This window comes from Chenopodium album, chromosome 18 (genome assembly GCF_948465745.1).
Source record: "Chenopodium album chromosome 18, dcCheAlbu1.1, whole genome shotgun sequence".
NCBI classification, from domain to species: Eukaryota; Viridiplantae; Streptophyta; class Magnoliopsida; order Caryophyllales; family Amaranthaceae; genus Chenopodium; species Chenopodium album.
The window spans coordinates 37,210,605-37,282,693 of record NC_137851.1 but is presented as its reverse complement, the minus strand read 5'-3'; the positions used below and the strand labels follow the sequence as shown (position 1 = coordinate 37,282,693).

Genomic DNA, 72,089 nt, shown 5'->3' with positions numbered 1-72,089 from the left:
TTAATAAAAGAATTTAACTTCAAGGAATTGTTCAACATTTTATTTAATAACAAATATAATTGTAACACCCTAATAATTTTCTTATAATAATATCTTTCATAAATAAATATTTAAGGAAAACTATTAAAGTGTTATCGCTACCTTAATCACAGCTAAGATTATTATTAAAGAAATTATAGAGGAAGACTAAGGGTTTTTTTTGTGTGTACACACCTGATTATGTCTTCCCAAAAACCAAAGCTAGTGATAAGTACCTTTCACGTCTTTGACTAACGAGTTCGGTAAAGAGTTGAAGAGTCTCATGAATTTTCCTTAAGCCTTGATCATGTTTCTAATCTTTCCTAAAATGTTTTAATCGAAAATCATTCATTTCGTGCCTTTAAACCCAAAATCATAAATTTTGTGTCCTTATAATCATTCATTTCGTGTACAATCATGAAAACGTCCAAACAAGATTATTTTGTTCCATAACCCTGGTCCTTTTATTTTTTAGTTGGATGGGGCTTGAAAAGAGCTTTCCAACGATGTTTTATAAGCCCAAATCCAACTTAAAACGAATGAGTTATGCCAAAATACTAAACCAAGCCCAAACCGAGCCTAGGCCCACCTTACCTACGACCTAATGATTATGTGAGGGTCTAAATACCTTATTCCCAATCCTAAACCAATTAGGATTCAATTAGGAACTCCTTCAATCCTCTAAAAGGCTCTAATGTATCCTTCCCGAAAAGATAAAGGTTAAATAATTTTATATTGAATAAAACTTCTCTTTTTTGGTAATCCTAATCCCGTTCAAAATCAAAGATGTACGGATATTTCATTAACCCAATTCTATTGGAAATTAAACTCCATACGGCTGTTTATCTTTATAAAATCATCGCATGACGATAGTTCCATCGCGCCGCGTTGGACTCTGTTGCGCCGCGATACTCGTATCGCCCTGCTATACGAGCTGTTTTATTCCGATTCGAATTTTGATCTTTTCTGATCGCTTTGACTCTATTTTTTCCGTATAAATAAAGGTCATTTTCCCTTTTTAAAAATCAGCTAGATCCATAAATCATAAGCTATAACCACCTAGCTCCAATCATCATCAATCATCCATGTTCTTAGCCTTAGCCTAAACACATCCTTGAAACACCCCAAATCAAACACAATACATCCTTCGCGAGATTTAAATACTCCAAGCCATACTCGACATTGCCTTCGACCTTGACGTGAAAGGTTGATAATTTTGAGGGTCCAAATATTTATTTCAATTTATATTTGATTTATTTACTTTATTAATTTAAACTTTCTTGAAGTTTACTAATATGTGTATTGTTTTAATAGCAAGAAGGTTGAGGCATTAAATTAAGTGATCTAATTACTTAATTATTCTTTGATTTTGGAGTAGAAAAAAGTGTTTACAATGTTATTTTGATTTCTAGTATCATGATTAGGATGTTGATTTTAATTGCGAGTATCATGTTTAGGATAACGTTTTGATTTTATTATTAATGACATGGTAGGATTTGTTATTAATCCATTTAGTATCATGCCTAGGATCTTACTAACGATGTTTTGATGATATTTTTATGGTGATGATTGTTATATTAATCATGTGTTGCTTGATAATTCATGATTTATTGCTATTGCTTGATCATGCCCCTTTTTGCAAGTTTAAAAGAAATTTGTACTTGAAATCACGCCTAATAAGATAATTAATAATTTTATTTAGGCTAATATGGTTTTAATTTAAGTGATCACCAATAATAGATTTGATTGTACATTAATAATCAACCAACGTTGATTAAGCAGGTTTAATATTAATATGATATATGTATGTTGTTCGAAAAGCGTGCATGAATATCATAAGAATTTAGTAGAGGCCTATTTAGGGGGGGGGGGGGTTCAATCTCTTTATCATCCCCAAACATCCAGTCATGGTTCCGGAGCACTATGGAGTTAGCGATCTTTGTGATCGTGAATGGGGTGTAACCTTCACACCCCTGAACAGTTTACAAGTTCTTGAAACTTGATGACAACTCATTTTCTCTAGCTTCTTTTCCTTGGAACGCCGCCATGTCTAAAAGCATGAACCACAGTAGGGCTCAAAGATGAGTTTGAAAAATTTCCTACATTGTCGCTGTACTTTTTTTTTTTTTTTAAATTTTTTTTTTGGCAATCATGTGATAAATGTCATATAATAAAGCAAAAACCTGTGAAAATTTTTAAATTATAATATTTTTGAAAACTAGTAACTTAAAAATGGAAACTACTTTTTCTAGTTTCCTGTTTTTGGTTTTTGTTTTAAAAGAAAACATAGAACGAACTAAAAACCAAAAATGATTCCAAACAATTCCTTCTTGAAACAACTTAAATATCCAACAATACCTTATTCAAAAACCAGTTCAAGCTGATAATGCACAAATCAACTACTACAACTTGGAACCATCAACGACCCAAAAACTGATAAGGGAATAAACACGTCGTCAATTGTCTATCCTTAGATCAAATACAATTTATAGCACTCAACTAACCTAATACAAGTATATGGCAAGAAGAGGGGTCGAACCATAGGGAGAAGCTAAACACTACGATCACAACCAACAATTAAGCTATCTCGAAAAGGGGGAATGAAGTTGTAGGTCTAAGATATTAAAGCTAAGAGTGAAATGAACTAGAAACAATGCAATGAAAACACTAAGGGGAATAGGTAGATGTAGGCTTCACTTGAACACACATAGACATGGAAACAAATTAATCATGAACTAAACATGCTTGAATATCGAAATAAGGTCCAATCACCCGTCGGGGCCAATTGACTTCTCCTAACATGCCTCTATGTTGTCACATTAGAACCATAAATTGGGAGGTGCAATCAAGTAACAATCGATACAAATGAATCTAGCTAGTTCAACTATCGCATCACCTAGCATAAATTCACCCTCAATCAACTAACAACGTGCACTTTACAAGTAGATTGAAGAGCATCAAGCAAATAAAGGATTTAATCATAATCAAATTGAATTCCAAACCAAAAGCATGAACAAATTCCAACTACATCATTCCCACACCCTTAGCTAAGAAACTACTAACTATCCATATCAATTAACAAGTTAATCATGAAATCAACAAGCAAAGGAATGATTAATGAGTAATCAACAAAACAAAAGCAAACTAAACAAAATCAAATAGCAAGATAAAGAGAAAAGAGTGAGGAAATGCTCATTGATTGGAGTTGAAAGTCTACAATGAGGTTGATTAAGCTTCTTCATCGAAATCCAAGCTCAATAATGGAGAAATCCACACTTTCTCTCTCTAAAAAGCCAAAAGTAAGGGTGTTTCTCTCTTTAGATTAAGCTAATAAAACCAGAAAATTAAGCTAATCTAATCTAGTTACATAAAAAAGGAAAGTAAAAACTATGCATAGGAGTATTGAAAAAGAAGAGATCGAAAGTTGCGCGCCCTTCTCTAGCCTTTGCGCACTTGCAACAAAGCGGAGGAAAAAACTGGAACCCATCAACGCGCGCCCACGCATCACATCTGCGCGCCCCCGCAGAGCACATGCTCGTTCTCTCCCGTACTTGCGCGCCCGCACACTAACCATACGCACCCATGCAGAAAATGTGTGCGCCTTCTCCATGGCCGCGCAACTCCCTACCAGACTTTCTGCCTCATTTTGCTTTCTCTTGATTTCAACTGCGCGAGTTCTCATAGTCACTGAGCCAGGAAGTCACTCGAGCACCTTCATCTACACAAATACTCAAATTTTATCAAATTGTCATTGAAAATCATCATCAAAATCTCAAAATCATCATATTAGATTATCATTAAAATGTCATCAAGCTCAAGAAAATAACAACTAACAACATCACCATAGGCTAAAATCGCAAAAGAACCAACCAAACCATGCACTTTCTACCACCCAAAGTAAAATCCCCCCCACACTAGCATGCCACTATATCATCCCCCATACCACACAAAAACATCCCTTTGCCTCTTACACCCCCCTACACTAAAACAAAGCACCGTCCTTGGTGTGACACAAGAAAGACATGGGAAAGGGGGGACAAGGGGAAATAAAGACATGGGAAAGGGGGAGTTAGTGGCCACTAGGGCCGGATCAATCGCCATTTACATTCGCCCCCGAATCATATGAAAACCCGACCGGAGGGACGCCATGAGGATCCCAACCCTCGGTGTAACCGGGTGGCCAACCATAGTGACCTCGAAAGAGGTCTTGTTGCCATTGAGGCAACAGATCAAAGGGTCGGTGGGGACATCTCAAGAGGGACGAGATGAGAAGGATAAATATAATAAGGGTAGTTGGGGTCACCCCTATAATCACACCCACCCGGGGCACGATAATCGTACCCGGTCTCCGTCGGTTAGTCTACCTAGGGGATTTCAAGGGAAGATGACCCTTGCCAATAGGGCCAAGTAGGTCTTGAACCCCCTCCATCGAGGGATCGGGCCCTGCTGAGGTGGCCAATAAGGGTGGTTGTGTAACACCCCCAAATCTCCCTCTACGAAAATATTAGTATAATACATATAATTATACCGTAGAGATAGACTTAGGCGTATTACCGCCACATGATTACGCAAGGCTACTCAAACTTACTAAATAAAACCAATACTTGCAGCGGAAAACTTCAATACTCTTTTATTAATAAACTATAAATAGTAACCATTGTCATGAGTACTCAAAATAAAGACAAAGACCAATACTCCTAGTCTAGATGAAGACTTTCCCGGGACTCCATATGCTCACATATTGACTTCACTTGAAATTAGTCAACAATGCTTACCATTAAGGTAAACAGGGCGAACTAAAACAAATAGGAAATACAAATAGCAAAATATGCTCAGTATGATAAGTGCAAAGATAATTAAACTCAATTTATTAGCAAACATGCTTTCAAACCAATTTCCAATGATTAACCAATAAATTCCAAAACTCATGATTTAAAACCAATTCTCAATATACTCAAATATAACTTCAATAACTCAATAAGAATGATTATTAAAATAAATTATTTCAAAACTCAATAAAACAATAATAATGATTCATAAAATCAATTAACTCAATCTCCTCTCTAAGTGTGCACACCCCCCAAGTTGTCTCCTACTATTTTAAGGCTATTCTTATAGAAAGACTAGGTCATACAAAGTTCATAGTCTTCAATGAATCCTCATAAGGGATTAATAAAATAATCATGCTTGTAAAGCTTTTTAAATAATCAATAAAACTCTTTAACTCATTAATTCCAATAAATATCTCAAACTCCTTTTTAATTATACTCAACATACTTTTAAAATTAAGTCTTTAGAACATGGTAAGTAATTTAAATCATTCAAAACATGATATAAAAGTCAATACTCCAATTTATTTATTAAAACCAATTAATTTAATATGCTTTATTTCATAAATCATTATTTAAAAAAATTCAATCACTAATCACATAAAACATGTTATTCAAATCAATCACTTTCAAAGGTATCTAGCCACCTAAACGTACCTTGATCCTTGCTAGTAAAACCACAGAAAAAGAACCTCAAGAAACTTAATTGAACACACCCTACAAATAAATATAACCGTAATTAATACAAGGTTAACAAATAATCACAACAATTAAATTAAAACCCCTTAACTATATGTACATGAACCTTTTAAATTATTTTCTTATAAACATCAATAAAAATCCTATTTTTATTTAAACCTAGTCATAATATTTTCTTTATAAATCCCTCATGATGATAATAATAATAATAATTAATTAATTAATTAATTAATTAATTAAGAGAAGAGAAGAAGAAAAGGTAGAAAACCAAAGGAAAAGAGGAGGAGAGGTGGCACAAGGGGCGGCTGCCAGTGGTGGCTGGAGGCGACAGGTGGCGTTGGCGGCGGCAAGTGGCGCCGGAGGTGGTGGTGGTGTACGGTGGAGGTGATGGTGCACAAGGAGGAGAATAGAAAAAGAAAAGAAAATAAGAGAAGAGAATAAGAGAGAATAGGAGAATTTGTGTGAGGTTTAGGTCATGAATTAAAAGGGTATTTATAGGCTAGCATAGGCACGAATTATGGTAGAAAAATGTAGGAAGAATTATGGAAAGAAGAGTTAAGGAATTATTTGGATAAGTGAATAAAGAAATATGGAAAGTTTTGATATTAAGGTGATTGTGCATAATAAAAATATGGAAGGTGTGTTGTCATGAAAAGTAATATGGTAAGGGAGATTACTTGGGGAATAATCAAGGGAAATATAAGGTAGGAAAATAAGATGATAAAATATTTAGGAGATAGAAAAATAGAATTAAGGAAAATAAGCGATTTTAAGGAGATAATTAAAAATACAATTTACCAAAATAATTTCCCCCAAAAATCATACAAGAGGGCCAAAAATATTGAGCTTCCATAGCTCAAATTTTCTGACCTCTCTAGTATAATTTAGGAAGTTGTTTTTCTAGTTTTTTAGGAATTAAAAATAATTGTGTAAATAATATTTATTGTATAAAATAATTAATTAAATAAATACCAATTATTCACCAATAAAATAACTAAGAAAAATCAGATTTCTATACATAGAAAATCAAAAATTGTAGTCATAGTTTGGGAATTTTCGGACCATTTAAATAATTAATAAAATATAGTTTTTAATTTAATTAAAATATTTGAAATATTGAAATAATCCGGTTTTTTAAATAAAATAAATGGATAATATATCTTATCGAAAATCTAAAAAATAATAATTAGGTTTCAAAATATTTTTGGCGCCAAAATTCAAATATCATTTTGGCTCCAATATTCAAATAGTAAGTTAATTAACTAAAATACCATTTTTATGAAATAATAATTAATTAATTAGAAAAAAAGTATGAAAGTACGGGGTATTAAAGGTTGACCATGGTGGTGATCTCACCCCTTTCCACGGCCGCATTGTAAAGGGCTTGAATTTGTAGAAACATACCTCTTTTTTTCTCATATAAGCCTTGCATGCGAAGTTGGACGCTCATCATTTGCTGCTCAAGGCTACTCATGCCTTGATGATGATGATGATGATGTTGTTATTGCTTTTCCTCCTCTTCATCTTCAACTTCCATATTTCCTTGACCACCTCCCATTGCATTGGGCAACAACTCATTATCAGTGGGAACCTTCCACACATTTTTAGCTTGCCGCCTAATGGATGTTCGCTCGGGGCATGGCAAGATGCAATGTCCCTCACGACCAACAAGCCAATCGTGGTAGTTGACATCATCGCCGGTCGGTTGAATAAAACCCAATCTTCTTATTTTGGGTTTTTCTGGACCCTCGAGAGAGTTACGTCACTAAGTCTGGAGTTTTTTGTCTGTACCTGCAATATAACGGAGACTCTAGGTGGTAGGACCTCCGCCTCCGACGATCAAGTTAGAACATGAACAGAGAGAGGTAAAAAGTGCAAAAAGGTAAAAGTGAGATCTTCTCGGATTCCTAGATCAGGTTTTTTCTCTGATGTGAGAGAATGTAGGTATGATGTAATAAATGAACGTGTCCAAGAAATGGGGGAAATCTCCCTATTTATAGGTGTAGACACCTGATTATGTCTCCCCAAAAATCAAACCCAGTGATGAGTACCTTTCACGTCATTGAATATCGAATAAGGTGAAATGTTGAAGAGTCTCATGAATTCTTCTGTTTTTTTTAAATGTTTTAATAAAAATAATTCATTTCTGTTTTCGAAAATCATTTATTTCGTATCCTGTTTATGAGAAACATCCAATCTAGTTTAGTTTGGTCCATGATATGAGTCTAATAATTATGTAGTTGGATAGGGCTTGAAAAGACCTTTCCAACAACATATTATAAGCCCAATTCTGTGTTATAACGAGGAAGTTATGGCCAAAATACTAAACTGGGTCCTAAATGAGTTTTATGGGCGACCCAATGATCATGTGGAGGGTCCATTAATTTTAATTGTATTTCTAAATTTATTAGGATTCTTCTTAGTCTTCTAGAATCTTCTAGAAGGATATTTTAAGTTCTAGTGGGATTTGGATTATTAATTATAATTATATTTGATTTTGAAAAGATAAAAATTTCTAATTGGAATAAAACAACAGTTTCAAAAGATAAAATCCGGTTTAATTAAAGATAAGTACAGACTCCAAGTAACCTAATTTGATTAGGAGAAGGACTCCGTACGGAAATCTTATCATGCAGCAACCATCGCGTTGCGATGGCCTTATTGCCATGCGATGGATTTATCGCGTTGCGATAGCCCTGTCGCGCCGCGATGGAGGCAATTTTACTCTGAATCTGATTCTAACTCTTTTCTATCATTTACGGTCGATTTTTCTCTATAAATAGGGTCGTTTTCCCCCGTTTTCAAATCATCAATAATCATCTATTCTTTTCTCTCTCAAAGCTAGAAGCTTGTTCATTCTCTCTCTTTCTAAGCCTTTCTACACCCTTTTCAAAATACAACATTCCTCATTCACGAGACTTAGATACACCTAGCCAAGCTTGAAGTTGCCTTAGACCTCGACGTGAAAGGTTGATAGTTCTGAGGGTTTGGTCCTAAATATAATTTCAATTATTAATATTGTTATTATTGTTTGATTTAATATTTTTATTGGTTACTAGCGTGTGTATTCTTTTGATAGAAAGAGGTATGAGGCTTCAGAGTGAGTAATTCAAATGCTCTATTTCTATAAAATTCATGCTTAAATTGTTTTATTAGTTCCTAGTATCATGTTAGGATGCCTTTATTTCTTTCTAGTATCATGTTAGAGATAAAGCTTTGATTTTTATTGTTTAGTGATATGCCAAGATTTGTTATTAATCTTGTTAGTATAATGCCTAGGATCTTGCTAATATTATTATACTTTGATGAGATTTAGATTATTTTAATGATGATGATTTGTTGTATCAATGTTATTATGTTTCTTGATATTATTGTTATTGCTTGATCACGCCCTCTCTTGTAGGTTTAAAGGGAATGTGTACATGAAATCACACTTAATAAGATAATTAATAATTTGAATTAGGCTAATATGATTTTAATTCAAGTGATCGCCAATAATAGATTTGGTTGTGTATTAATAATCAACCAACATAGATTAAATAGGTTTAGGATTAATATATTGATTGTATGTTGATCGAAAAGTGCACATGAATATGAGAAGAACAATGTAGAGGCCTATTTAGGGCAGGTTCAATCTCTTTTAGGTTGGATTTGTACCTTCATCCCCGAATATCCAGTCATGGTTTAGGACCACTATGGAGTTAGCGATCTCTGTGATCGTGAATGGTTTACAAGTTCCTAAAACTTGTTGCGACTCGTTTGCTCTATCTTCCTTCCCTTTGGACGCCACCATGCTTAAGTGTATGATCACAGTAGGGCTGAAGTGTGGGATGCTTGAAATATTCCCTACAGTTTTTGGCGACTCCACTGGGGAGGATTTCTATTTTAATTCCTAAAATTTATTTTGGCAATAATTTAGAATGAGTGGATGAGACTTGAAACGTTCTAAATATTCATGTACGTAATTTTGATTGACATAATTGCATAAGAATAAAAAGGTCCGCATTGGAAAGACCATCCGTAATGCGTAAAAAACATAGGATTTTACACGGAGGAAATTTGGGAAATATATTTCACAACTAGAATCGAAAAAAACGCTACAAAAAATCGAAAATCCCGAGAACACAGAAAGCTTCCAAGGCAGGTAGGAACTGTCGCAAGACGACAATATCCATCGCAGTGCGTTGACCTTATCGCGACGCGATACTCTTATCGTGGCGCGATAAGGACATCTCCTCACGATGGATCCTGTTTTCTCGCACCGAGTTCTTCTAATATTGAGCCAGTAATTTGCCTTCTTGTTATGTCGATTCGATTACTGTTTGATCGATTTTACTTCCTGATTGAATCTTTTCCTTCTTTTCTATATGTGTTCTACATGTGGCTATAGCCCTCGGGAATTCACACTCCATCTACCCAATCGAACGCTCTGTGCAACGAAGGGTACATCCGAGTTTGTGAATTCACCAAACCATGGAAACAAGTTTAACTTGTGGGGTCCCATCCATACACACCAACCCTTACAAAGGTAAGGCTTTCGCGCGATGCATCCAGACTCATAACCATGGACCCTGTTTTGACTACCATAATCCTTGAACTTTAGAGAACTAGAGCCATGGTTAGGTTGCAAACTCATTGCATCATATTTTGATTACTTGACTATTTGTGCATTTCTTACTTGTGCATAGCCTACGTGTGATTAAGTTAACCGTTTGTTTGACTTGTGATTAATAATAATAAGTCTAAATAAACTGATTAATGACTAAAAGGACTTTTCTTAATTAATTTGGATTATTAAATTCTAAAATACTTGACTTAGCACGACTTTAGGTTCACACTTTTCGAGCAGAATATTGGAAACAAGTTCAGATTGATTTTTCACTTATGACGCTGAAGTTTGGCTCGTGGTGCGAATCGTCAGGGTTCATTGCGACGCGATAGCAATATCGCACCTCGATGGCCTTGTCGCGACGCGACAGTTCCATAAGTCATGCAATGGTCCAACGTTTTGCTCAGGTCTTCGCGTCAAGTCTAATTGATTAATTAATCACATAATTGAGTCGTAATTTGGTCTTTAATCGAGTCTAAGCACATAGTCCCATGGTCTTACACAAGTGTTAAGAATGTCACTCTCACTCACCAATCAAATAGCACACACTTTGTATATGTGTTCACCATGACCATGTCTAACAGTCTTGTGTGCGCGTTTTCCGTCGTTGTTTTAAACCATAGCTTGATTTGTAACTTGATTCCCAAAATATGAACCCATTTTTTGCTTTTTTGTCTTTTAAACCCATAAAAGTCAAAGTCAATTTAAGTCAATGGTTTAATATTACAGTGCTTGGTCAAGAAGAGAAGGGCGATTAATCAAGGATAACACTTTCGTCCAAGTTTTACTTTTCGATAAACCCATCAGATACAGGAAGAAGTTTGTAATAATGGCTTCCTAACAAGAAGTTGATGAATTGAAGCAAAACATGAATACCTTGACTTAGATGATGAAGACTCTTGCTCTTCAAGTCAATGATCCCGTCAAGCAACAACAACTTGAGCATGGAGGAAAGCATTAGCAAAATTTCCAACGACTGCAAGTTTCAGGAAATTAGCTCATAAGGGGTCTTAGTGGACAAGGAACTTCTTCCACATAAGTTCAATGCCAATGACATCCCTAAGTTTAAACCAACTGATAACCGTTATTTTCATCTAAGAGCTTTCGAGACTATAATGAATATTAAGGTAATCGACAAAAAGGTTTTCCCTTCATTGTTTTCACTCTCTCTTGAAACCATTTGTCAAAAATGGTTTTTCTCTTTAGACAAGTAGAAGGTTTCTTCTTGGGAAACTATCACAAACGCTTTCATTGATAGGTACAAGTTCAACATTTAAGTTGAAACTAACCATAGAGGACTTGAAATGTTGAAACAAAAGGAAAACGAAGGATTCCTTTCTTTCTTCAACAAGTGGAAGGAAACTTCTGCTAAGATGGTAGAGGTTCCTACTGAAAAGGAGTCCGTGAGAATGTTCATCAAGAACCTCCAAGACAAGTATTCAAAGCATTTGAAATACCAAAGCAACTTGAATACTTTCAAGGTTGTCTATGACATAGGTATCGATATCGAGCACGACCTTGCAAAACAAAAGGCTGCTAATAACAACAACAGTGGCTGGAAAGGAAAGATGAATGACAATCCTTCTTCTTTCAAAACCACCCACTCAAACAACGTTAGCACCTTTAACTTGAATGAGGTCTTTGCCATGAACAATATAGGACAAGCCATTTAGGAAAAATTTCACACCTATTAGCATGAGTTATGACACAGCGTTTGATCGCCTTCATGCTAAAGGACTCATAACTCCTATTGGACCATTTGGAGATCTACCAGTCGAAAGGAGGACGGCTAGTTGGAACCCCTATGCGCATTGCAAGTATCACCAAGGCAGGGGCCATCTCACTGAGAATTGCTGGAAGTTAAAAGAAGCTATCCAAGATTTAATTGATAACAATAAACTTCCATTGCCTCCTGCTAGCAAGAAGCCAAGTGTTAATAGTTCTCCACTTTCAGATGCCTTGGCAATTTCTGATGAGGAAGATAACCTTGATCCATCACTCCTCATCAAACCGATCGAAGAAACTCATGCTATTAAAGAAGAGGAGGAAACCTTTTTCGACCCCATGAGTGATTTTCCCCCAACTAAAGAACTTGCCTCTAAGGAAGATGTATGCACTCTCATAAGTACGATGAGGGAGGCAATGAGCCTACTTCGTGATTTCATCAAGCAAGTGTAGTTGGCTGAAAATAAGCGTATTATTGAAGAGATGATGCCCACTAAAACTACTGAAAGGAAGCCATTTTCTTTTAACGTTGTCGAACCACCCAATAGGAATAACAAAGTCTATACACATATTGGGATCTCTTATGCAAACATGTTCAAAATGCTCTTTGAGAATGGAAAGATCAAACCTCTCAAGCTAAGACCATTTGAATCATTAAAAAGGGCGGATAGATTCTATTGTCCATACCATCAATCTGGAGGACATACTATAGAACATTGCTTTAAATTCAAAGATCTCATCCAAGGATTCATTGACAGTGGAAAGCTCGTCCGAACTAACCCAGAGAAGGATGTGAGCATTAATGGAGTTTGGGAAAGCGATGATGAGGATGTACACCTCAAAGATGTGGAAGAAATCCTACTCTCCACAATCTATCCGGTCGATGACATTTGGGATGAAGATGATTCCCCCATAGATGTTCTCACAAGATCAGGAAGAATGCAACCTCATATCATAAACCAACCTATCCCTACCACTTAACAAGTCCCTATACCACTTATAGATGACAAAGATGTTATCAAACAATTGAAAACTACTAAGGTTGAGATGAATCTATGGAAACTACTAGCCGCGTCCCACGAGTATAGGCTTGTAGTAATGGACGCTTTGGCTAAAGTAGGGATAGATTCGAAAACCTTACTTGAAGGTTTAGCTAAATTCCTCACTAGTGATCTTCCTAGTCCCATCAACTTGATCACCTTTTCTGACAAGGACTTACCTCCTGAAGGTGACAAGCATAACAAGGCCTTGAACCTCACGGTCATTTGCAAAAAAATGAACATTCCAATGACTCTTGTAGATAATGGGTCGGCGATTAATGTTTGCCCATTCTGAACTGTGAGAATGTTAGGAATAAAAGATGAGGATTTATCTCCATCAACACAAGGCATAAGAGCTTATGATAATACTCATTGTCAAGCTCTTGGGACTATCACTATGAATGTCACGTCAGGAGTAATTGAAGATGCTACTACTTTTCAAGTGGTAGATATCGAAGCTTCATTCAACTTATTGTTGGGACGCCCTTGGCTTCATGACCTTAAGGCCTTCCCTTCATCCCTCCATTAACAAGTCAAGGCTATAGTTCGAGGAATTCCCGTTACAATCGATGCTTCCCCCATAAGAATCAAAGCAATAGATAAACCGATTATAAATGTGGAGCACGATGAATATGACGAAGACTTATGGGGCTTTAATGCCGAAGAGGTTGCTTTAATCGAAGAAGATGAAAAGACCCCTCTTCGCTACGACCTCCATTCAAATATGACAGTCAATGCTATTCTTAAGAAATAAGGACACTTTCCTGGAATGACTCTAGGGAAGAAGAAAGGAATAGAAAAACAAATAGGACTACCTAGCCTCCCTAAGTTAGACACTTTTGGACTTGGTTTCGAACCAACTCTAGAAGATCTTAAGCGAGCCCAAGAAAAATTCAATGCACGAAGAAACGCTCGTACCTAGAAAAGGGCAATCCCAATGGATCACTACCCTCTCACCCTAAATGGACAATTCATAAAAGAGGGGGAAGATTACCCATGCCATGAATTCCCTGAACCTTTTGTCAAAGATGGGATAAGACAACTAGGGTTCGAAATATTCTTAGATTGAAACTTCTTAGATGAGACCCAAACTCCCATCCACAAGGAGCAAGCACCTCCATGCTTCGACTTCAATGTTATAGGACTCTTCTTTGGATACTAGAAAAATGAGCATAAGCGTGTCGACGACAACTCCACGCTTATCTAAACGGTTTTGTAAAGTGAAAATTTTAATCCTTCAAAGCTCATTAATCTGGCAGAAGGACTAGTTCAAGGATGGCGAATGACCGTGAAAGTGACTACGCCAAGTGGAAGAGGAATCTCCATCACCACATGACAAGGACCAATGTTCGATGAATCTGAGTTGTCTGAGTCTGAATTTGAGTCTTCCGTTATCGAGTCTTCTAAATCTCCCATAGTGTCATCTCCTCCTATCCTTCTAGTTTAGAACCTACTCCTAGAATAGTTAATGGTCAAGTCCCAACGGACGTGTCTCTTTTTGATATAATGATTTCTGAACTCAATAATATGTCTTCTTTCACTTACTCCTCGTGTCATTCTCTTACCCAAGATGACGAGTATTGCTTTGCTAACAACTAAAATGACAATGAAATAATTAAAGTAGTGGAAACACTTGAAAATAAAACATCGATAATTGAGGGTACCGAAACAATTATTATCTCAAAAGATTCAACTGTTAAAAGAGAAGTTTAAATTGGTTTAACTTTTAATAAAGAAGAAAGAACCGATTTAATTAATTTATTAAAAGAATATATCGATGTTTTTGCCTGGTCATATGAAGATATGCCAGGAATAAATAGAGAAATTGCTCAACACACCATACCATTAATTCTAGGAATGAAACTGTAAAACAAAAGTTACGTCGAATGAAACCCGACGTAGCTCTTAAAATAATAGAAGAAGTTCAAAAATAAATTACTGCAGGTTCTATTAAAGTATCCAAGTATCTCGAATGGGTTGCTAACGTGGTACCAGTTCCACAGAAAGATGGTAGGGTAAGAATGTGCGTTGACTACAGAGATCTAAATAAGGCAAGTCCAAAGGACGACTTTCCTTTACCACACATCGATATTCTGGTAGATAATACGGCTAATCACGCGCTTCTCTTATTTATGGATGGGTACGCAGGTTATAACCAGATCTTGATGGCCGAAGAAGACATGGAAAAAACTACCTTAATAACACCTTGGGGCACTTACTGTTACACGGTGATGCCATTCGGGTTGAAAAACGCGGGTTCCACTTATCAAAGAGCAGCGACTGCCTTATTTCATGACATGATGCATGAAGAAGTTGAAGTATATGTAGACGATATGATTGTAAAATCAGAAGAATGTCCAGGACATCAAATAGCCTTGAGAAAGTTCTTCGAAAGATTAAGGAAATACTACATGAGGCTAAACCCAGCCAAGTGTGCTTTCGGAGTTACCTCAGGAAAATTTTTAGGGTATGTCATTAGCTCTTGAGGAATAGAGATAGATCCAACCAAGATCAAGGCAATCATTTCAATGCCACCGCCCAAAATCGAGAAACAGATTCGAGGATTCATTATCCGGTTGCAATACATAAGTAAGTTCATATCCAAACTCACCACGATATATGAACCAATATTCATGAAGCTCAAAAAGAATGTACCAGTAATATGGGATGAAGAATGTCAAAAAACCTTTGATAAGATCAAAGACTACCTCGCTAATCCTCCTGTATTAGCACCTGCACTCCAAGGAATCCCTCTTCGACTATACCTCACGGTTACTAAAGAAACAATGGGAGCTATGCTCGCACAAGAAGTAGAAGGTAAGGAGAACTCCATCTACTACCTAAGTAAGAAGATGCTCGAATATGAAGTACGCTACACACCTCTCGAAAAGTTGTGCCTCGCACTCGTGTGGGCCACAACCAAGCTAAGACACTACATGCTTGTCCATACAGTATATGTAGTATCACGAATGGATCCCCTTAAATACCTTTTTGAGAAATCTACACTCAACGGGCGAATATCTAGATGGATAGTCAACCTAGCCCAATTTGATGTAAGATTCATGCCTCATGACGAGAGGTGGATTCTAGGTCGTTGAAACTAAAGTTCCTCTAATCAAACTAAATTTGTAACCAAACCTACACCTAGTAATAGGGCAAGTTCGGGTCGAACCACTATGAATGGGGGGAAGTTAACAATTGCCAAAGTTAAGCTATTTTGAAGCGTAAAAGGGAATGTAGGTTATTTAAGTTCAACTAAACAAACAAAACAAACACAAAGTAAATCAATATATCAAACACTAGGGATTTAGGATCTACATGCACTTGTAATGAACACACACTAATCGGGTTGGAGATTGATTAATTCGAGTATTGCGAGGGAAGGTAGATAATGCAATCAAAAGAGCTCGACAAGCTATCTCCTAGAGGTCTAACTAGCACCAACTACGAAAGACTATAACTAGGAACGTCATAAACCAAGCTCAATCGATAAATGTGAGCTACAAATCAATGGTCCGTATCATTGTAGTCACACAATGCAATCTAGCATGAAGAACAAGGTTGATCACTCCTTCCAATCCATACACATGCACTAAATCAATCAACCAATTTAATCACAATGCTAAATCAATCAAAAACCCCCCAATTAGCTAATGATCCATCACTAATACATGCTTCACCACATCCCTAGCAAGCAAACTACTCACAATCCATTAAAGAAATCAAGAACAAAGCTATACAATTCATCAAATTCATCAACATCATTCCAATCAAATCAATTCAATCAAACAATCAATAAACTTGAACAATCAACAAAACAATTGAAATCAAAAGCTAAAGATTGAATTAAAGTAAAGAAGATTCTTACAAACTTGAACAAATCAAAGGAAATGTACTTGAAATCAAACCAATTGCAACTATCATCAATCATCAACCATCAATCTTCAAGTTTCTCTATCTACAAAATCTAAAATCTAGAGTTTCTCTCTCTAAGAAAATCAGAACCTAATTCTTCTTCTCAGCTTTCTCTCTCCTTCCCCTTTCTAAAACTGAAGAGAAAATTATATATTAGTAAAACTAATAAAGGAGAAAGTAGTTAGTCGTCCCAAAAGAACCCGTACAGGCGTGGTCTTTACTTTGAAGATGCGCGGTCGCGAGAAAAAGGGTACAAAAAAGGGGAAGCAGTAGGCATGCCCGCGCCTGGGTACCGCGCGCTCGTGCCACTAAGCCGCGCGGCCACGCAATGGTCACACGCGCCCGCGCCTGGGAGTAGGACAACTCTCTTCCCCTTCATCTTGATGCTCCTGTGCGCTCCACTTGGTGTGCTTGATGAACACGGAGCATGGCATATCCTAAAACACCATGATGGTGGGTTCAACACCAGAATTGGTGCCCCCACGGCTTGAATGCACGGCCTAAAGAAGCATGGAAGTCGCACATCTCTAATCTTGGGCTTCAAATGGAACACACTAAGCATCCCAATCAATGCAGAACTCGGGAAGAGACCTCGGGAATGAACTTCTCTTGAAAATAGAAGAAAACTAACAAATAAAGGGAAAAAAGGCGAAATAAACCAAGAAATGCATGAAAATGGAAAATCTACTAAGGAAAATGCAAACTAAAGAAATAAAGAGCAAAATTAAGGAAAAGGGAATAAAAAGGACTACAAAAGAGAATGAAAATCACTCTAAAAGGGATCAAATGAGTGCCATAAATGACACTCATCAAATTCCCCCAAGCTAAACTTTTGCTCGTCCTCGAGCAAATCCAAGCAAGCAAGAATAAGGATGAAAGACTTATTCAAATAAGATAAAGAAAGACAAGAGATGGGAATATACACTAAGACTCACTATCGTAGGAATCACAGTTGTTTTTAGCTACAACAAGCCATTTAAACCCCTAGATCTCTCTAGAGGACGAGTGATGGTCTCGTAAGGGTTTCCTAAGAGGTTTACCCATATCTCTTTGAAGTAAAATGAGGCAAAATCATTAAAAGAAAAGAAGGTAAATCGAAAATTCAAACAAATAGCTCTTGACAAGGACTTTTGCAAATGATCAAATACAAGTGAATAAACACTTTTCTATATGATAGGGGTATGCATGCTCCAAGATATCTAAGGTTGATTGAAGCATAAGACATGCTAAGCGTAGAGAACTAATGAGGCACAATCCACTTTCATTCCAACCAATCTACCGCGTTCTCCCAATGGCTTTAAATCTACCCTTAGTAAGCGTCTCAATGGTTCCTCGAAGGAACCGAAAAAGAATAAAGTTTGAGGTTTCTCGACATTTCGCCTATTACATACCGCTCTATAAGCTTGCCTTACATCTCCCTCCACCGACTAGTGACTCAACCACAAAGGTCAAAAGGTCTTGGAAAGGGGTGTAATGTAAAGGCGAGAAGGGTGAGGGTAGGCTACAATTTGAAATTTGGTGGTATACCTAAATCGTGAAGCAAAGATTGGCTAAATCTCAACACCAAAACCAAGTAATCACCAAAAAAAAACACAACACCCCCAAGCTTATTCAAAGCTAATAATCACAAACATATGTACAAAGAGCGTAAGACGCTTCCCCCAAGCCAAAATAAAGCATTGTCCTCAATGCATAAAATTGGGAGAAAGAAACTTACATCAAAATATATTTTTATTTTTTATTATTTTTTATTTTCAATTTTTTTTTAATTTTGCTAAAGCTTTTGAATGTGCATTGCTTTTTCTCATTTTTTTCATTTTTTCATTTTTATTTTGCACTTTGTTCATTGTCCTCGCCTCTTTTATCTATGGACGGCTTTTTCAACTATTGTATTTTCTTTTTATGCACAAAACATTTACAACACAAACTTGCTTTCATCAAAAGAACCAAATAATCATTCGCATCCACCAAACCTCCAACATAGGAGACCGAATGCTTCACAAAAACCAAAAATGGGAACAAAAATGAAACAAAAAGCTTAACAACTAAAGACGTGGCTTGAAATAAAGGGTAAATGGCTCAAATGGTTGCAAGAAAGCAAATGAAAACCCAAAATAAAGAAGTGAAAACTATCCTAGAAACGTAAAAATAACCACCCCGAGAAGATGCCTTTGTCCTTCCTAAATGGTTCGGTCGCGATCTCGGGAGATGAAAGCAAACTCTAGATAAAGTACATAATAGCCAAGGATCCACCAAAGGAAGCAACTCCGTCTTACCACAAACCAATAGAATCCGGCATCAAGGCCCCAAAAGGTCTAAACCGCTACCTTAGCATACCCTATCCTAGAGTCAACCATGGATCTCAAAGCATGCACACCGATAAGACATAGGAAGGCACATATTCAAATGCAAAATCACGGATGGTAATATGTCCAAATACAAGAGCTAAACAAGTAAAAAGAAAATATAGCCTCAAAATCTTTTTGCGTGTTTTTGTTTCATCAATGTAAGAAAAAGGTAAAAGAAAAGAAAGAAAAAGGAAAGAAAAGAAAGAAAAAAAAGAAAAACACAAGAATGCAAGCAAGACAAGTAAAACCCAATCGTCAAACAAGCGGTCATTCGGCAACATCGCCAATGACCCCAAACATGCTAGGTGTTACTAGACATATATCCTCGAACAATCAAATCTTCCTAAACTAAATCTATTCTAAGCAATCAAGAAAGAAGAAGAAAGATAAGAAATAGAAGGATCGCACCGGGTACTCCAAGCAATGCTAATGAATATAAATGAAGGGAAGCGTAAACCTTCATGATGCTCCAAAAGCAAAAGCAAGGATAACATTCTAAGTGAGAAATAAAAGGCTATATACAAAAAGAATTTGTTAGTAACTTCCAAACAAAAACTCAAGACATCTAAACTGAGACAAAAATGACCATAGAATTAGAGAAAGAGAATCATATAGCAGAGAGAAAACTCATCCATCTAGAAAACAATCAACCAGCATGAAAACAACGATTAAGCAACAGACCAACATCATATCATCAGAAAACAATCACAGCAAACAAAAAACCAACATAAATCATCATTAGAAAGAGACACCAAGTCGAAGACAAAACCATAGTGAACCATATAAGCAAGGGGGAAAACAATGCAGCACATCAAACATAAGAATACTCCCCCAAGCCTAAAATGAGCTACCCCCCAAGCCAAAACCAAGCAACAAGCTGGAAAAATAACGACACAAAAGTAAATGAGCATAAAAGGGAGGGTAGCCAAAATGGCATCACTCGGCACTGTGGTAAGGGGTAAAATGGGTACTCCACTCACCAACCTCAGAAGAAACATGGCTAATGACATCATCCACATCCATAGGACCCTTACCCTTCAACCGACTCTCCCTTATGGCCTTGTCCCTAGCAAAATAGTGGGACCAATCATCTAGAACCGGCTCACCCGAGAGCCCCCACCGGCCAAAAGTCTCAAGATTAGGGAATGGGTTAGGGTTAGCCAGGTCATAAGCAAAGTTTGGGCCTCCTATAGTCGTAAGAGGTCGGAGAGGTCCTTTTAATTGCATGGGGGGGCACATTGGATCCCTCCCAATAGGGATAACACAATCTAGGTCCAAGGGCCGGGTCATACGGGGCCCATTAAAGCATGGGTCCTTGTTGAACCAGAAGGTAAGGGTAGTTAACATAAGGCTCAATCTCCCCCCTCATTACATGCATATCATAAACTTGCCTAGCATGGTAATCATAGCCTAAAACAAAGTCATTCCCTAAAGGTGAACAATTCAAAACATTTGCAATTGGAATCGATCTTTGCATGCAAAATAGACAAGTCACAAGTAGAGAAAGAAGGTGAAGAAGGGGGAATCAAAGATGTGTTGGGGTTTGGTGAGTCCGACTCACCGCGGAAACAAACCCAAAACCAAGATCGCACTCGCAATAAATAAAACCATAAACATAATTAACTTAATGACAAGATTAAGATAATAAATATACCTTTGACGCGTGCTTCGCCGACCACAAGGGGCTCTTACTTCGAAAGCTAGCGTCGAAAATACGACGACCTCCAACGAAAGTCCACGCACGACTCGAACACCGGCAAGGTACAATGCCTTGGAGTTAGCAAGGCCCGACCGAAACCCGAGTAATTGAGTTCAAAGGTTTTCACAATGGTGATGCCTTTTTCAACTTTTGAGTTCAAAGGTTTTCACTACTAGTGATGCCTTTTTCAACTCTTACTCAAGTGCTTTTCCCAATACCCCAAGTTGGGTATTTATGGGAAATGCAAGAGTGTGAAAAGCTCTCCCATCAATATGGGAGAATTTGATTTTCCCATTTTATTTTAAAGTTAAAATAAAATTAATAATCAAACTAGTAATAAATCAACAAGTTGCAAGCTCATAAGGAAGAGTAGGTGAGGATCATTTGGAGGAGGGGGGACCAAACTTGCCCCCCACTCTTACTCCTATAACCGGCCACCTCTATTCCTAGCCCTCCCATTAGCTTCGGCCATGTGGCAGCTCACTTGGGCACCCATGGCACCTTTATGGGCTGCCACGGTGCTGTTGTGATGCTTCGGCCCTGCACACCATGCACCCAAATGTGCGGGCTGTTGGTTGCCACGGCCTAGCATGCCACGCACCAAGTGTGCGGGTTGCTAGCTGCCGTATGCTAGCACAGCCACGCACACTAGTGCGGGCTGCTAGCTGCGGTATACTAGCCTAGCCCCGCACTTGGTGCGGGCTGCTAGCATTTGCCGCACCCCTAGCACTCGGTTTTCCGATGCTAGGGGTATTTTGGTCATTGTTGATTTATTATCATTTTCACGTCTCGTCTTTTACTATTTTCGACTCGACTTCCGACGCTCGGTTTCGACGCTCGAAGCTCGAATTTCTGACGTCTAAATATTAATTACTCGGTCGATTTATTAATTAATTCCTAATTAATTTGTCGCTTCGGCTCGTTAGTTGTTTGGGCGTGACCCGAAGGGTTCAGTCAAGATTAAGCTGTAATATTAATTATGCATTAATATTACTGATCGGAAGCGGCCTCCACCCAGGCATTTCGATCACTTGACCTTACTGAAAAATTAGCTTTCTAATAATTCCGAACCCCCTATCGGAATAATACACTTGTTTGAAGGACACTATTCCTTTCAATTTCCCACTTGTCCGGTGCTTTCAGTGTACAGCCCTTTTCCTATGTCGCTTAATGCTTCTTCATGAACTATAAGGTAAGATTAATTTGTCATCCTTATTACGTTCAGAAGTGTTTCTCGATTCCGAGTCCGACTGTCAATAAACAGATGATTTCTAAAATCCATCCGGGCACGGCCATGCATTTTACAGTCTTGCTCGACGAGAGGCCTTGTAAACAACAAAGACATCTTCCCTACTTTAGTAGGGGGACATTTCCAGTCTTGTAATGTAGCTTCTCTTACTGAGAGGACCTAGCCACCCGAGTGATGCCGTTATAATCCCCCAGATTTTTGACAATCATCAAAGCGGACTAGTACTCAAACAAGAAAGCTCATAGTACTCATGGTCGAGGAAAAAGGTTCCGATAGCAATAAAGAGAAGTATACTTATGACGATTTTTAATCTCTTAAAGTATTCTCATAGGTCGATATAGTATGGTTCTAAACCAATACCTATGTAAATGATTTATGACGATCATGTCCTTGTAGCACAAGAAACGGTGATATAAATCAAACTACACACTAATCTCAAACGGTCATTAATCGTCCATCGTTTAAATGACCTCGATTAGGGATAATTTTCGATTATAATATTCAATGTTCACTTAATAGGTGTTTCCTTACTAAGACTGGTCTTGATACCCTATTTTGAAATTCCAAGAATCGAATGGGCTCATTATTTAATTCTAAACCACAATTAAATAGCCAACGGAGTGATTTAAATCGCATGAAAAATTTAATTACTCCAAAACTGAATGGTTCATCATAATGCTTTACATTAAAATTCTCCAAAATAAATTAAAACACTAAAAATAAGGAAATCAAAGCCAATCTTCGATGTGCCTGATTCCCATTGCCTCAACGTGCTTGTTTGTGCTTCACTTGAGGCAAAGGTTTAGTCAGTGGATCGGCTACATTGTCATCCATTTCAACTTTACAAATTCATATTTCACCTTCCGATTTCCATTCTCGAATCATGTGAAATCGCCGCTTGACATGTTTGACCTTCTGATGTTCTCTTGGCTCCCTGGCTTGAGCAATAGCTCCATTGTTTTCACAATAGAGGTCTATTGGACCCTTGATGGAGGGTACAACACCAAGTTCACCAATGAACTTGCGAATCCAAACTGCCTCCTTAGCTGACTTAGATGCTGCTAAGTATTCAGCTTCAGTTGTAGAATCTGCAGTTGTGCTTTGCTTAACACTCTTCCAACTAAACGCTCCATTGAGATAGAATATGTACCCAAACTGTGAATTGAAGTCGTCTCTGTCTGTCTAGAAGATTGCGTCGGTATAACCCTCAACATCTAATTCATCTCTGCCACCATAGACCAGGAATTTATCCTTGTTCCTTTTTAGGTACTTTATGATATTCTTGGTCGCAGTCCAATGCACCTCTCCTGGGTCTTATTGGTATCGGCTCGTAGTGCTCAAGGCATACGATACATCTGGCCTAGTACATATCATGGCATACAGATCGATCCAATTAGCAAAGCATATGGAATCTGATTCATCCTTTCTCGCTCATCAGGTGTCTTAGGACACTGCTTCTTGCTTAGGGTTATGCCATGAGACATGGGTAGGTGACCTCTCTTGGCCTCTTCCATTTGGAAACGAGCTAGTACCTTATCAATATAAGTACTTTGACTCAATCCTATCATCCTTTTTGATCTATCCCTATAAATCTTGATGCCTAGTATGTATTGAGCCTCTCCCAAGTCTTGCATTGAAAAACATTTTCCGAGCCAAGCCTTTACATACTCTAATAATGGAATGCTGTTTCCAATGAGTAATATGTCATCGACATATAAGACTAGGAAGGCGATGTCACTCATCTGGATTCTTGATAAAACCAAACTTACTGATGGCTTCATCGAATCGTAGATTCCAACTTTTGCTTGCTTGATTTAATCCATAAATTGACTTCTTAAGCTTGCATACCTTTCCAGCGTTGTTTTGGTCGACAAAACCTTTAGGCTATGTCATATACACAGTTTCTTCCAAAATACCATTTAGGAAGGCCGTTTTGACGTCCATCTGCCATATTTCATAATTGTAATATGCAGCAATCGCTAGGAGGATCCGAACGGATTTAAGCATTGCGACTGGAGAAAAGGTTTCATTGTAATCAATACCATGAACTTATTTATAACCATTTGCTACCAATCTAGCTTTGTAAATGAATATATTTCCATCTTTTTCGGTTTTCAACTTGAAAATCCACTTACATCCGATAGGTGTGTAACCTTCGGGTAAGTCAACCAAGTCCTAGACTTGATTTTCAAACATGGAATCCATTTCAGATCTCATGTCCTCTTGCCATTTAGCAGAGTCGGTGCTTGCCATCGCTTGTTTGTAGGTTGCCGGTTCATCTCCATCCATGATCAGGATGTCCTGATTCTCAGTTAATACTAAACCAAGATATCTATCAGGTTGAGATCTCGGCCTTTGAGACCTACGTAGGGTAATGGACTGAGCATTTGCATTGTCGGTTCGACTTTACATATTTTGATCACTTTGACCTTCGTCAACAGACGCTGTTTGAGCACTTTGACTGTCATTCTGCTTTTGTTGCTCATCCTCACGAACTTCGTCGAGTTTGATTTTCCTCCCACTTGTCATTTTGGAAAGGTTCTCCTTCTCCAAAAAGACACCATCGCGAGCAACAAACACTTTGTTCTGCGATTTGTTGTAGAAGTTATACCCTTTGGTTTCTTCTAGGTAGCCCACAAAGTAAACCTTATCAGATTTGGGATGAAGTTTGTCAGAAATCAATTTCTTGACATATGCTTCACATCCCCATATCTTTAGAAAAGACAACCTGGGAGGTTTCTTTGTCCATAGCTCGTATGGAGTCTTTTCTACAGCTTTCGATGGAGCACGGTTCAGTGTTAGTGCCGCAGTTAGAAGTGCGTGTCCCTAGAAAGAGATAGGAAGATCACTAAGACCCATGGTTGACCGTACCATGTCTTACAAGGTTCGATTTCTCCGTTCGGATACTCCATTCCATTGTGGAGTTCCTGGAGGTGTCAGTTCTGAAAGTATGCCACGATCTTTCAGATGGTCATCGAATTCTTGGCTCAAGTATTCACCACCTCGATCCGATCGAAGGGCTTTGATTTTCTTGCCAAGCTGATTTTCCACTTCACTTTGAAATTCTTTGAACTTGTCAAACGATTCAAATTTATGCGACATGAGGTAGACATAGCCATATCTACTATAGTCGTCTATGAAGGTGATGAAATATCGATGTCCATTTCTTGTGGCGGAGCTCATTGGTCCAGCTTAGCCACTCTTTGTTTCCTTGGATCTTGGAATCGACTTATTTTCACAAAATAGGGACAATTTTATGTGTAAATAAGACGTTAAATAAGTTTGAAATATGCATGAATTAAAATTCAATCTTATCATGAATGGTTTTTCATTAAAATTCTTTCAATTGTAGAATCATGTCTTCAAGTAACTCAAATAACAAGTTTTCATTGCGCTCAATTCTCGACAAGGAGAAGTTGAGTGGGCTAAATTTGCTTAATTGGCAAAGAAATTTGCGAATTGTTCTCATGCAAGAGCAAAAGGAATATGTCCTTGATGAAGAAATGCCCGACGCTCCTAATGAGGAGGTGACTCAGGCTGCCCTAAACCGATGGCAAAGTGCCAATCGGGATGTCAAATGCATCATGTTGGCCACAATGTCTCCCGAGCTTCAAAAGACTTTCTTTGAGAAGGAGACGACTTTTGAGATCATTTCTGAGCTGCAGAATATGTTCCAAGAGCAGGCCCAAACTGAGAGGTTTGAAACCCACAAACAAATCCTTGAGAGCAAGCTCAAGAGAGGAGTGTCAATCAACCCACATGTACTCAAGATGATAGGATTATTTGAGAACATGGGAAGGCTTGATGTAGGGTATTCAACCAAGATTGCAATTGACATCATTCTCCACTCGCTGCACAAAGGCTATGATCAGTTCAAGATGAACTATAATATGTACAGCATGGAGAAAACCCTCATTGAGCTTCATGGTATGTTGAAGCAAGCCGAGCAAACGCTCAAGGATGAGGGAAAACATGATATGCTCATGGTAAAAAACGGCAAGCCGTTCAAACGCACGGGCAAAAAGAAGAAAGGCTTTAAGGGGAAAGGTAAGAAGAACTTTCCGCCTAATCCGAAAACTACCAAGGACGACAAGGAAAAGAAGGTAGCATCTTCTAAATCTGATTCCGAATGCTTCTATTGTAAGAAGAAGGGACATTGGAAGAGAGATTGCCTCAAATTCAAGGAAGATAAGAAGAACGAAATCGTTGCTTCTGAATCAGGTATATCCGTTATAGACTTGAACTTCACTAGCTCAACATCATGGGTATTAGATACCGGATGTGGCTCACACCTTTGTTCCAATTCTCAGGGTCTAAGGAACGTTAGGAAGCTAGTGAAGGGAGAGGTTGAACTCCGGGTCGGCAATGGAGCCAGAATTGCAGCCGTATCCGTAGGAACTCTCAGTTTGTCTTTGCCCTCTGGGCTTGTTTTGGAACTTGAAAGTTGTTACTATGTTCCCAACATTACCAAAAACATTATTTCAATTTCGGCGTTAGACGCCAAAGGGTTTGGATTTCGAGTAAAAGACAATGAATGTTCGTTTTATCTCGATAATGTTTTATATGGTATTGCACATTCTGAAAATGGTCTTTATGTGCTTTCTTTAGACAAACAATTTTATAATGTGAATAATGCTACCAAAAGAGCTAGGACCATGAAGTCAAATCAAACTTACTTGTGGCATTGTCGTCTTGGCCACATCAACATCAAACGCATCAAGAAGCTTCTACAAGAAGGCGTTCTTGACTCTTTCGATTTAGAATTTTTTGAATAGGTCGATAAGTGTTATTTTGGAATGGCAATTTTTAACTCAATATTTAGGGACCTAGGGTTTCTATGTTGGTTGTTTTAAGTGAACTATCACAACATTTGAAATCCTAAACATGCATCTAACATATAATTCATATATAAATGATCATAAATATGTAAAGCATAAGCATTTTTATGCATATTTGGCAACTAGCATGACCCCTTGAATTCTTCAAGTCTTCAAAAGGTCTTCTTTTGCAACTTCATGGCTTCGTCTGCCAAAAACCTCCGTCTTCAAGACTTGACCAAAATTATGCAACTACTAGTATCTACGATCAGGACTAATCTAAATATTAAGGTACAAAAATACTCAACGGTACACAGACCATATTTAGATTTACAAAAATACATCACGGATCGCAGTCCGTATTTTCTATCCTAATCGGGCCCCACTAGTTGCCATTTTATAAAACCTGTGAAAGAATATACATTCCATTCATCCATTCACTATTTGTGAATGGCCCATGCATTTTACAACGTTAAAACAAGTAACATAAACACGCGATAACTAGTAACTAATCTAGGTGGTTAATCCAATTAACACGACTAATTAAAACTAGTCAAAGTTCTTTTAACCGATTATGTAAATAAGCGCAATTAATATTTAAAACTCCCACTAAATTCCGCATCCAACTTAATTAATCCGGTAAAACCCAATTATTTGCCAAAATAATTTTTTTTTCAAATGCCGCTCAAAAACCGAGGACTAGCCTCCAAAATTTATTAAAATAATTAAAACCAAATTAAATTAATAAGATAATTAAAACGATTAAACGACAAATCAACTAAAAATTACGTAGCCGAAAATATCCAAGTGCCTAGCACTAAGACTTGGAGTGCTCACAACTCGCACAACTAAATGATGCTCAAGGAACGTGGGAGTGGGACACGATGTCGCTAGGCATTACACCGCCCACATTAGCGAACTTCACACATCAATTCGTGGCCCATTATGGCCATGTTGCACGAGCTCATTGCACCACATTGCTTCGCAAGCAATGTCTACGCATATTACCCTTAATTATGTACCAAGCTCCGCACTAAAAACACGCTCAAAGCAAGCTCAATGCAAGCACAATGCAAGCACCATACACGGCTTACCTATGGCAAGCCACGAGGCCGCACAAACGGTGCGCGCACAACAGCTAGCTGCTGCCGCACCTTGTGGCTGCCTTGGCTGCCATGGTGCGCTAAGATGCCGCACACAGCAGCTCCTCCCCACACACAGTAGCACCAAGTCGAGGCATCCGAGCAGCCTCGGCAGCCCATGGCTGCGCGAGCAGTCCGGCTGGTCGAGAGCTAGCTCGGGGCTTCTTCAGCCTTTATTTTAGTGCTCATGCCTCGGGAAAAATCCCGATTTTGTGTGACACATTTAATCAATTCTAAATTAATTTTAGAATCAATTAATTTTGAGGAAAAATGAAAATATAACAAGTCCAACTTAAATAAATTCATCCAAGTGCACAAAACCAAAAATTATTCCAAGAACCATTCTTTAATAAAATTGGTTTAACTTGGTGCAACAAAATAAGAGGCCAATTTAATCTTGAGATTTTGACAAAATAAAAGGGAGTTGGGAAAATGAACATAAGTTCAATAAAGATTCCAACTTTAATACTTGTGAATCCTTGAAAAATTATATCTTCTAATATGAAGATAAACAATTTTCTATCACAAGTTTCAAACTTTATGATTCCAATCAACTTAGAAATGATTAAATCAACAAATTTCAACAAAAATTCATGGAATTTAGTAACTCAAAGTTTCAATCACTTAACATAATTAAAGATCGAATCTTTAGTACTTAGAAGCCTCAAAGAACAACAATTTCACGCTTAATGCAATTAATTTGCAATTATGTGAAAAATTAAACCAAGCTTTCAAACACAAATTACTACCAAGTAATCATGCCTAAAGAGGTTTAAAATTGCATATAAAATAAGGATTGAACCAATTACATAACCACCATGAATATGCAATTAAGTTTCAAGATTAGAAAGACTTAAATTTTTCGTCAAAACGAAAAATTCCTCGAAAAGTGCATTTATGGTCGTTTTTTGGCTAAAAACCGAGTCCTAAAAGGGTAAAACCATTTCCAGAACACCTTTTCCACCCAAAATTCACTATTTTTGGGTCAAAATCTAGGTTCGAGAGCTAAAGTCAGCTCTAATACGGGATTAAAATTAATAAACCGAGCTACTAATCTAATTAGCAACTTAAAACCAGAAAAATTAAGCCATAAAAACACTTTGAAAAATAATATGATTTTAAAATAAACGAGCGAGGCTCCGATAATGCTGTTGGGGTTTGGTGAATCCGACTCACCGCGGAAACAAACCCAAAACCAAGACCGCACTCGCAATAAATAAAACCATAAACATAATTAACTTAATGACAAGATAAAGATAATAAATATAGCTTTGACGTGTGCTTCGCCCGACCACGAGGGGCTCTTACTTCGAAAGCTAGCCTCGAAAATACGATGACCTCCAACGGAAGTCCAATCACAACTCGAACACCGACTAGGTCCAATGCCTTGGAGTTAGCAAGGCCCGACCGAAACCCGAGTAATTGAGTTCAAAGGTTTTCACAATGGTGATGCCTTTTTCAACTCTTGAGTTCAAAGGTTTTCACTACTAGTGATGCCTTTTTCAACTCTTACTCAAGTGCTTTTCCCAATACCCCAAGTTGGGTATTTATAGGGAAATGCAAGAGTGTGAAAAGCTCTCCCATCAATATGGGAGAATTTGATTTTCCCATTTTATTTTAAAGATAAAATAAAATTAATAATCAAACTAGTAATAAATCAACAAGTGGCAAGCTCATAAGGAAGAGTAGGTGAGGACCATTTGGAGGAGGGGGGGACCAAACTTGCCCCCCACTCTTACTCCCATAATCGGCCACCTCTATTCCTAGCCCTCCCATTAGCTTCGGGCATGTGGCAGCTCACTTGGGCACCCATGGCACCCTTGTGGGCTGCCACGGTGCTGCTGTAATGCTTTGGCCCAACACACCACGCACCCAAATGTGCGGGCTGTTGGCTGCCTCAGCCTAGCAAGCCACGCACCAAGTGTGCGGGCTGCTAGCTGCCGTATGCTAGCACAACCACATACACTAGTGCGGGCTACTAGCTGCAGTATGCTAGCCTAGCCCCGCATTTGGTGCGGGCTGCTAGCATTTTCCGTGCCCCTAGCACTCGGTTTTCCAATGCTAGAGGTATTTTGGTCATTGTTGATTTATTATCATTTTCACGTCTTGTCTTTTACTATTTTCGACTCGACTTCCGACGCTCGGTTTCGACGCTCCAAGCTCGAATTTCCGACGTCTAAATATTAATTACTCGGTCGACTTATTAATTAATTCCGAATTAATTCGTCGCTTCGGCTCGTTAGTTGCTTGGGTGTGACCCGAATGGTTCAGTCAAGATTAAGATGTAATATTAATTATGCATTAATATTATTGATCGGAAGCGGCCTCCAGCCAGGCATTCCGATCACTTGACCTTACTGAAAAATTAGCTTTCTAACAATTCCGAACCTCCTATCGAAATAATACACTTGTTCGAAGGACACTATTCCTTTCAAGATGTACCTTCCCGGGACACCGGGGGCAAAGAGGGAGCAAGAGGGTGAACGGGGGCATACGGATTGTGGCGGAGATTTGGCAAAGGAGCCTTCTTGAGAGATTGGTCGACCGGCCACTTGTCTGGCCTCCAAGGAAAAGCGGTGCCCAAGCATCGAGCGGTAGCCTCCGAACGAGGAATGGGGCACCAATCGATTGTCCTTGAAACTTTTCAAATAAACAAGTCTTCTTGAGAAGTACGCTCCAAAAACCGTTGATTGATCAAGGCATAATACTAAGTAGATGGGATAGAGTTTTCTCTCGTTTAGCACGAATAGGCTCAAGGGTTTCAAGCATCTTCCCATATTTCTTGTTGAGTGAAAGAGCCAAGATAGTGATTATTCCTCCCAATTGAATGCTTCTAGAGAGAAAAATACCATCACGAATATCGATGAAATGATCAAGCAAATGGGACGCAAAATCAAGGACCTCGACCTTATCTTCAAGGGGTTTATCCGCCAACCAAAGCCATCTTAGTTCTTCCCTAGAAATGGCTCCAAGAGACTCTTTAGAGAAAAATGCGTAGGTGAGGAGCCGACTAAAGTATCTCAAAGCCGAGTGGATGACGGAATCCGACTTGGAATATTGAGGACGATAACTAACTTCAACCGATATGTGTCTCCACCAACGACGTTCCTTATAATTATGATCTCGTTGCAAAGCCTCAATAGCCGGGTAAATATAGGGAGTACCCTCTATCGGCGAAGGAAATTTAAAGGCTTCGTTGAAGTAGGAGAGAGGAATTGAGTGGTCATTGTTGAAAACGTGAAAAGTAAGCATTTGAGTAGACACACCATCCAACTTCTCCTCATGCTCTTCCAAAGATGAAAGAAACTCGAAGGTAATGCGGGCATAGGTCGGAGCATTAAGACCAATGAATTCTTCCAACCCCAAATTTCGAGCCAAGAATCTCACATCTTCATCAATTCCTAATGATGTTGTTGCCGATGCATCATAGAATCGAGTTGATAGAAGCTTCCTAGATGAAAGACGAATGAAATTATCCCAATGCTTTTTCTTGATAAATTCAATGCCATAAGTCTCTTTGACATTGGGCAGAGGTGGCACAACCTCCCTAGAATTAGAACCCCGTGCCCTCTTGGCCTGACAAAGAGGTTCCATCTACACACAAGCAAACAAGAACTAGGTTCAAAATCATGAAAGAAATCATGTGAAAAGATGGTGCATATCAAGAGCAAATAAATTCAAGGCATCCATTATCATGGAAATGAGCAAATTATCACACCACAAGTGTAAAAATGCACTTGAACAATAATGCTAGCAAGAATTTATAAACTACAAATGAGCACTAAGAGCAACAACACTCCAAACAATCATCTAGAACCCATCAATATGAACATCATTACTACCAAACATCATAACAACATATCCAACAATGATGGTACCAAAATAATGGTCGGTCAAGCAAAATTAAGCATCACAAGTTCAATTATCCATCAATAATCATCTTCAATACAAGTATTGGAGGTAAGAAATAAGCAATATGAAAGCACCATTTATACAAGTACCAAAAGAAGTCAAATCTCTCATGAAAAACCAAGGTAGAGAATTTATCAAGAAAACCAAAAGAAATGAAGAAATCATACCTTGAACTGGTGAGAAATTCTAATGAAATGGATCAAGTAGCACATCACACACTATCAATCCAAAATTGCAAACTCAAAACCCCAATCAAATAATACCCAAAAATCCCAACTTTTGGAGAGAGAAAATCACAAGGAAAGTGGAAAATTGGAGATTTTAGAGTAATAATCAACTAAATAAAGTGAAAAATGATGATATTATGATGATAAAATGGCAGCAAAGAAGATGATGATGCTAGAACTCAATAAGAGAAATGAAGTAAGAAAATAGAGGAAGAGAGAGAAAAGAAGATGGTGCGTTTAAAAGAAGGGGGCAGCAGGGGGCACGCCAGCGAGGAGGGGCTGCGCGGCCGAGCCACCAGGCCGCGCGGCCGCGCCATGGTCGCGCGTGCCCGCGCCCTCCTGGGTCTTTGGCTTTTCCAAAACCCTTTTGTGCGCACATCGGTGGGTACAAGCTACATGCCCATGATGAACACGAGACTAGGCAGTCTCTAAACGCCTTTACGGTGGGTTCAACACGACAATTTTATGAACCCACCATGTCGAGCCCACCAAGCTTCAATTCTTACTTATGCCTTTAAATACTCAAATTGAACACTTCATCCTCAAATTTGGTACCAAAATTGTTGGAATCCTTACTTCCATCCAATCAAAAACTCCCTAAAACACAATCAAGAAAGAAAAATCAATTAGATCAAAAGCTTAAAAAAGGAAAAATAAAATCAAAGAAAATAGAAAAGAAAGTTAGAAATTCGGGTTGCCTCCTGAGAAGCGCTTGTTTAACGTCATTAACTTGACGTTCCCCACCCTTTAAGGTGGTTCACAGAGGGTCATATTATGAAGGACTCCGACAAAAACTCCATCATAGTAACGCTTGAGTCTATGACCATTAACTTTGAAAGACCTTGAGAAATCCAAAGGAGAGATTTCAACCGCACCATTGGGGAAAACCTCTTGAACCACAAAAAGACCACTTCAACGAGACATCAACTTTTCGGGAAATAATCTCATCCTTGAATTGTAGAGGAGCACCTTATCACCAACATTGAACTCCTTCTTCTCAATAAGCTTATCATGCACCTCTTTGGTACGATTTTTGTACATGCTTGCACAATCATATGCATCCAAACGAAGTTCTTCCAATTCATGGAGATCAAGCCAACGTTGCTCACCCGCACTTGCCAAATCGAAATTGATTTTCTTAATAGCCCAATGAGTACGATGATCAAGTTCAACCAGAAGATGACAAGACTTCCCATAAACCAAGCGGTAAGGAGTGGTGCCAATAGGAGTCTTAAAGGCCGTTCTATATGCCCACAAAGCATCATCAAGCTTGTCCGACCAATCTTTCCTATTTCTTGCAACCGTCTTCTCAAGAATCGATTTGATTTGACGATTAGACACCTCAACTTGTCCATTAGTTTGAGAATGATAGGGGAGTACGAAATGTTGATTAACTCTATGCTTCTTCAACATCTTGCAGAAGGCACTATGCACAAAATGAGATCCATTATCTATTATGACCGCCTTGGGAATGCCAAATCTTGGGAAAATTATCTTCTTGAACATCTTCATTGTTACCTTATGATCGTTTGTTGGTGAAGCAAGGGCTTCAACCCAATTCGACACATAATCAACGACAACAAGAATATATTGATTCCCATATGAAGAAGGGAAAGGACCCATGAAATTAATTCCCTATATATCAAAAACTTCCACCTCAAGGATGGGTTGTTAGGGTATCTCATTTCTCTTTGAAATATTTCCGATTTTTTTGCACCGGTCACAACTCTTGACAAATTCCCAAGTATTCTTGAAGAGATTTGGCCACCACAATCCACATTTAAGAACCTTGAAGCCGTCCTGAAACACCCATGTGACCACCACTAGGATCCGAGTGGCACATCCTCAACACACTAGGTATCTCCTCATTTGGCACACATCGACGCAACAAACCATCAACACCTCTCTTGTACAAGATTGGTTCATCCCACACATAATTCCTAGCCTCCCTCTTAAGCTTCTTTCTTTTGTTCTTGGTAAATGAAGGAGGAAACTCTCCACAAGCAAGATAGTTAACTAAATCGGCAAACCATGGGAGTTCATTCACATGTATAGCATACAAAGAATCTTCAAATATTCTATCTTCAATAGGATACCTATCATCTTGAACTTGAAAGTCCTCAAGTCTAGATAAATGATCGGCAACCACATTTTCTGCTCCTTTCTTATCTCTAATTTCAAGGTCAAAAGTTTGAAGCTCAAGCACCCAACGAATTAGCCTTGGCTTTGATTCCTTCTTGGCAAAGAGATATTTTAGGGCCGCATGATCGGTGAAGACAATTGTCTTAGACCCTAAAAAATAGCAATGAAATTTTTCAAAAGAATGAACAATTGCCAAGAACTCCTTCTCCGCTGTTGTGTAGTTTCTTTGAGCAACATTAAGAGTCTTCGACATGTAATAAATGACATGAAGCTTCTTATCAACTCTTTGACCTAACCCAGCCCCAATGGCCGTATCATAGCATTACACATCAATTCAAAAGGCAAATCCCACCTAGGGGCTTGGACAATGGGAGTAGAGATCAAATCTTTCTTCAATTTGTTGAATGCTTCCAAACATTTGTCATTAAACACAAACTCAACATCCTTTTAGAGAAGATCATTGAGAGGCTTTTTTATGAGAGAAAAGTATTTGATAAACCTTTTATAGAACCCGGCATGTCCCAAGAAAGATCTCACACCTTTCACATTAACCGGAGGTGGCAACTTCTTAATAACCTCAATCTGTGCCTTGTCCACCTCTATGCCTTTGTGAGAAATCTTATGCCTAAGGACTATGCCTTCCTCAACCATAAAGTGACACTTTTCCCAATTTAATACCAAATTCACCTTCTCACAACTAGCCAAAACATTTCTCAAGATTTTCAACGCATGCCTCAAAGGAAACTCCTCCTACGGAGAAGTCATCTATAAACACTTCCATCTCCTCCTCCAACATATGTCCAGAGATACTCATCATACATCATTGAAATGTTGCTGGAGCATTACAAAGTCCAAATAGCATTCTCCTATAAGCAAATGTACCATATGGGCAAGTAAAAGTAGTCTTCTCTTGGTCATCAGGGTGGATAGGGATTTGGAAAAACCCCGAGTAACCATCAAGAAAACAATAACACTTGTGCCTTGTTAGTCTTTCTAGCATTTGATCAATGAAAGGAAGGGGAAAGTGATCTTTCTTGGTGGATGTGTTTAGACATCTATAGTCTATACACATTCGCCAACCCGTGACCGTCCTCGTCGGGATAAGCTCACCTTTTTCATTCTTGACGACGGTCATGCCCCCCTTCTTTGGAACGACATGAACGGGAGAGACCCACCTAGAGCTTGAGATGGGGAATATGATTCCCGCATCTAGAAGCATAGTAATCTCTTTCTTCACTACCTCCCCCATTTGGGGATGTAGTTTCCGTTATCGCTCAATAGAAGGAAGAGCGCCTTCCTCAAGGGTTATGTGGTGTGTAAATAAAGCGGGGCTTATACCCTTGAGGTCATCAATGGTACATCCCAAAGCACCTTGGTGCCTTCTCAAAACATCACATAACTCTTGAGCTTGGCTCTTGCTCAAAGATGCACTAACATTCACGGGATAAGTAGAATTTGGGCCTAAGAACTCATACCTAAGGTGTGATGGTAGAGGTTTCAGCTCTACCGTGGGAATACCCTTACCTTCTTTGGTTGAGGCCGTTTGTAAAGGTTCTTGGCTTGATATCTTTATGCACATTTGATCATCACTTCCTTCCAAGCTTTCATCAATGACTCTCTCAATGAAGGCCATTTCCTTGCCATGCTCACCTACCTTTTATTTGTTCAACAAAACACACTCAAGAGGATCATTAGAGGCGAGCAAGCGCTCATGCATAGAATTCATAATGTCATCTAAAATTTCAATTCTCATACAATTCTCTAGTGAAGAAGAAGGGTATTGCATACTCTCATTCAAATCAAACTCAATCTCTTCTTCCCCCACCTTGAGAGAGATTTTAGCACTCTTGACATCAATCATAGCTCCCGATGTTGCAAGGAAGGGTCTACCAAGAATGATGGGGATATTGGAATCTTCATCCATATCAAGCACAACAAAATCTACTGGGATCACGAACTTCCCTACCCTTAAGGGAACATCCTCTACCATACCTTTTGGGATTTTAATGGACCTATCAGCTAATTATAAGGTAATGTTGGTAGGTGAAAGTTCTCCTAGCTCAAGTTTTTGATAGACCGAGTATGGCATAAGGCTAACACTAGCTCCTAGGTCAGACAAGGCATTATCAATTTGAGTCTTGTTAATAGCACAAGGGATAGAAAAATTTCCGGGATCCTTCAACTTAGGTGGCATCTTGTTCATTATGATGGCACTATAATTTTCGGTCAAACTTACCATTTCTGCCATATCACAAGTTCTCCTCCCACTCAAGATTTCCTTAAGGAATTTCGCATAATTCGGCATTTAGTCAATGACATCGGTGAATGGGAGGGTAAGATGAATTTACCTAAGCATCTCTATGAATTTGCCAAATTGTTCATCTAATTTGTGCCTATTAAACTTCTAGGAGTATGGGAGCTTAGGTTTTATAACTTTTCTCACTTTCACTTTCACTTTTTCAACTTGTTCCTCATCAACTTTCTCAACTAAAGGACTCTAATCTCCCTCATTCTCAATTGGATCCTTGTTAGGACTCTCCTTAGCATCACTCTTCTTAGAAACTCCACTCTCAAGAATCCTACCACTCCTAGTTACAATTGCATTAATAGAATTCTTAGGATCTAAACCTTGTGAAATTGAAGAAGAAAGATTTGCAAAATCTTTCAACATACTGGCCAATTGAGAAATTTGGTTCTCTAACCCCTTACTATAAGTCATCATGTCATTAATCTTCTCATTAATAAGGGTTATATGAGTATTCAACACCTTGGTTTGGTTCTCAATGACATCCTCTAACCAACTCCTAGATGAAGATGATCGATCATAGAAACTATCACTTTGACCTTGTGTCTTTGGAGTAAATCCGAATGGGGCACCTCTTTGTATATTGTTTTGAAAATTCCCCCTACTTTGATTACCCCAATTACCCCTACCTTGATTTTGGCCATGATTTTGATTATGGTTACCATAACCTTGGTTATGTTCTCCATATCTTTGTCCATGACTTTGACCATTATAACCATGGTTGTTATAGTTACCACGAAACCCTTGGGTTCTTTGGTTCCCATAACCACTATTTTGGTTATAATTATCATAGTTCCCTTGGTTGTGATAATTCCTATTCCCAACATTCATTTGAACATCAAATCTAGGTCCAAAATCATTATTAGCAACATAATTCACATGCTCACTCCCATTCCCATCATATTCATCATTTCTGTCACAAGAAACATTAGGGCAAAAAGAAGCATCATGATCATTCATTCCACATAAATCACAAAACCAACATTCACTAATCATATAACAAGAAGAGGGAAAAGTGTTAGGGTAAGGAGGTGTACCTCTCCCTTTAATTTGGGAGGGAAGAATCGGTGCTTGTGAAGTTGCACTCTCGAGCTTAACCTTGATAGATACCACCTCTTTCCCTAAATCCAAAATTTGCGTGGACAAATTGTTGATAGCATTGAGTTGATCGATCGAGCATCCCGTAGTGCTACTCTTATTTGTGGCTTTTTCTCACCCTCTTGGAAATTCATGTAGTGTCTCAATACATCCTTAATAATATCAACAACTTCTTCCTCGGTCTTATTCATTATTGGGCCTCCGGCTCTGGCATCAAGACTTGACCTCCCTTAAGGACTCAAACCACCATAAAAGATTTGAATGATTTGGTAAGTGGGGATTCCATGGTGAGGACACTCTCTTTGATATTCCTTATACCTCTTCCATGCTTCATAGAGGCTTTCACTAGTCCTTTGCTTGAAACCTTGAATCAAAGCTCTAGCCTCCGTCGTTTTCTTTTGAGGGAAGAAACGAGAAAAAAATTCTTTAGTGACTTCATCCCAAGTTCTCAAGGAATTAGGCTTTACTTCCTTGTCTAGCCACTCTTGAGCTCTTCCAATTAGGGAGAAAGGAAATAGATTGAGCCTTATGAATTCTTGTGTGACCCCGCTCACCTTAATCGTGTTGCAATATTTCTCAAACTCTTAAGATGATTGAGGGGACTTTCATTCGTTCCACCACTATATTGTCGCCTTTCAATCAAAGTTATCATTTCCGGCTTGATTTCAAAGTCACTTTCCGGAATTGAAGATGGAGCAATCCCGCTCTCATACTTATATACACCCGGAGTTCCCAACTTCTTCAATGTCATCCTTGGGACTTCTCCCATGTTCTCTTGCATACACAATCTCAAAGGCAAATATTAGTAGCACGGCTACAAATGTAGCCTAAACAGAAAAAATCTTTTTGTATTTTTTTTTAAATAAAATGAAATAGACTCAACAATAATAGCAAACAACTACGCCAGTCCCCGGTAACGGTGCCATTTTTGACGAGAGGTGGATTCTAGGTCTTTGAAACTAAAATTCCTCCAATCAAACTAAATTTGTAACCAAACCTACACCTAGTAATAGGGCAAGTTCGGATCGAACCACTAGGAATGGGGGGAAGTTAGCTATTGCAAAAGTTAAGCTATTTCGAAGCGTTAAAGGGAATGTAGGTTATCTAAGTTCAACTAAAAAAACAAAACAAACACAAAGTAAATCAATATATCAAACATTAGGGATTTAGGATCCACATGCACTTGCAATGAACACACACTAATCGGGTTGGAGATTGATTAATTCGAGTATTGCGAGGGAAGATAGATAATGCAATCAAAAGAGCTCGACAAGCTATCTTTTAGAGGTCTAACTAGCGCCAACTACGAAATACTCTAACTAGGAACGTTACAAACCAAGCTCAATCGATAAATGTGAGCTACAAATCAATGGTCCGTATCATTGTAGTCACACAATGCAATCTAGCATGAAGAACAAGGTTGATCACTCCTTCCAATCCATACACATGCACAAAATCAATCAACCAATTTAATCACAATGCTAAATCAATCAAAAACCCCCCAATTACCTAATGATCCATCACTCACTAGTAGAAAAATTGAAAAAGGCACCCCTAATTGGCCACCGGTTCAACCCAAACCCGTGGCAATATTAATGGGGTTGATGAGGTAAACCGGAATGGCCACCAGTTCATAGCAAACCCGTGGCAAAAATATAAAGGCCACCGGTTTTGAACCGGTGGCAATTTCAAATTTCATTTAAAAAAAAAAAAACGCGCCTCCCTCACTGTTTCTTCTTCGTTCTTCTCTTTCCTCTTTCTTTTTCCTGTTTCATTCACGAAAACGCAATTCACTCTCAATTCACTCTCAATTCACTCAGCCCTCAAGTCACGAAAACCTACCACCACTCACGCCACTACTGACGCCACCGCACCACCCTCCACCACCGCCGCGCACCCCTGGCCTCCACCTCTAAACTCGGCCTCCTTTGCCCTTCATTGTCGGCCTCCTCCTCTAGCACAAGCAGCAAGCAAGCGGCCTCCTCCACCTCCACCACTACGCGCGAGTATAGCCGCCTCCACCACCAGGCACAGCCGCGTCCTCCTCTGCGCCACCTGTGCAGCCGCCCATTGCTCTACCCCTTTCCACTTTTACTTAGGGTTAGTGTCTAATTTTTTAGTCATTTTGAACATTAATTTGAAGTTATACCTATCTTTCAATTTGCAATTTGAATAATTATTGGGCATATTGAGTAAACTAAAATTAGCTAGGGTTTGAATATAATTTAACCCCAATTTTGATTATTGGTAGTTATATTGTGTATTTTATATGTTTGTTTTTGTATATGTTTGTTTTAGTGAATTTTAGGTGATTTTAATGGGAAAATTTTAATATATTGTGGTTGAATTAGTTTGCTAGTTACTTGAGCAATGTACGTAGGAATGAATTAGAGATTAAAAACCTAGTGACTCGAATTTTAGTTATTACAATATACTTTAGCAATGGTTGTAGTTATTAAATAATCACTAACTTTTATGTTGTTGTTTTATTTTTTCTTTATGTAGATGGATATGTAGAGAAGCACAAGTTTGTTAGCTATTAAAGTGGGAAGTTCGAGACATTACATCCATTATAATTGCTATATTGGTATGAACTAGAAACTTTATGAAGCTATATTTCTTTCTATTTATTTATCCATTTGATAAAAGTTTGTTCATGATATTACAAATTGTGTCTATTTTAATTATAAATAATTGCCATAATATGTTGAATGTTTGCATCATCATATGCCTAGATACCCGTTCAAGGCTTTCTCATTAGGAGAAAGTCTTGAATAGTCCCCGGTTGGGACTGTTCTTGAATGTTTACTCTCACTTAGGTGGTGAATGTATGTTTTTTTTTCGATTTTAAGGAACATCTTGGCTTTTCATTTCTTCACCATGTTCTCTTGGTACATATGTGGGTAAGTAATTATCTACATCGTGTACTTGGAGAACTGGGGGGAAGTGCTGCCGGATTTTCCTTAAAATTGGAAAGTTGACATACATTCACTAGTGAGAGTAGACATTCAAGGATGGGTTAGGTTGGTGTGATAAGGACACTTTGGAAACATGCATTTTTTCACTATATGAATGGTTTATTCACGGTGTGTACTTGAAGTTGATTTACGTAAAATATGTAGCAATTGTACATTATTCATAATATGTTGCTATATATGTTTAGAGACACTTTACTAAATGGAGAAGGCTCGTGGTTGGATGTATGGTAGACGTGATACATTGGAATTTTGGAATGGGGTTCAAGAGTTTTGCAGGACGGCTTTATCTTATCAGCGCAAAATGGGTGCGGAATACCTATACTGTCCTTGTGTTGATTGTAAAAATGTGAAGGTGGTCAATAGTGTAGAGATCATTAGAGATCATGTACTTTGTCGTGGGTTTAGACTTAAATACGATGTGTGGATTTGGCATGGTGAAAGTGGAGAGTATAGTGGGGATCTTGATGGGAATGATGTGCATGATAGAAGCAATAATGAGATTCATGTGGGGTTAGAATGTGAGAATGATGAATATGTTTTTGAGGATGGTGAGGATGGAGCTGAGGATGATCCAGTAGATGAGGTCGAGGATGAGGATGTGGATGAGATGTTGCATAATGTCGAAGGTGATGTGTTTGAATTACATGCTTCACCACATCCCTAGCAAGAAAACTACTCACAATCCATTAAAGAAATCAAGAACAAAGCTATACAATTCATCAAATTCATCAACATATTCCAATCAAATCAATTCAATCAAAAAATCAATAAACTTGAACAATCAACAAAACAATTGAAATCAAAAGCTAAAGAGTGAATTAAAGTAAAGAATATTCTTACAAACTTGATCAAATAAATGGAAATGTACTTGAAATCAAACCAATTGCAACTATCATCAATCATCAACCATCAATCTTCAAGTTTCTCTCTCTACAAAATCTAAAATCTAGAGTTTTTCTCTCTAAGAAAATTCAAAACCTAATTCTTCTTCTCAGCTTTCTCTCTCCTTCCCCCTTCTAAAAATGAATAGAAAATTATATATTTGTAAAACTAACAAAGGAGAAAGTAGTTAGTTGTCCTAAAAGAACCCGTAAAGGCGTGACCTTTACTTTAAAGATGCGCGGCCACGAGAAAAAGGGTACGGAACAGGGGAAGCAGTAGGCGCACCCGCGCCTGGGTACCGCGCTCTCGCGCCACTAAGCCGCACCATGGTCGCGTGCGCCCGCACCTGGGAGTAGGACAACTCTCTTCCCCTTCATCTTGATGCTCCTCGTGCGCTCCACTTGGTGTGCTTGATGAACACGGAGCATGGCAGATCCTAAAACACCATGATGGTGGGTTCAACACCAGAATTGGTGCCCCCACGGCTTGAATGCACGGCCTAAAGAAGCATGTAAGTTGCACATCTCCAATCTTGGGCTTCAAGTGGAAGACACTAAGCATCCCAATCAATGCAAAACTCGAGAAGAGACCTCGGGAACGAACTTCTCCTGAAAATAAAAGAAAACAAACAAATAAAGGGGAAAAAGGCGAAATAAACCAAGAAATGCATGAAAATGGAAAATCTACTAAAGAAAATGCAAACTAAAGAAATAAAGAGCAAAATTAAGGAAAAGGGAATAAAAAGGGCTACAAAAGAGAATGAAAATCACTCTAAAAGGGATCAAATGAATGCCATAAATGACACTCATCACCTCAAAAAGTTAATAAAGGATCAGTGGTTTCAGATTTCTTAGCAAACTTCTCGATCGAAGACTCAACGCTAATACATGAAAATGACTTTCCGGATGAAGACTTAATGCTCACAGAAGATGATACTTGGACATTATACTTTGATGGAGCATCAAACCAGTAGGGATGTGGTGTAGAAGTCTTATAGGTATCACCTAAAGAAGAGCATGTCCCAATCTCAATCAAGTTAGATTTCGACGTTACCAAAAATGCTGTAGAATATGAAGCATGTGTGGTAGGCCTCGAAACTGCTTTGGCATTGGGAGTGAAAAAACATCGAATATTTGAAGATCCTCCCCTCATTATTAACCAAATCTCCAAAAGAAGGAATGTAAGAAGTGAAAGTTTGACTCCTTACCAAACATATCTAGGAATGCTTACTGACCAACTCGAGAAAGTAGAGTACACCTACTTACCAAGAGAAGAGAATCAGTTCGCTGATGCCTTGGCAAGACTAGCTTCAATGGTTAGAATTCCTAAGGAAATTGAACAAATACCTTTGACAATAGAAAAAAGGCATAAACCAGCTTATATTCAAGCTATCGAAGATGAGGAAGTAGTCCAAGAAGAGAAAGAGGAAGAATTGTGGTATATCGATATTCTCAACTATGTCACAAAAGGGGAATACCCACCTCATGCCGACAAAAGAGCTAAACGCGCCCTAAGACTTTTGGCTTCCCAATTTGTGCTCATAAATGATGAGTTACACAAATGGGTGCCTAAAGGTAGAGCTAGTTCTCCTATGTGTAGGCAAGAAAGAAGCCCTACGGGCAACGAGGATAATCCACAAACGAGCATGTGGAACCCATATGAATGGAAAAATGCTAGTCTAAAAGATAATGCGATAAGGATATTATTGGATTACCAAAAATAGGGACTGTCATCAATATGTGAAAAGGTGTCCCAAATGCCAAATATAAGCTAACCTACAACATGTTCCACCATCCCTCCTTTACACCTACACATCTCCATGGCCATTCTCAACATGGGGAATAGATATCATTAGAAAAATAACCCCTCCTGGGACAGGATGCCATGAGTACATCCTCGTTGCGATAGACTACTTGACAAAATGGGTCGAAGCAGCCTCGTATGCAAAACTCACTGAAAAACATGTAACACTCTTTATCGTAAGAAACATCATATGTTGATATGGAGTCCCACATGAGATGATAAGGATATGGAGTCCTACATGAAATGATAAGTGACAATGGAACTCACTTTCAAGCAGAATGCGAGGAATTGCTTTAAAACTATGGCATTCAACACCATCATTCTTCCCCATATACACCTCAAACAAATGGTGCAATAGAAGCAGCCAATAAAAACTTAAAAGTTATCATCGAAAAAATGACTAAAAACTTCAAGGATTGGCCTGACAAACTCCACTTTTCTCTTTGGGGTTGTCGCACATCAATCCGAACATCCACAAGAAACACGTCGTTTTCCTTGGTTTATGGAATGGATGTCGTACAACCTGCAGAATTGGAAATACCTTCCTTACGCATCGCGTTGGAAAGTAAACTTGATGAAGTTGAACGGACAAGGGCAAGGTATGAAGAGCTAATTCTACTCGATGAAAAACGACTAGAAGCTCTACATCATACTCAATGCAATCAAACCCACATGGCTAGACACTTTAATGAGAAGGTCAAGACAAGAAACATGCAAATAGGAGATTTGGTGTTAAAAGCTTTAAGGAAAAATGTTCTAGACCCAGGAGGCAAATTTAGACCTAATTGGTCCGGACCACACATTGTCAAAACTATCGTATTAGGAGGTGCTGCAAAACTAACTGATATGGATGGCAATGAATTCTCAAATATGACAAATCTTGACCAAATTAAGAAATTCTATCCATAATTACTTGAGTTATATTCTCAAAAGAGCTACGTTCGGCCTGATTCACTAACAAGGATACGCAGGCAACACTTTACAGGGCGCGACCACTTTAAATTTTATAAATATTGTCTCCCGCATAAACACGCTGAGTCAGCGCCAACATCGCATAAAAAACGAGACCAATGTGCCTCAAAAGTCCTATCACGCCGCGACATGATCAACGCGCCGCGTTAGATTCGAATTTTCAGCGACGAATTACTGCTGTCAATCTATGCAAATTTCGGTCAATTTCGGGATGTTTAGCCTTCCGTACTCGAATCGTCTTTTTGAAATTGTTCAAGTTGTTTTCATTGCTTTAATAAAACAAAAAATTTAAAATAAAGTTGATTTAATTAAAAAGCTTAAAATTGCATTAATAAATAAAAAATTACATTATTGACGAAATTAAATAAAGCTTAAATATAAAACTGTCTAGAAAATTAAAATTGTCTAATAAGTTTAAAGTAATGCAATGCTCTACCTTGCCTTCTCCTTTCTAGCCCTTTTCCAATTCTTCTTTTCTTCTTCCTCATTATCCATCTCTTTCACCAATAAGGTTCCCTTAAATGATCTACAAACAACCTTAGTAGAGATAGTTTCTTCCTTAGCTAACACCCCAACCTTCTTTTCAACCCACACTTTTTTGTTTTTCAAGTCAGTCTTTCTTTTCTCCTTGCCCTTAGTAACACTCTTTTTCATAGGCATAACAAGAGTCTTGAATTCAACTTTTGAACCCAGACGGTCTTTAGCAAGAATTATCTTGTCACCTAGACGATCTTTAATATGTGTCTTCTCTACACTTACACCTTGAGCTTTACCTTTATCCTTCTAACATCTGTTAAGCAACCATTGTTTCACCTCTCTAGACAAAGGAGGAATCACTCGATTGGAGACAACTTCCCATAAGGGACGAGCATACCAATAATCATCAAAGCGCTCAATGTCATGCAACACAGGATGCTTATAGGGTCTACGAAGGTTCCTAGAAGGGATAGTTTGTGTAAGACCATATTGTCTTTTTACCCTTCAGGGAAAATAAAATGTCATCTTTGACAAGCTTGGGATACGGCAGGCAGGTTGAGTATTGGTCCTAACCATCTTCTCAATTTTCCACCAAGGGATGACCCACTTGATAGAAAAGTTGCGAGTTTCAAAGATCTTACTCCACTCTCGACGACCTATATTTAAAGAAAAGTGCTTCTTTCTTCTTACGAGGTAATTAAGAGTGTATTTGTCAATGTTGTCAGGAGGTCTTATTATTGTTGCAGGTGTGGATCCAAGGGTTCTGCTGGCACGAACTGGATCCGGTTGATGACCTGTGCAAGGTAACACACGTGAATTGCCATTGGGGGTGGCTCGAGGAACCTCCCTTTGATATTTAAGTTAGAATGTGTTTAGAGAGAGAAAGTGTACTTAGAGAGATGTAGAGAGTGTAATAACTTATGTGTCTAACCTCTTTTTCGTTGTACTTTATCCCTTATGTATAGGTGCACGATCTCCTTTGTAGAGAGTCTTACTTGGTCAGCCTGCGGGCTGACTCTGTCGGGTTGGTGAGCCCTTCTGATTATTCTTCCAGCGGTAAGTGCACACCCCGTGGGCCAGTCAGGGAGCCTGGTGATAGCTCAGCAGGAGCTATCCTATACAACTAGCCCTTCAAGAGGTGGAATGAGGTCACTCATGCCTGCTCTTGTTTGCGCGGTGTAGCCTTTCTTAATGATTTCAGCTGGAAGAAATAGCTTAGCAGGAGATATCCCCTACAACCAGCCCCTCAAGAGGTGGTATGATGTCACTCATGCCAACTATTCTGAGCCTATAGCCTTTTTGGCGGTTGCTCAACGAGTCGTCTGGCTAAATTACCTCGTGCACCTCTAGCCTCTCAAGTCTCTAGATTGACTACGCGATTCTGAGACTTGAGAGGTCATGCTGTAAGTTGGTGGAAGCGCGTTGTGCTATTGCTTGTTAATAGTGGCTTTCTTCTGTCTGCGACGTGCAGGCCTTTTGTGCATCAAAGAACATTTAATTTGTTCCTACTCATGCTAGAGGAATAATTGATCTTTTGAAAGGGACATTAATTGTTTCGTCTGGGATTTGAGACATGACGAGCCTGCGAGGAGGAATTTCGATTACTCCCGCTGAAGTATGAGAAATAACGAGCTTGTAGGGAGGAATTTCGATTACTCCCATTGAAGTTTGACAAATGACGAGCTCGCAAGAAGGAATTTCAATTATCCACTGAAGTCTGAGAAATGACGAGCTCGTAGGGAGGAATTTCGATTACTCCCGATGAAGTTTATATTTTTATTATATATATATACATATATATATATATACATATATATATATATATACATATATATATTGTTTTTTCTGTTTTTATTTTTTTGGGCGAGAACAGTGTTTTGCATGAGTGGGACACGTTTCAGTCATCTGAGGGTCAGGTTATTCTTACTGAAGTGACATGACGGTTTGGCTTTATTGCTTACTCAACCGCCCATTTATTTCCCCATTTAATTCACTGCCCCTCTTTTTTCTTTTTACCTTCTTCATTTTTTCATCTTCCTCTTTCCTTTTACAAAATTTTCGCCTTTCATCTTCTTCACAGACGCGCGTTGTTCCTCCATTGTTGTTGTAAGTTCTCGTCTTTCTCATTTTCTCTCGTCTTTGTTTCTGTTCCACTTTTTTGTTTTGTTTGTTTATTTTCTCTTACTCTTCATTTTTACTGAGGTTCCTTGCTTTTTTTTTTATTGTAGTTTGAAACCTTGTTCTTCGCTTGGCTTCTTGGTTTTGCCATTACTGTTGTGCTTCGTTGCTTCTGCAACTTTTTATCGTAAAGGTACTTTCTCTGTTCCTTTTCTTGTATGTATGTACCTAATTTCATTTCTTTTTGCGTTTTTTCTTCGCAAGATTGCGTCTTTCTGATCAATTTTGATTATCTTTGTCCAATTCTTCCCTTTCTGTTGTTGTACTTGTACTCGCAATTCCTTTCTCCCAATTCTTGCGTTGCCTTCTCTGCGCTTGTTCTTTTAGGATTTGACTGATCCTTGATTTTTTGGCACCCCATCTTCTTCGTCTTCTTTGGGGGGCTTTTTCGTCTTTGTAGATTTTAAAATGTCCGGCGCTACTGATAGTCAAAATATGAGTGAGTCTTATGTGGCCACTGAGTCAAGCTCTCCTTCTGAGTCATCTCACTCAGGTGAACGCTCTGCACGCACTTCCTTTACTTCTCCTGCTTCTCCCCCCTTCCTTTGCAAATGGTTATTCCTTTCGGTCGCGCTCCTGCTGGGAGCAGGGCGAGTACTGCTGTGACTCCTCCTGTTGCACCTGGATCGGGTAGTAGTCGTCCTGCTGAGGGTAGCGCTTTTCTTCCTTTTCGGTCTAGGCCTCGTCCTGATTTCTTTGACCCTTATTGCGAGCGGTGCTTATTCAGGATGGGATCTCTTTATCCCATCTTACCCGTTTAAGGATGCGCGCGATGCGCCAAAGCTATTAGCTTACCAAGTCAAGGCTAATCCTCCTAATGTTTCTCGTGTTAGCCCCATTCCCCATGTTCAGCCTTTAAACAGTTTTGCTTGGCTTGATGTGAATCGGTTTGACCATTATGTAGTGTAGGGTGGCAACGCTGCAACTTCTTCGCCTTCTCCTTCTCCTGCTGCTGCGAATATGAGTGGGGTGGCTGAATCTCTCGGTGAGCGTACTTTTTACGACTGTCAGCCAATTTACTTGGAGGAGCTTGTTAAAGAGGGTAAATCCGACTTCATTCTTGGTGAAAAGTGTCACGGCCCGAAAAATTGCGTGTTGGATTCCAACTGGCGTAAGGACACAAGGAAATTGGATTTTGCTGCTGTGGGGCAGAAGTTTTATGGGTTTGGTCAGGGCTACAAGCTAGTTTTGCCAGCTAAGGGCTCCAAGCTATCTGCTCCTCCTGCTGGTCATATTGTTGTCTTTGCTTCTCAGCTAGACTTGGCTTGAGATTCCCCCTTGACCCTACTTTGGACAAGGTCTTTCGCGCCTTTAATCTTTGTATTGCTTTGCTACACCCTTCTTCTCTGCATACTTTGATATGTTTACTATGGTTTCTGCGATTTCGGAGGTATCTAGAATTGCTGCATTTATTCAAGTCTCTGATGAGCCTAAAAAGGTCATCTTCTAGTTCTGAGTCTGGGTGGTATTACGTGGCTCCCAAAGAGGGTAGAGTCCTGCCTTACCCTAAGCTTGGTCGCTTTAGGGACTGGACTGGCAAGTTCTTCTCGGTTGCAGTGCCTTCCTCTTTTGCTGTGCCACGCAATTTTCGGGAGATTCGTACTAATATGGCTGGGGTTACTGTTTTTCTCACTGAATATACTCGCGAAACAGATGCTTTTGACATGCTGTAGGGAGCAGGCCTAGGTGATGTAAAGTTTCCTAAGTTCTGGCTTCCCAACTCCTTGTACATTGTGGGCAATGCGCAGCTTTCTGGTATGCGCTTATGTTCTACCTATGAGCTTGGTAAGCCTATTCTTCTTTTTATTTTGTATTTTTTAAGAGTTTTTCTTCCTTTGCTTTTGCCAATGCTACACTCTTATGCCGTTTGATTTTTCTCCTTTGCTGCCTGATTATCAGGTTATGTCAAGCCGGATAGGCGCATTCTTGGCTGAAAGACAACTAGAAGGATCCTCTCACTGCCACTCCTGATAATCCTCCAAACTTTTTGAGACTTTGGAGGTCTACGCTAGCTCTTTGAAGGGTGAGGTTCGCTTGGCTCCAACTGAGCTGAGAGCTGTTTTTGGCACTGTGACCGTTGCTGATCGTGCAGGGTCTAGTCGTGCTGAAGCTGAGCCTTCATCTTCTACTATTGGGGGTCGACGAGAAACTCGCCCTTCGTCTAAGGAAGTTACCTCAGGGTCTGAGGCGTTAGTGGTGCTGGGTGCTTCTCTTGAGAAGCGTCCTACTGCGGCTTTCGGCCAGGTGGCACCTCAGACCAATGTGGAGAATGAACCATTGAATCAAGCTTTTGATGATTCTAAGAATGATAACGTTGATAACTTTGCTAACAGTGTTTTTGAGTTTCCCCCTAAGGAGGCTGAGTTTGACGCTGCGGTGGGTGAAAAACCCATAATTTCTGCTGAGCATGTTCTACTCTATTCTCCCAACATTGGTACTACCGTTCTTGCTAAGGACACTACTAGTCCTTCTACTAAGGCTGTTGCCTTCCAATTACCTGATGAGGCTGTTATGGAGCTTCCCGAAATTCCACCTCGCCCCTATGGGCTGCGAGGCCGTCTGCGAAGTGCTAGCGGGGGAGGGCACTCTCATCCTGGAGGTTCGCACAAACAGGACCATCCAGTTATTAACATGGAGGATGATCACGTGGTCTCTCTATCAGATGACGCTGATCAGCCCGCTGCTAAAAAGGCCTGAACTTTTTCTACTCTTGACCTTTTGCTTCTCACTCTGCCAATACTGGGCTTCTTAGTGAGAATGCTGCTAAGGAGACTGGCACTCAAAACTCTAGTGAGCTTAATCACTGTGTTCACCAGTTCTTGGGTGATGCGTTTTAGAATGCTTTTTCTATTACCTTAATTTCTGCTGGTGGCACTTTCCGTCCTACTGGACCTATAGAGTTTGGGGAAGTACCCATTGACGTTTCTCTTCGCCCTTTGCTATGCCTTGCTGAGGCTGAGAACGCTCCATTCCGCCCACTAATGAATCTTAGGGCTGACGAGTCCTTGTTTTTGGATAACCCGCAGAATGGTGGAACCCTAGGTTATCTCCTTACTCAGGGCATCCGATTTCCTGCTGACTCTACTAGCAGCTCAGTCAGTCTCCTTGCTGCCACTGCGTGTCATGATTTGCAGAAGGTTAGCTTTTATATTTCTAGCTTTCCCTTCTTGCTCTAGCTTCCTCCTTCTGTTTATTTTCCTACTTTTGCCTTAACATGCTTTTATTGCTTTGCTTATTTATCTCAACTTGCTTGCTTTGCTTTTGCCTTAGCTTATTTTTGTCCTTTTGTTTATTTGCATCTTACCAAGTCTGTTGGCGACTTGGCTAATGCGTTGCTTACAGTGAAGAAGGAGTATCAAAGTCAGAACTCAGCCCTTGCTTAGAAGGATAAGGAAGTTCAACAGGCTCGTTTTGAGAGGGATGCGATGGCTGGTGAGGTGGTTCCCTTGAGAGAGAGAGCGGATGCCTTGCAACTTCAGCTAAGAGAATTTCAGCTCATTAAGACCAAACTGGCAGACTGTGAGGGACAATTGGGAACTTCTCAAGCCAGGGTGCAAGCATTGGAAGCAGAGATGGCTGATTTGCGAGCTAAAAGGGAGAATGAGCTTGAAGCTGCTAAGAAAGAGGCACTCAGATCTTCTGTGCTTTCTCCAGCTTTTGCCAAATTGCTGGTTGATCGCCACGATTGAGGCTGGGAGGCCGCAGTTCACTATGTGAGTGCCCTTTATGGTAGGAGTGAGGAGCAGCAGGCTCGTTTCAACGCCTTTTGGGCTAAGGTTGAAGCTGTTTGGGAAGCTAGCTTTTACGATATGCCTGCTGACCATCCTCGTTTTACTAATTGCAAAGTCCCCAACCATGTTGTGTTGAATTTGGAGGTACCTTTATGATCTGATACTGTTGCTGCCATTAGAGTGGAGACTCTGGCCAACGAGCAATAAAGGTTTTTGCGGTTGTCTCCCCCCCTCCTCCAGCAGTTCATCGGAGTTTCCCTCACCTAGGTCTATAGTTTCTAGGTAGCTTTTGTTATTGTCTTTGGGGTGTATAGCTGCCAAAGATTGTATTCTCTGTGTGCTTTCTCATAACACTTTATTTTCCGTCTGCTGGGTTTAGCCAACTCAACTTGAATTCTGTGTTCTTCTAACTATTTTGCTGAATGTTTCCTCATCTTGGTGGATGGGGGTTCATCTTTGTGAATGTTGTAACTTTCTGCTGAATATTTACTCTGTCATTGTGGGCAAAGGTTCAGCTTGTTAGTATATGCGTTTTGATAACTCCTTTGTTATTTCGTTTATTTCTTATCTTGCTGTTAGTACACTTGCTTAAGCTTGCTGCTGATTCATGGTATAGTGGTATCTAAACCTTAACTTAGCAACCCCTTTGCTATGTTGGGTGAAGCTTCTTCAGTTGGGCTTTCCTGTTGCGCTTGTTTTTGCTGCTCTCTAACTTTGCTCCCTTACCTGGCTGTATAGGGCTTCATTATCTCTTTACCCTTTATTGCGCTTGGTGGGAACTTGTCAAATTTTATTTCATTCTTCTTTTTATGATGAAGGCTTGTGCGTTATGTCATCTACTTTGTTTTTGTGGAGACTTATTTGCATGTCATTCAGCTTGTTTGGCTGCGACTTATTCGTAGGTTATTCAGCTTGTTTGGCTGTGACTTATTCGTATGTCATTTAGATTGTTTGGCTGTGACTTATTCGTATGTCATTCAGCTTGTTTGGCTGCGACTTATTCATATGTCGTTCAGCTTGTTTAGCTGCGACTTATTCATATGTTGTTCAGCTTGTTTGGCTGCGACTTATTATTTATGCTCCTTACTTATCTTTTGTATGGGCTTATTACTGATCTATCTCCTGTCTCCCCACAAAAGAGGTGAGCTGGGTGGGAATAAGAGAACCTTGGTGATGCCCGCTCAGCCTTCTACTTTGCCTTTCGTTCACCTTTTCCTGCTCAAGTTGAACGTGCAAGGCTTCCTCCTCAAGCGTCCCCGAGGTGGTGCCCTGTTTTACTTTTGAGCAAGTTAAACCTAGGGAAGTGTGATCTTTAGTTGCATAATGATGTCTTGCTACACCTTATTTTGACGGTTTCTGCTTTAACTTTAATGTTTGTATGGTATTTTTTGCATGTTAATGTGCGATGCTAAAGCATAACTTAACGAATAAACATGTTTAGGCAAGCTCACATAGTATACTCCTCACGTAGAGGTTCGTACTTCATTGAATTCAAATGGCTTAAATTGCCTTAATTAACATAGCATAATTTTAAACAAAGTTCTTGCATAGTTTAAACAAAGTTTTCCAATTTCTACTTAGCCACATGCCTTTTAAATGAAATATTTTTTTAACACATCTGCGTTGAAATTATTCCTTAAGACCTGACCTTCTTGATCTGCGAGGAGGAAAGCACCTGGCCCTACTTGCTCATGGATGATGAAAGGACCTTCCCAATCGGCTGACAGCTTTCCATGCTGATTTTCTCTTCCAACTGCTGCAGTCCTTCTGAGAACCAAGTCTCCAGGTAATATTTCTCGATGCTTGACTCTTTTATTGAAGGCGTTTGAGATTCTGCTTTTTTGGGCTACTAGCTTCAGAGTTGCTTTTAGCCGCATTTCTGGGAGAAAATCCAGCTCTTCCAGCAGACGCTTCTCATTCTCCTGCTGCTCATAGTGCTAGATTCTCAGATTGGGGATTTGGACCTCCACTGGAACTACTGCATTTTCCCCATAAGCTAGGGTGAATGGACTTTTTCCGGTTGACTCCTTCTCTGTTGTCTTGTTCGCCCATAATACCTCTAAGATTAGGTCAGCCCAAAGGCCTTTATGCTCTTCCAACTTTCTTTGTAAAGCTGTTAAGATCAGCTTGTTTGCTGCTTTTGCTTGGCCGTTGCTCTGCGGATTGGGGTCAGAACGTTTGCTGGCTGATTTATAACTACATCGTACTTTTGGCACTTTTCACACTTTTTGACGTATGCTAAAGCATCCTGTGTCAGAGTTGGCCAGTATGCTCCTCTTCTAAGCACTTCAACTCCTAGGGATTTGCTGCCAATATGGTTGGCGTAGATTCCTGCATGTGCTTTTTCCATAATTTTTTCCTGATCCCATTCTAGAATACACCTCAAAAGTGGCTTATAGAAGCCCTTTTTGTTGAGCTCCCCATTGATCACCACGTACCAATTGGCATCCTTCTTGACTTTTTTGGCTTGCACTTCGTCATCAGGCAGCAAACCGTGTACCTTATAGGTCAGTATGTCTTAGAACCATGCTTGCTGCTGCCTAGTGCAATTTATTTGCTTGCTTTCACAATGATGCTTTCTTCCAAGACCTCCACCATAACTGTCCTTATGAGGCTTTGGAGAGTGGAAATGGCTAACTTTGATAATGCGTCAGCTTGGGAATTTTCCGCTCTGGGGACCAAATCTATCTGAAAATGCATTAGCTGGGCCACTAGCTCCTTTACTTTGATTGTGTATTTTAGCATTGTGGGCTTTCTAGCCTCATATTCCCCTTTCAGCTGGCTGGCTACCAGCTGAGAGTCAGTCTGCAAGTGCACTTTTTTGGCTCCTGCTGCAATACTCATCCTTACTCCCGCTAGAGTTACTTCATAATCTGCCTCATTATTCGATGCCTTGAACTTGAACTTAATGGCATACTCGAATACTTTGCCTTCTAGCGATGTTATTATTATTCCCACTTCGCTTCCCATTTGAGCTGAAGATCCATCCACTGCCACGTTCCAAACTCCAACCTCATCTTCCTTCTCCTCGTAGGAGGCCTCCACTACGAAGTCTGCTAAGGCTTAAGCTTTGATGGCTGCCCAAGGCTTAACCTCCAATTTATATTCAGAGAGCTCTATCGCCCACTTCAAGATTCTACTTGAAGCATCCATTTTCTACAGGGCTTTTTCCAGTGGGTGACTTGTAAGGATGTGAATTGTGTGTGCATTTAAATACGGTTTCAGCTTTATTGCTATTATAACCACCGCGAAGGCCAGCTTTTCTACCAGCGGGTATCTCTGCTCAGCCTCTGTCAGCACATGGCTTAGAAAGTACACTGGTTTATGCTGTTTCTGCCTTTCGACTAGGAGAACCGACCCAATTGTCTATATTGAGGCGGAGATGTACAGCTGGAGATTTTAACTCTACTCCGGGCTGATCATGGTTGGGAGCTTGGTCAAATGCTCCTTGATTCCCTCAAAAGCTTCTTTTTCTGCTTCACCCCACTTAAATTTTCCTGTTCCCTTTCAGCAATTGATAAAATGGTAAGGCTTTGTCAGCTGACTTGCTGATGAATCGGGTCAGCGCTGCCATTCTCCCTGTCAACCGCATAATATCTTTAGTGCACTTGGGCCCTAAGAGATTATGAACTTCCTATACTTTTTCTAGGTTGGCATGATTCCCCCCTCACTGACCAGGAAACCTAGGAACTTCCCAGAGCTCACCCTAAAAACGCATTTCTTTGGGTTGAGCTTGATATTATACTTGTTTAGCGTGGAAAATGTCCCATCTAGGTCCATGATATGCCCTACTTCCGTGACGCGCTTAACAATTGAGTCGTCAACGTGTACTTCAACATTTCGTCCCTTCTGGTGCATGAAAACTCTGTCCATTGTCTTCTAAAAGGTAGCCCCTGCGTTCTTCAACCCGAAGGGCATAGCTATGTAATTGTACACTCCCCCTTCAGTGATGAACGCGTTCTTTTGCATGTCTTACTTGTGCAGGTTGATCTGATGATACCCTGAGAAGGCATCCATGAAACTTAGCAGGGCGTGACCGCAGGTTGAGTCTACCAGCTGATCGATCCGTGGCAACGAGTAACAATGTTTTAGACATGCTTAGTTGAGATCCGTGAAAACAACGCACATCCTCTATTGGCCATTTGCTTTCTTCACCATTACCATGTTGGCTAACCACTCTGTGTAATCACAAGGCTCAATGAACCCAACTTCCATTAGCTTCTCTACTTCATCTTGAATTGCATAATTTTTCTCTGTGGAAAAACTTTGTTTCTTCTGCCTGACTAGCCTGATGTCTTCTTTCACATTTAGCTTGTGGACCATAACTGTCGGGTCAATTCCTGGCATCTCGTTTGCTGAAAATGCAAAAATGTCTTTATTTGCTCTTAGCAGCTCTATGAAGTGCACTCCCACTCCAGGGTCAACATCTTCCCCAATTGTTACTGTTCTTGAGTTATCGCCCTCTATGAGCTCGATGGTTATATGCTCCCCGTTGGGCAACAGCCTAGCTACCTTTTCCTTTGTAGGCTCAAAATTTTCCATCGCTAACTTCTATTTATCCTTTTCCTTGTGGTATTCTTCTCGCTTCCTTTTTCTTAACTTCCTTTCAGCGCGCTCATTAGACCTTGGCTGTGAGCCTGGCTGTTGCCTAGTCCTAGCTAGCTGTTTCAAGGCTGTGATATAACATTGATGGGCTGTCTTCTGACTTCCCCTGAGCTTTGTAGATCGGCCATAATTGGCTGTGTATGCCATGGCATGGTGATAGGTGGAGACCACCCTACCTATTTTGTGAATAAGCAGTCTTCCCATGATCATATTGTAGGGTGCTGGAGAATCTATCACTAAGAATTCAGCTGGACATCACGCCGCCTTGACCCATCACCGACACGGACTTATAGCTCGATTATGCCCTCTAGAATTAGTCCAGACCCGTTGAACTCGGTGACTTCATTGCTCACCCTTTTGAAGTCTTTTTTTTATATCCAGTTTTAGCTCTCTAAATGCGCTGATGTATATGATGTTGGTTGAGCTGCCGCCATCAATTAGTACTCTATCCATCTCCTAGTTTACAATTCTCACTGTGACTACTAGAGGGTCATCATGGGAATAGATTATGCCTTTCTGGTCATACTTGTCGAATGTAGCTCGTGGCTGCGGGGGGTAGTGGCGGCGATCTGCGCCTTTCATTGTAACCTATCTAGTGGATCATTGCTCGCAAGTCAGCCCTTGCTCTATTCACGGTTCCAGCATGTACTGGTCCACCATTGATTACGTACACCATGCCTTTTGGCTTTCTATCCCGATCTCTGCCCTCAATTGGGCCCCTATGACCTCCTCTGTGGTCATGACCAGATCTGTCCTCTTCCCCTCTCCCGGAGGAGTCAGAATGTTGCTTAAACTAGTTCAAGTATCCTCTCCGGACTAAGTCCTCTATATTGTCCTTCAAGTGTGTACATTCATCGGTGGTATATCCATGGTCTTTGTGGAAGTCACACCACTTACTAGGATCACGGTTTCTGTTCACCATCCTGGGTGGTCTTTGCCATTTATCATCATCAGCTTTGTTCACGCTGAAGATATGGGACCTCGAATGGGTGAGTAGAGTGTATTGATCAAACCTTCCAAGCCTGCCTCCTCGTTTCTGGTCTGATCTTCTTACTCCCACTGCCCTGTCTACATCTCTGCGACCTTACTCATCTTTGATGGGCTGGTCTACCCTGGCTGTATTTTTTTCTCAGGTGGCTTCAGCTCGCTTAACTGGGTCACTTGGTGTTTTTTAGTTCAGCATTGCCCTGTCAGTTTCATATGCTTTTATGAAATTATGTGCTTTTCCCAACGCTTCAGCTAGTGTTTTAAGGTTCTTTCGCCCCATGTACGCTCTAAACGGTGAACCTGGTAACAGGCCGCTCTGCATTGCTAGCGGCGCCACCTCCTAACTCATATTTGGGATGGTTGTTGCCTCCTTGTTGAATCTGGTGATGAACTCTCTTAGGGGCTCATCTTTTCCTTGAACCAATGACATCAGCTCGATGGTCATTTTTGTACGATCCACCGGGGTTACAAAGTGATCAATGAACATTTTCTTCAGCTGATTATAGGAATAAACGGATCCTTTCGGGATGGCTCCGTACCACTTAGCTGCCAACCCCTCCAAGGTCGATTGAAATGCCTTACACCAAACTGAGTCTGTTATAGTGTACAATACCATGTGGTTCCCGAATGCTGAGACATGGTTGTTAGGTGTTGTGGTACCATTGTACTTACAGCCGGGCATCTTTATTTTCTCCATCGGCTCTTCCAGAATCTCCCTGCAAATTGGGGAATCATCTAGAATCACCTAGATTCGAGCTCGTTTCTCCATGTCCAGACTTAGTCCTCGCTTAGAGGTTGGTGACCTGTTGTGAGCGACTCGAGTATCTAGGCAACCCTATCTTGGGCTTCCTCTTCTACACTCCATTCACGGTTCAGATTCCGAGCTTCAGGTTCTAGCACCTTCTTCCTCCGCTGGACCAGCCCTCTCTACTCCGGGGTTAGGGTTACATGTGTTGCCTTCTTCACAATTGTTTCCGTAGCTACGGCTGCTGGTGTGGAGCCAGTCCCTTTAACAAAATTGGTAAGGACTGCTATCATAGCTGCCAGCTGGTCTTCACTACACTTAGAGAGGTTCTGTAGGATGGCTGCTATATTGACGGGCTGCGGTTTCTGGGTTATTAGTGTTGAAATGATGGGTTCATTGTTCGCGCCTGTCAATGGCATTCTAAACATAAAAGAGGAACTAGACCTTACCAGATCTATTGGCTTCGCCGCCGCTTTGGCTACAATAGATGTTGATCCGGGTGGGTTAGATTTCTGAGAGATATTGGATTTGGGTTTTTTAGTTGATCCTTTTGGATCAAGAGTTACTAACGCTGTTTTATGTGGTGTTTGTTTGGCTTCGATAGCCTTGGAGACTGGTGTTTGAATAGTTTCTTCTCTGGCCATGGTGGTCTATCAACTAGTCCCTTGCTCAGCTGGTGAACCTCAGGTTAGATGATCGACCCCTCCTTCTAGTGCTAATTATTCCAGGTGTAGATCCAAGGGTTCTACTGGAACAAACTGGGTCCCGTTGATGACCTGCGCAAGGTAATACACGTAAACTGCCCTTAGGGGTGGCTCGAGGAACCCCCCTCTGACGCTTTAGTTAGAATGTGTTTAGAAAGAGAAAATGTACTTAGAGAGATGTAGAGAGTGTAATAACTTATGTGTCTAGCCTCTTTTCTATTGTACTTTATCCCTTATTTATAAGTGCACGATCTCCTTTGTGGAGAGTCTTACTTGGAGGCTGACTCTATTGGGTTGGTGAGCCCTTCTAATTATTCTTCCAGCGGTGAGTGCGCACCCCGTGGGCCAGTTTGGGAGCCTGGTGATAGCTCAGCAAGAGCTATCCTATAAAATTATTATTGCTACAAAATTATATTTTTAATTTCTGTAATTAAAAGTATTAATTTTCTACCTGTAACAAAATTAGAGATCCTCGAAGTGGAGCTTTGGGGTCTTTCTTTAATTCATCCAAGCTAAGCACTGTTTCACCAACAATTAATGGCATGGGATTGCTCTCGGCGTCTATTTGTTCCATGACACATGCTAAAATAGCTTGACCCATGTGCATGCTACCATTGGTGAGCAAAAATTAGCTAAATATACAAAAAAGGAAGGCTCTTCTCTTATAAACATGAAAAGACTCCGATTTTTGTCTACTAAAATAAAAAAATGCGAACTTTTTAAGATCAACCTAGGTGCCATCAACTATGACTTCAAATCATTACCTTTATCGTTAAAAAATTGATAAAAATCTTTATAGTAGTACTCACTAGTTGTGGGGATTAGTGCTAAATCTAAGGAAGGGAAACCAAGAATCGCATCAAATTCCTCCGGCAAAGGGCTAATCTCATCATCGACAAATCTAAAGGAATGGGTATTGGAATCCTAATGTTCAATGACAGCATGAATAAAGTCAATATCAAGATCTACCCCTTTTATGCCAAATAAACCTTCCAAGTGAAAAAAGTCAAGCTCTTTCCTCACCTTAGCGGTTAAAGACCAATACCACTCACGGGTTGTTTCACAAAAATTCCTAGTCATCAGTAATTGACTGGGGATTCAAAAATCTAAATTGCTATTTGTTTGAAATTGTGATGGAACAAGCGTATTTGGGGGCTTTTTATAGACACATCAACGCAAAATCTAATTCAACACGAATTCGGAGAAATCAAGACCATCGTGCCGCGATAGCCCTATCGCACCGCAATAGTGTTGCAACGCGTTATCTGGAGCACGTTAATTCGACTCTGAATTGGATTTGTACTTCGAATTTTAGGGGGAATTTTAAATTTTGAAAAATTTATCCAACTCTATTTTGTAAATACAAATTCTCATACATTTATGATGATTGGAAGAAATTATTTTAAGTCTCAATTATTTTAAGCTTATTTTAATTTACTCCATTTTATTTTTTCATTTTTTCTTTTTGAGGGAGAAAGTCGGATACCCTCCAATGATAATAAAAATGACGGAAATTTTGCGCAAATTTGTCACAAGTTTCACACACTAACATGCACATAATAAAATGTAAATGCAAAGAATAAAATTTACATAGTAAGTCTAGTGTATATAACATCATGTCTAACAAAGTCATAAATCCACATAAAAGCAAAGTCCTATGTAGTAAAAATACTTAAATGAAAATGCACAGGTACTAAGCTATGGCACCGGAGTACGAATACCAAGAGCATCATGAAAATGCAAGGTTCGTTGGGTCACTCCCTGGCCCTCATCTGCATCCCCGGGCGTCGGAATAGAGTGTTTGGGGCCAGCCAATCCCGTCTGCTGCAATTCCTCCTACTGCGGCTGCCGCGACGACGAACCCACCTCGTACGTCCCGCCAGCCATGAAAGGAACTAACGTCGGATCACCCCCCACTAGGTGGCATCGCCGACACCCCCTCAAAAGAAGAGCCGGAATCCTCTAATACCATAGTATGAACCGACCCCTCTCGTCCCTCCTGGTTCTCAACTGAGGAACGGCGGAGTCCCGACCCAGATCTCTCTCTCCTACCCTCTAGCCTCGAACGAGTACGCCTCAAAGGCGCAGGCTGAAATGAGATATTAAGCCAAGTCAAATACAAAGAAACAAGTAGAAAAAAATAATACAAGTCAAGAGATATACCGGTGCCACATCACCATAATGACGGGATGATGCTCGGTGGCGCAACCTCACCAGCTGGTAACGAAAGGCATCCATAGCTGCTGCCATCCTCGTCACTACCTCGTGTGTGAACTGCAAAAGTAAAAAAAGGGGTCAGAGATGATAGAGATACACATACATGTTGATAAAAGAAGGCAAGAGATAAATCACCCAGGTCTGACGTTGAGGGATTGACCTCTCCACCAAACGCCAATCCTCAGGAGACGGGGGCACCATCTCCTCAATCGGCCTATATGTCCCCTGATAGGTGATGGACATAGTCTGTGGCACAAACTCCGTGGTCGCTGCCGTAGCGTGCAAAAAATAAACTCCAACAATTAAAAATCATTGGGGGCGACCAAAAAGGACAAATTAAAGGATATAAAGACGCACCTCCTCCTCTAATATGCAAGGTGGAAGAGCCAACCACGACAAAAGCCGCTAGGCATACAATCGCCCTGGATGGCTAAATCTCCGCCAATCAACACCAACCGGTGCCAAATCCATGTGAGTCTGAAGGCTGGTCTGGTTCATCATATGCACCGGAGGACGGGATCAAACGATAATGATCTCAGAGGAGTGATGGATCGTAACTCTCTCACCCAAGTACACTACAGCATCATAAGTGCCCTGGAAGTAATGTCTCTAGGCTGTGTAATGGTAAGCCAGTGCAAAACCTTCTAACCCCACCCATGGACGATAGAGGACTTTAGGGGCTTGTAAGAAGGGCATCCATAAGTCTAAATCCTACAAAGAAGATAAAAAGAAATAAAAACAATGATCCAGACCGCGAAAAGCGCCTCTCTCATGTGCCCCACGAGAGCGTATGTCGTAACCTCGACGTCGAGCCATACTAATTATGTTGAACACATAAGAACAGTAAATTAAAGCTTCTATAGTATCGAGAGTTCACCTAGCCGCATGATACTATGTTTTTCAACAAATAGAGTAGGTAGTACTAAACAGAGCATAATTTTGATTCAAGCAATATACAAGGATAAGTAAGCAATTTCATGGCAAAAAATTCAACAAACAAAGAAAAATAAGCAAATTAATTTCAGGATTTTTTGGAAATCCACGAAGAAACATGCATAAAATTCTCCAAAAATAATGAGAGTCGGAGAAAAACTTACATAGATCGGAAAACTAGAGATGAAGAACATCAATTTGCAAAAGATTTGAGCAAATTTGGTCGAGAAACGGCCAAGAACGAGCGAAGTGAAGTTCCGAGCGATTTTCGAACGGAAATGACAAATAGCAGCGAAAATGAGGAAGAAGGGGTTTAAATCCGGAAAATGCAACCTTATCACGACGCGATACGCCTGACGCGTCACAATGACACTTGGCGACACGCGATGGCTTTCCTTTCTTCATTGATGCAATTCCTAGGTCCCATAGGGAGCTTATGTGGACATGAATTAGCATTTAGGGTTCCTTGGTACGCCATTTATCCCCTTAAAAGCAAATGACATGATTAGTAGTCAGCTCGATTACAATCGTGATTAGTGATCGATGTGACGACGATCATGTCACTTGATTTAAGCGCCTAAGCAATGGCTTATTACAAAGTACAAGGCACCGAGTTATAGGTTCACAAGCAAGCATAAGCGCCAAGGTACCTACTCATTACAAATTGCGCATAGTTAATGGCGAAGCAAATGACACTGAAGCATTGGCACAGCACACAACAACAGCAAACAGAGGATCACGAGGCATCAAGGTCTTTAACGACTTTCACTAGGATGTGAAGATTGTCAATCAAAGGGTCAAGTCAAAGCATAGACGAGATTTTGAAGATAACTACAAGCAGCAGTCTTCGACGATGTCCCGAAGCACGGAGGAGATTGCCTACAGCGGCGAGGCACTGCCGTGGCTAGGAATAGCCACAAAACCAAAGATGGCGAAGCACGGTCACCTTCGACAATGTTCCTTAGGATGTGGAAGATTGTCACAACAAATGGAGATAGCGAGGCACTGTTACCTTCAGATGCTATTCCCTAGGATGTGGAAGATCGTCATAACAAAAATACATCAACAAAAATCGATTACTTCAGAGCCTTGTGCTCGACTTTGCAAGATACACGTTTCTAGCTCTTTTACCTGTTTAACTAACCCTAGTTTGCAGGTATCGGCATTACAAGAATGATTTAGGATCGCAGAATGTTCTAAATCATTCTCCGTCCCTATCGCTACTTTAACTTTTGTTATCGAAACATGCGTTTCTCTAAACTTAGTCAAAGTGGGGGCTTTTGTAGACACCTGATTATGTCTCCCCAAAAACCAAACCCAGTGATGAGTACCTTTCACGTTATTGAATCTGGAATAAGGTGAAATGTTGAAGAGTCTCGTGAATTCTTTTGTTTTTTTTAAACAAAGTTTTAATAAAAATAATTCATTTCTATTTTCGAAAATCATTCATTTTATATCCTATTTATTAGAAACATCCTATCCAGTTTATTTTGGTCCTTGGTATAGGTCCAATAATTATGTAGTTGGATGGGGCTTGAAAAGACCTTTCCAACTATATATTACATACCCAATTCCGAGTTATAACGAGGAAGTTATGGTTAAAATACTAAACTAGGTCCTAAATGAGTTTTATGGGCGACCCAATGATCATGTGGAGGGTCCATTAATTTTAATTGTATTCCTAAAATTATTAGGATTCTTCTTAGTCTTCTAGAATCTTCTAGAAGGATATTTTAAGTTCTAGTGGGATTAGGATTATTAATTATAATTATATTTGATTTTGAAAAGATAAAGATTTCTAATTGGAATAAAACAAGTGTTTCAAAAGATTAAATCCGATTTAATTAAAGATAAGTACGGACTCCAAGTAACCTGATTTGATTAGAAGAAGGACTCCATACGGAAATCTTATCATGCAACAACCATTGCGCCGCGATGGCTTTATCGCCATGCGATGGAGCTATCGCGTCGCGATAGCCTTGTCGCGCTGTGATGGAGGCAGTTTTACTCAGAATCTGATTCTGACTCTTTTTTATCGTTTATGGTAAATTTTTCTCTATAAATAGGGTCGTTTCCCCCCTTTTTCAAATCATAAACAATCATCTATTCCTTTTTCTCTCAAAGCTAGAAGCTTATTTATTCTCTCTCTTTCTAAGCCTTTCTACACCCTTTTAAAAATACAACATTCCTCATTCACGAGACTTAGATACACCTAGCCAAACTCGAAGTTGCCATAGACCTCGATGCTAAAGGTTGATAGTTCTGAGGGTTTTGTCCTAAATCTAATTTCAATTATTATTATTGTTATGATTGTTTGATTTAATATTTTTATTGAAGTTACTAACGTGTGTATTCTTTTGACAGAAAGAGGTATGAGGCTTCAAAGTAAGTAATTCAATTGCTCTATTTCTATAGAAATCATGCTTAGATTGTTTTATTAGTTCCTACTATCATGTTAGGATGCGTTTATTGCTTTCTAGTATCATGTTACGGATAAAGCTTTGATTTTTCTTGTTTAGTGCCATCCTAGGATTTGTTATTAATCTTGTTAGTGTCATGCCTAGGATCTTGCTAATATTATTATACTTTGATGAGATTGAGATTATTTTAATGATGATGATTTGTTGTAATAATGTTATTATGTTGCTTGATATTATTGTTTTGATTGATCACGCCATCATTTGCAGGTTTAAAGGGAATTTGTACTTGAAATCACGCTTAATAAAATAATTAATAATTTGAACTAGGCTAATATGATTTCAATTCAAGTGATCGCCCATAATAGATTTGTTTGTGCATTAATAATTAACCAACATAGATTAAACAGGTTTAGGATTAATATATAGATTGTATGTTGATCGAAAATCGCACATGAATATGAGAAGAACAAAGTAGAGGCCTATTTCGGGCAGGTTCAATCTCTTATAGGTTGGACTTGTACTTCATCTCCGAATATCAAGTCATGGTTCAGGACCACTATGGAGTTAGCGATCTGATCAAGAATGGTTTAGAAGTTCCTAAAACTTGTTGGCGACTCTTTTGCTCTAACTTCCTTCCCTTTGGATACCACCATATTTAAGTGTATGATCAAAGTAGGGCTCAAGTGTTGGACGCTTGAAATATTCCCTAAAATAGGGTCATTGGGATAGGTGCCTTCTCTTAGGTAACTCTGACCTAGATTTGGTGGGATGCGCCGCTTTTTCGGCTTTCTTGGGAATTGGGCCTTGAAGGTCGTAATTTCCTATTGTTATATGAGGGTAACACGTGTCAGCTGCTGAGCGATCTAGGTTGGACCTGTCCAGAGATGACAAGTGTCCCTCTTTGATAGGGCCACGTGTCTAGGGTAATTTTACCCAAAATATTTGCCCCTCATAGGGGCCCCGTGGCGTGCAATGTGGCACCTGTGACAAATGTCACCTGGGGATTAGCCAATGGTTATTACCGTTTTACTCTGGGGGCAATCATGGGGATGCCCCTGTTTTAACCCCCTATAAACATCAATTTACCCCCCCTTCTCTCTCATCTTTAACTTCTTAAAAAAAACTAGAGAAAGAAAAGGAGAGAATTCTTAGAGATAGAGACTCTGATCACCACCTGCAGACGACTTTTTCAAACTTTATTCCGTTTGTGTACATAGTTTTTCAATAAAATGGATTCTCCATCGACACACACGACATAGCCTAGGACTGTCAGTCGGTCTCCTGGTACGGCTGAGTCTAGAACTGGGGGTGCTGCCTATGGATGTTTGGACCTGCTTTGCTCATCTCTGAACCCCACCGTCTTTGTGTTTATGCAGGACACAATGGCATGAGAAAAGTAGACGGCTACAAAGCCAAGGAGAAGAAGGCACGCTATGGAAGTGCCAGCTGATGAAATCACCCCAGACGGGGAGTACGAGGAATCGGATGAGCAGGCAGGGTCTCCGCCCCTTGCCCTATCCACTCCCAGCGATTGGATTTTGGAGGAGTCAGACGGTGAGGGGTCCGTCTCCGCCTCTACTCGTAGTGAATCAGATCAAAGGGATGGTGACAAAGCCTCCAAAGGATCAGTAGCCGAGGCTTCTAGGTGTGGTCAGGCGGAGGCCGGCTATAAAGTTGAGCGGCCGGCTAAGGGTCTGTCTATGACCAATCCCACTGAAATGCACATGACGGACAGGGACGTCGCTGCCCTGAAATCTAATTTCAAGGAGTTTCAAGATAAGTATCCCATTGGGATTAATTGGGAAATAAGACTATCGCCTGTGGAGGCAACTGTGGTATGGGAAGACCACGTTGAGCACATCCATAACTATTTCGGCTGCTACGAGTCGGCGATCAAAGCCGGACTCCACTTCCCTCTCCATAGAGGACTAAGGAGGATCTTGAAGGGGTAAGAGCTAGGCGTCTGACAGCTCACCCCCAACTCATCGATAAACATCCTAAGTTATATCGCCGCCTGTGAGTACCAAAATAGTGAGCCAAGCTTTAAGGCTTTTGCTCACATGCATTACATGAGTCGAGCTCTAGGCGGTTGGGGAGCATGGTATACTTTAACTAATCATCTGGAGTACATGATGACTCTAGACAAGCTGTGTAAGTGGATCGGTTGGAAGGAGAAGTTTTACCTAATCTCCTCTCCAACTTTGGCACATAATTGGTTTCTTCGCTGGTACAATAAAGACCCGACTCTTCTAGGGAAGAAATGTGCCCTCCCTCGCATTCCTAAAAAGGCTTGGAAATAAATAATGGAGCATTAGTTTTTTAAAACAACCACCAACAATGGGACCCAAATAATAGTGCCCAAGAATTGGGTACCCCATTCGGACTTTCTGAGGATGAGGCGTTTCTCGCCGCTTGTGGTCTGATTACCATGTCTGGGAGACGTATGTAGCTGTCTTTTGCAGACGTTTTAATTCTTTCGTTTTCTGTATCTCTATACTTTATCTAACCATTTGACTTGCTTTTGCAGAGGACACCTTGAAAATGGTGAACCCGGAAAAGACACCGGCTAAATCGGCTGCTCTATTCAAAAGGGAGCAATTAGAGAAGAAGAAGGCAACCTTGGATGCCAAGGATGATGCGGTAAGACCGCTTTTCCTTTGATAGCTGTTTCATGTCTATTTGCCGTCTGCCGGTTGTAACCCTTTTGTCCCATTTGCAAAGTGGGGGCAAAAATATTCCCCGCTCCCTTTCCAAGATGCTCAAACAGCCTGGGAGTGAGCTTGGGAAAACCCCGACTAAGGTAGGGAGGAGAATACCTTCCCAGTCTACCCCAACTGCTGAGCCAATTCAACCACGACCTAAACCTGGAGGTAAAATCCCATCTGTATTAAAGGCTGAAAGCGGGCCTCTACGGCGTCAAAGGGTGGCTTACCACCCAATGCTGAAGCCGGCACTGCAGCGGCTGGAGAAGGAGGAACTTCCCAGCCTAAAGAGTAAGGTAAGGAAGATTTCTTTAAACTCCTATGGCTGCTTGACTTTATGCGAGTCAATACTCAAGCTAGCCCATCAGGAGAAACGCTCAGCAGCCGGCACAATATGGTTGCCGCATATGCTGCTTTCTCACCACATCCTTCTTATGGTGCAGATGCCTCTACCAGCCGGCATGATGTCTAGCAGTTCGCTAAACGGATGCTAAGGACCCTCACCAGCTCAAAAAAGGACCAGGTGCCTAGACTGCAGTTGGTCAACTTTGACCAGATCCTAGCCCTGCTGGCTGAGTTAACTGAGTTTATCTCAAGTATTTTTGTTTTTTAGATTTCTCAACTAACCTCTTTTTCATCGTCCGTATTGCACAGGCGATGCTGAGGGTAGATGGGCTCAAGACTCTGTTAAGGAGGAAGCAGGAGGAGGTAAATGATGCTAAAGAGAGGGCCACGAATGCTCTTAACTTTGCTCAATATCAAAATACCATGAGTGAAATTGAGATTAAAGCTGCGAATTTGAAATAGGAGGAGCTCGTCAAGACCCTAACGGCTGCGATGGAGACAACCAACAATAAAGTGAACACCCTAGAGCTTGATCTCAATAATGCACTATATGACCTCAAGGCCTTGGAGGTGGCTAACACATAAAACATAAAGCAGAGGGCAGACGTCAATCGGCTCTAAGTTGAAGTGGCCAATATGCAGGCGGCGCATAGTGCTGAGCTCATACATGAGCAGGAGCGGCTGGTAGCGGAGAATGAGAGAGATTGTGAAGAGCGCAGGAAGCTAACCTGGAAGCTTATTTATCCTAACGCCCATTGGGAGTACTTCAACCTGAGGTATCAATATGCCACTAAGGTATATGATGCCTAGCAGCTAGACCAGGCAGCGCCGCCTCCTTTCAAGGAATGGGCCTCCCTCCAAGGTATCCACATTGCCTCGGACGAGGAGGATGAGGAGGAAGAGGAAGAACAAGATGACCAGGCCTCGGTTGACCCTAATCAGGTTCAACCTGAGCCAACTGCAACTGATCTCTCGCATACTAGAGGCCAGATGGTGCCTCCCACTCAGCCATCCCAGCGGCCTTGATTTTTAGCGGCAATATGCCAAGTATTTTCTCCGGCCTGCGTGCCGAGTAGTTTGAATGTATTTCAACAATGTGTTCTTGTCCAGATGGGTATCCGGTTAACATTATCTCATGGCCTTTTGTTCGGGTTATTTAAATAAAAAATGCCGACTGATTCGGTTTTGTTTAATTTGTTTAGTTTCAGATTCTGCAATTTTTGCATCTTTAAATTTTTACATATATACTTGAATTTTTCGTAACTTATTAATATCATGCTGCAAATAATAAACAGGTTGTCCTTTGCCCCTAGGCCGCTGTGTGGTTGGTTTCAAACCTTAGTTGATTGACTTCGGAACTTGATACTTTAACGAGTATGATATTTTCCTGAGTCAATCAATCATAGTAGTGATTACCCCAAACCAAGTACACAGCCGTCCAATCGAGCAGGCGGATAAGCCGTTAGCCCAGGCAGTTAAATAGTTATATTGAACTATTATTCCACCGTCTGGGGTGTTTGCAATCCAATTATACACTCGATGTACTTTTTCCCCATTAGGAGGACTTTTTAGAAGTGCATAATTTCATAAAATAATTTAAGTTATAACTTTGCTAGGTCATCGGCTGGTGCCTTTAGACACACAACTCTCATAGACTTGGTTGTTCTTTTTAGATTACTTAGGTCACACAGCTATGAGTTGACCAATTAGGCCGTTTAATCTTGGCCGTCTATATGCGTTTATAGATCAATGTGCCACCCAAGTGGGAGATGCTCTCTGCGACGAATTCACCCGGATTTATAAATTTCAATATCATTCGGCCTTTGGCCTCATGTAGTATTTTTTAAGATGGTTGTTTAGCTACTTAGTTTTCAGACTTAGCTTATAGTTGATATAAGAATAGGCCATCTGCACATTCCACAGACGGGGTTTGAGACATAATACGCATGTATATAAAGCAATAAATAACCAAATTGAAAATAAAAAGCAACTTTAATTGATAGGCTTTACAAAAATTTACAAATCTTAGAAGTAGTAATTTTTTAAGTTATCTACATTCCATGTTCTGGGCAGCTGCCTGCCGTCTGGAGTCTCCAGGCGGTAGGTTCCACCTCTTACTTCTTCATAAATCCAGTAGGGGCCTTCACAATTAGGAGTTAGCTTTCCCTGCTCATTGGCCCTACCGTTTTCCTCTATTTTTCATAACACAAACTCCCCCACTTTCAGAGGTTGTTTGTGTACTTTCTTGTTGTAGGCTCTTGTCATTCTCAGATGGTAAATCTCATGACGCTAGTTCAACGCTAGTCGCATGGTGATAGGAATGGTGTCCTTCGAACAAGTGTATTACTCCGATAGAGGGTTCGGAGCTATTGAAAAGCTATTTATTCAGTAAGTTCAAGTGATCGGAATGCCTAGGTGGAGGCCACTTCCGATCAGTAATATTAATGTATAATTAATATTACATCTTAATCTTGACTTAACCCTTCGGTTCACACCCAAGCAACTATTTAGACGTCAGAAATCGAGCTAGGAGCGTCAAAACCGAGCGTCGCAAGTCGAGTCGAATTAATTAAAGACGAGACGGTAAATACACTAATTAATCAACAATTTACCGAAATACCCCTAGCATCGGAATGCCCCGACCAAACCAAGTGCTAGGGGCATTTGGTATAGCCAAGGTGGCTAGCATGCGCACCAAGCCGAGCCAAGGTTGGCTGGTGCTGGCTAGCGCACCATGGCTAGCAAGGCTGCCAGCACATGGCTAGCAAAACATGTTAGCATGTGCCTGGCAGCCGCTACAAGCTAGCAGCAATGCGCGCATGGTGCGCCAGCCAGCAGCACATGCCGCGGCATGTTGGCGCTACGGCCAGCCGCACCCAGCAGCATCGTAGTGCGCATGGTGCTGCGCCCAGCCACGCATAGCAGCAGGTCAGCCGCACACCAAGCGCCAGCTGGGCTGCTTGGGTGCCTTGGCTTGGCCTGCCACGTGGCAGCAGCCGATTGGGGGAAGTGGGAGCATATGGCCGGTTTATGGGGAAGCCTTGGGGATCATGTTTTTGTCCCCCCTTTCCCTTGTGGTCCTTACCTAACCCCTCCTCTTAGTATGCCACTTGTTGATTAATTAGTTGTTGGCTATTTTCTTTTGTTTTTGATTTAAAAATAAAAGGAGAAAATTGATTTTACCAACTCTCCCACATTGGTGGGAGAGTGGATTTTTCACTTGAGTTTCCTTTTAAATATCCCACTTGGGAAATGGGAAAACTCACTTGAGTAAGAGCTCAATTAGGTATCTCTACTTGAGAGAAAACATATAAGCTCATTAATTACTCGGGTAGTTCTTTTGGTCGGACTTGGCTAACCTCCAAGTAGTAGACCGGTCGGGTCGAGTTGTTGGTGGAATTCGTTGGAGGTCCTAGCCATTTGTGAGGCTCGGCTTTTCTCAAGTAAGAGCTCCATTCGGTTGAGCGAAGCACACTACAAGGGTAATTTAGTCTTTTCTCTATTCTTGTTATTTATGTATTTTGTTATATTAATTGTGAGTTTGTTCTTGGGCTCGGGTTTTATTTCCGCGGTGAGTCGGACTCATCAAAACCCAACAGTGGTATCAGAGCCAGTTTCATTTATTTTTATAACAAATAATTTTTAAGGTGTTTTTATGATTTATTTTTCTGGTTTATGTTACTAATTAGATTAGTAGCTCGGTTTTATTAATTTTAAACCTGTTTTAAAGCTGTTTTTTTGCCTCGAACCCAGATTTTTGCTTAAAAAAAGTGAATTTTTGGTGGAAACAGCGTTTTGGAAACATTTTATGCCTTATAGGTTTGTGAAAAAGCCAAAATCTGACCAAATTACCTTTTTTCGAGGGTTTTTCGTTTTTGACGAAAAATTTTAAATCTTTTAACCTTGAATCTTAATGGCATATTTATGGTGATTATGTATATGGTTCTTTCCTTAATGATTTTGCATTTTGACCTCTTTAAGCATAGTTACTTTGTAGTAATTAGTGCTTGAAAGATTGGTTAAATTTTATTAAAGAATAGTTCTTGGGAAAAATTTTGGTTTTGTGCATTTAGATGAATTTTATTTAAGTTGGACTTGTTATAATTTTTCATTTTGCTCATTAAATTAATTCTTAAATCAATTTGGAATTAATTAATTAAAGTCACGCAAAATTCGGTTTTCAAATCCCGAGGCTTTGGCACGAAAACCAAGACAAAACCACCCTTTGGCTAGTCGGGCTGCACAGCAGCCCGCATGTGGCTGCCAAGGGGTAGCTGCCAGGTGTGCGCTGCCATGCGTGGCTGGTGCCTGCTGACCAGCAGCATGGCGCGTCATGGCCAGCCAGCAAGTCGCAGCTCAGCACAGCGTGCTGCTGTGCGCGCATGGCTGTGCGAGGGGTGGCTGGGCGTGCGTGGTGCTGCCTTGGTGCGGGCAGTGAGTGTGTGTGTGCATTTTGGTGCGTTGCGAAAGGGGAAAGCAGCCTTGTGCGTGCTGCCTTGCACCTTGCAACCCGCAGCAAACGCTGCTAGGCTTGGCACCTAACAGTGCCGCGTTGGGGTGCTGCGAGCGCACGCACCAAGCCGCATCTCCCAGGGCTGCTAGGCAGCCTTGGCTAGTAGTGGCGCGCGCCTAGCTAGTCTAGGTGCGCTAGCCACTTGCGTGCGGTTGGCTTCGTGTTTAATTTGCAATTTTGCCGTTTTAATTATTCTAATTAACTTAATTATGTTTATTTTAATTATTTTAATTAAATTTTGGAGGCTAGGCCTCGGCATTTGAGCGGCATTTGAAAAAATAATTTTTGGTTTACCTACTTATTAAATTGGATTAATTAAGATGAGTGCGAAATTTAGTGGGAGCTTTAATTTTAATTGCGCTAAATTAAATAATCGGTTAAAAAATTTTGACTAGTTTTAATTAGGTGCGTTAATCGGATTAACTACCAAAATTAGTTACTAGTTTACGCGTGTTTGTGCATTGTTACTTGTTTATCGGTCTAAAATGCATGGGCCATTCACAAATAGTGAATGGATGAATGGAATGTATATTCTCCCGTAGGTTTTATAAAAATGGCAACTAGTAGGGCCCGATTAGGATAGAAAATACGGACTAAGTTCCATCTTGTATTTTTGTAAATCTATATACGGTCTGCGAACCGTTAAGTATTTTTGTACCTTAATATTTAGATTAGTCCTAATCGTAGACACTAGTACTTGCATTATTTTGGTTATGTGTTGAAGACAGAGGTTCTTGGAAGACGAAGCCATGAAGTTGCAAAAGACGACCCTTGAAGACTTGAAGAATCAAGGGGTCATGCTAGTTGCCAAATGCATTATTTATTTATGTTTTCGATATATATTTGTGATTATATATATGAATTATATGTTAGATGCATGTTTAGGATTTTGAATGTTGCGATGATTAATTAAGTTCACTTAAATCAACTAACATAGAAACCCTAGGTCCCTAAAATATTAAGTAAAATTTGCCATTCCAAAACAACACTTATCGACCTATTGAGAGTAGTGATGGGCTACGCCAAAGCGAGGCATCACTATTTCTCCCTGGGATACGTAAGGCGTACCGGGTATGCAAGTTGGTTTTGGTTATACTCAACGATGTGAGTGATGGAGTCCTAA

General features: G+C 40.1%; 1 protein-coding gene and 1 non-coding gene across 2 annotated transcripts; one reads left to right on the top strand and one right to left on the bottom strand.

The window, feature by feature from the left end:
* Positions 1-36,028: 36,028 nt before the first annotated feature.
* Positions 36,029-36,361, bottom strand: LOC145592107 (uncharacterized). Its single transcript, XM_081648574.1, has one exon. The coding sequence runs from the start codon at positions 36,359-36,361 to the stop codon at positions 36,029-36,031; it is 333 nt and encodes a 110-aa protein (XP_081504700.1).
* Positions 36,362-38,053: 1,692 nt separating this feature from the next.
* Positions 38,054-38,159, top strand: LOC145593402 (small nucleolar RNA R71). The gene has a single exon (XR_014102733.1). It is a non-coding gene; the product is annotated as a small nucleolar RNA R71 (small nucleolar RNA).
* The last annotated feature ends 33,930 nt before the right edge of the window (positions 38,160-72,089 follow it).

Excerpts from the sequence above, each read along its gene's own strand:
- LOC145592107 (XM_081648574.1), bottom strand. The coding sequence starts at position 36,361 with ATGGTAGAGGATGTTCCCTTAAGGGTAGGGAAGTTCGTGATCCCAGTA.